Source organism: Ziziphus jujuba, chromosome 12 (genome assembly GCF_031755915.1).
Source record: "Ziziphus jujuba cultivar Dongzao chromosome 12, ASM3175591v1".
Taxonomy (NCBI): domain Eukaryota; kingdom Viridiplantae; phylum Streptophyta; class Magnoliopsida; order Rosales; family Rhamnaceae; genus Ziziphus; species Ziziphus jujuba.
The window spans coordinates 3306855-3377021 of record NC_083390.1 but is presented as its reverse complement, the minus strand read 5'-3'; the positions used below and the strand labels follow the sequence as shown (position 1 = coordinate 3377021).

The 70167-nt window shown below is 32.7% G+C and overlaps 8 protein-coding genes across 16 annotated transcripts; 3 read left to right on the top strand and 5 right to left on the bottom strand.

Moving 5' to 3' along the window:
* Positions 1-11752: 11752 nt before the first annotated feature.
* On the bottom strand, positions 11753-14298 carry LOC107428292 (NADH dehydrogenase [ubiquinone] 1 beta subcomplex subunit 7). Of its 4 annotated transcripts, none has more exons than XM_016038806.4 (2): positions 13827-14298; positions 11753-11976 (listed from the first exon to the last, which is right to left on the bottom strand). In XM_016038806.4, exon 1 carries the CDS (start codon positions 14141-14143, stop codon positions 13841-13843), a length of 303 nt encoding a protein of 100 aa, XP_015894292.3. In that variant the 5' UTR covers positions 14144-14298; the 3' UTR covers positions 11753-11976; positions 13827-13840. The 4 variants fall into 4 exon arrangements, with proteins under 4 accessions (XP_015894292.3, XP_015894291.3, XP_015894293.3 ...); XM_016038805.4 differs by having other exon boundaries at positions 11753-11959; positions 13827-14295; XM_016038807.4 differs by lacking the exon at positions 11753-11976 and adding an exon at positions 12790-13314.
* A 10391-nt stretch (positions 14299-24689) lies between these two features.
* Positions 24690-27611, bottom strand: LOC107428054 (eukaryotic translation initiation factor 3 subunit I). The gene is made up of 8 exons (XM_016038509.4): positions 27278-27611; positions 26956-27171; positions 26686-26813; positions 26457-26576; positions 26270-26359; positions 25454-25540; positions 25281-25360; positions 24690-24946 (listed from the first exon to the last, which is right to left on the bottom strand). Exons 1-8 carry the CDS (start codon positions 27459-27461, stop codon positions 24871-24873), a joined length of 981 nt encoding a protein of 326 aa, XP_015893995.1. The 5' UTR covers positions 27462-27611; the 3' UTR covers positions 24690-24870.
* Positions 27612-30888: 3277 nt separating this feature from the next.
* LOC125418210 (protein NRT1/ PTR FAMILY 8.3) lies at positions 30889-33669 on the bottom strand. Of its 2 annotated transcripts, none has more exons than XM_048463338.2 (5): positions 33494-33669; positions 33311-33416; positions 32968-33104; positions 32160-32716; positions 30889-32049 (listed from the first exon to the last, which is right to left on the bottom strand). In XM_048463338.2, the coding sequence occupies exons 1-5, from the start codon at positions 33548-33550 to the stop codon at positions 31227-31229; spliced, it is 1680 nt and encodes a 559-aa protein (XP_048319295.2). In that variant the 5' UTR covers positions 33551-33669; the 3' UTR covers positions 30889-31226. The 2 variants fall into 2 exon arrangements, with proteins under 2 accessions (XP_048319295.2, XP_048319294.2); XM_048463337.2 differs by having other exon boundaries at positions 32968-33185; positions 33494-33666.
* A 6431-nt stretch (positions 33670-40100) lies between these two features.
* LOC107428057 (protein NRT1/ PTR FAMILY 8.3-like) lies at positions 40101-44680 on the bottom strand. 2 transcript variants are annotated; one of them, XM_048461921.2, is made up of 5 exons: positions 44465-44680; positions 44277-44382; positions 43962-44179; positions 43171-43727; positions 40101-41070 (listed from the first exon to the last, which is right to left on the bottom strand). In XM_048461921.2, exons 1-5 carry the CDS (start codon positions 44672-44674, stop codon positions 40248-40250), a joined length of 1914 nt encoding a protein of 637 aa, XP_048317878.2. In that variant the 5' UTR covers positions 44675-44680; the 3' UTR covers positions 40101-40247. The 2 variants fall into 2 exon arrangements, with proteins under 2 accessions (XP_048317878.2, XP_015893998.3); XM_016038512.4 differs by lacking the exon at positions 40101-41070 and adding an exon at positions 41897-43065 and having other exon boundaries at positions 44465-44618.
* Positions 44681-45488: 808 nt separating this feature from the next.
* LOC107428063 (protein NRT1/ PTR FAMILY 8.3-like) lies at positions 45489-49510 on the bottom strand. The gene is made up of 5 exons (XM_048462639.2): positions 49219-49510; positions 48247-48352; positions 47946-48163; positions 46775-47331; positions 45489-46583 (listed from the first exon to the last, which is right to left on the bottom strand). The coding sequence occupies exons 1-5, from the start codon at positions 49267-49269 to the stop codon at positions 45761-45763; spliced, it is 1755 nt and encodes a 584-aa protein (XP_048318596.1). The 5' UTR covers positions 49270-49510; the 3' UTR covers positions 45489-45760.
* Positions 49511-56172: 6662 nt separating this feature from the next.
* On the top strand, positions 56173-59054 carry LOC107428053 (glutamate decarboxylase 4). The gene is made up of 7 exons (XM_016038507.4): positions 56173-56388; positions 56487-56691; positions 57071-57271; positions 57441-57655; positions 57758-58011; positions 58107-58159; positions 58281-59054. The coding sequence occupies exons 1-7, from the start codon at positions 56303-56305 to the stop codon at positions 58806-58808; spliced, it is 1542 nt and encodes a 513-aa protein (XP_015893993.3). The 5' UTR covers positions 56173-56302; the 3' UTR covers positions 58809-59054.
* A 1928-nt stretch (positions 59055-60982) lies between these two features.
* Positions 60983-61963, top strand: LOC107428059 (non-specific lipid-transfer protein 1). The gene is made up of 2 exons (XM_016038517.4): positions 60983-61414; positions 61718-61963. Exons 1-2 carry the CDS (start codon positions 61069-61071, stop codon positions 61732-61734), a joined length of 363 nt encoding a protein of 120 aa, XP_015894003.3. The 5' UTR covers positions 60983-61068; the 3' UTR covers positions 61735-61963.
* A 1897-nt stretch (positions 61964-63860) lies between these two features.
* Positions 63861-65705, top strand: LOC107428058 (protein XRI1). 4 transcript variants are annotated; one of them, XM_048462831.2, is made up of 5 exons: positions 63867-64188; positions 64448-64560; positions 64659-64743; positions 64993-65145; positions 65276-65705. In XM_048462831.2, the coding sequence occupies exons 1-5, from the start codon at positions 64074-64076 to the stop codon at positions 65563-65565; spliced, it is 756 nt and encodes a 251-aa protein (XP_048318788.1). In that variant the 5' UTR covers positions 63867-64073; the 3' UTR covers positions 65566-65705. The 4 variants fall into 4 exon arrangements, with proteins under 4 accessions (XP_060669542.1, XP_048318788.1, XP_015894000.1 ...); XM_016038514.4 differs by having other exon boundaries at positions 63869-64188; positions 64379-64560; positions 64996-65145; XM_016038513.4 differs by having other exon boundaries at positions 63880-64188; positions 64379-64560.
* The last annotated feature ends 4462 nt before the right edge of the window (positions 65706-70167 follow it).

Here is a 70167-nt window from a genome sequence, read left to right as displayed (position 1 = left end):
AGTTGGATTGCTTTTAGCTTATAGGGGCTGCTACGCTATACAGCCTGGGACTCAGAGCACGTCAAATCATTTTTGGCTATGTGACTGAGCAAAAGGAGGGGGGCTAGCTAAAAAGTCTATGGAGTTTCCTCAGCCGTCCTCATCAGAATTAAATCTCCAAATCCACCTTATATTGTGTACATGTCAATTGCCAAACAGTTCCTGCGGAAGGAACAACTACAAATACGTGTTTAATAGCTAGCCCTTTTTGCCTTGTGGATGGGGGGCCTAATTATCTTTTTTTGCTTCTCTTTGTTCTAAAATTTCTTCTTTGTATAAATCATGAAACTCTCAGACCCTCCTTTTCGCTGTTTCATCTCAGGTAGGCATGCGAATTGTGAGAGTGAGAGGGAGATAGAGAGAGGGGGATAGGGCCAACTAAGCAAGAATGTCGTATTTGCTTTCAAAAACCATCCCCACAGTGTTTAATGATATCAGACAGTTTTCGTTTGGCCCGTCTGAAAAAAAAAAAAAAAAAAAAAACAAAAAAAAAAAAACAAAGGGTCAATATGGAGTGGTAAAAATTGGATGAGTCATTTTTATGATACTTTTGTACTAATTAATGTTGTCAAACTTTACCTTAAAAAAATTGTCCTACTAAACAAAAAAAAATGTCCTAACTTATATAAAACTTTGATGTATACGACTGGAACTATTAAAGGAACATTGATGATAATTTTTAAAATTAATGGAATATAAATATGATTAAATTGAACTGAAAATGTGTAAATAAACTTTTTTTAAAAAATTATTATTATTATAATATTTTTTTATTGGTAATATCGTCATAAAAATTATGAGTATAGCATTGAATGATAATATGATACAGGAATATAGTTAAAAAAGTAAAGAAATGAAAGGGGAATTGATAGGGGCACACAGGTGGACCTTGTTGACTATAAATGGTGTTTGGGTTTTGTTGGGGGGGGGGGGGGGGGGACTATGGATTGTACTGTTATTCTTCTTGTTGATTTGATCTTTATTTTTCATAACTTTTTTATTTTATTTTATTTTTTGATCTGAAAAGGAACAGTGGCAGTGGCAGTATGTTAATGATGGGATTGTGTCAGAATCGGAGGAATGATGGAAATTCCTGCCAGCTACTGGATTCATACCCCAAATTTCTTCTTTTTCTTTTTTTTTCTTTTTTCTTTTTTTATTTATATTTATATTCTTTCACAAAAAAATAAAAAATTTACAAAAAAATTAAAAAAAAAAAGGAGGCGGCTTCGAGGACGCCGGTATATTTGGCGTGTGCAGGTAAATTGTAAATGAACCTCGGCTACTGTGCTGTGCAATTGTGCATCGTATATATACATACACACATGTGTATTATATAATATTATCTATTTTCTTAATTTTAATTTTATAATAATTAAAAAAAATTCTTTGAGTAGATCGAATTGGTTTAATTCCCTTCTTGTCCTTTTGACTGGTTCAGAGAGGGAGAGAGAGAGAGAGAGAGAATGTGAAATTTTTAATAATGAAATGGAAGTTTGAATATCTGGTGTGGAATAAAATATATTATTATGATGAGTCTCGTCAATCGCCGAGTTTATGACGCAGACAATGACAAAGACTACGTGGTGTACGTGGAAGGGTGTCCCCATCTGTAATTACAAATAATAATAATAGTCAAATAAAAATAAAAAAATAAAAAAAGAGAGATATTTATTTAATGGATTCAATTAATTCACGGACCCTGCCTTTCCACCCTCCAACATCAATATTCATTCATTCATTCCTTCCTTCGCAGTCTCACTACCATCCAACGTTAAGCATCTGATTTCTGATTTTGTGGTCTCTTTTCCTTCTTATTTTTATTTATTTTATTTTATTTATTTTTCATTTTTAAATAAGAAAAAGAAGAGATGCAAAAATAAAACAAATCTTTTTGGAATCTGGTTATGCCAATTAGGTAGGAGGAAATGTACTGACATTTTAATTTGAGTCATTCATACAATTATTTAAAGTTATAGTTTGTTTCCAATTCGCAATAACCATTAGAAATAATTTTAGAATTTGGGTTCAAATTTTGTAGTTAAATTTCCCCTTTCCAAATTAAGTAAGGAAAAAAAAAAAACAAAAAAAAAAGAGAGACGAAATCTCACTCCCTAATTAATAAAAAAAAAAAATTTTGGTCGATAAATTGATCATATAATTTTACTAAATACAAAAAAGTGAACTCTAAAAAATAATAAGACTTAGTCGATATTCGCAAAAGGTTGGTAATTTAATTGGTGTCTACTCTATCATTGAAAATCAAATTTAATATTTAGCTTTCCAAAAAAAAACTTAACATTTAGCTCTTTTTCATCCTAACTTATTATTAGCTCACGCTTTCTATATTTTTCTTTAGGTAAAAAAAAAGAAAAAAAGGTAAAAAAAGAAACTTACTTTTCATATTCAAAACTCAACTATAAAAAGTCCGACAATGAAATATAATTCCTTTTCATTTACACTCCCTCCTACTCTTTGGTTGTTCAATATGTATAATTTATTTGTTTATAAATATACTCGCTATTCGCTTTTATTCCATTAATATTACGAGTTACATAATATATCTGTCTATACAAGACACCAAGAGTTTCCCTCGTGACCTTGATTTTGCAGGCAAAATTAAAACCTTTATAAAGCTATATTCAGTTTATATGAGAAGTTTGATTTGCATTTTTGTCAAAAAGAAAATAACTTTTTATGTATAAAGTTTGACATTCTCTCAAATTAAGCCATTGGTTTTCGTTAAAAAGATGGTCATGATTTGGTTATTGGCACGTATAAACCCCAAAAATTTCAAAGACATCCTCTACTCTCAACCATTTATTAATTAACTCGCCACACAAAAGAAAAAAAAAAGAAAAAGAAAAGAAAAATATTAATCAAATAATAATATCACTCGAGAGAAGGACTAAGCAATTAATTAACACGTACCAAATATGTTTGTCCTGCTCATCTACTTTAATAATACTTTAATAATGCAGACTTACCTAAATTATTATCGATACCTAACAAATAAATCGACTAAAACTTCGTTCTTTAATTATTCGAATATATGTTATTGGCAAACAAACTGAAATTCTATGTTCTAAAAAAATTCCCAAAATTAATTATATATACAACAATGGAATGAGGAATGACCGGGATGAGGAATAATTAGAAAAGTTAAAAACTTTTTAATTTTTTTAATCTTTTCTTTTTCCTTTTCGTGAGGGAAAAGTGAAACCCGTTTATCTCTTTTTTCAGGCATCATTTTGAATATCAGTATATATTATTTTACACGTTCCCTCATGGTCTAGGGAATGAAGAATGATTGAAGAGGGGCACCTACCATCTTGACTTTGAGACTTTGGAAATATTATTTTTTATTTTTTTTTTTAAATTTTATTTTGGTAGAGAAAGTGTGAAAACAAAATTACTGTAATTGACCGATTATTGATAGCTTTTAGTTCTCTCTTTCTATAATAATGCTCCCAGTTAAGTAGCTGAGAGAATTAAAGATTTCAATTTTTATGAATTATATATGACATTTTATATGCACGTTTAATTTGTAGTCCATGACTTAGCCTACATAGTATGATAATTTATGTATTATATAATTAATATAAGTATGCATGATTTATTAATAGACATCTGCACGTAATTTTTTTTCTAATTCCGTGTCAAACATAAATTGCAAAATTATTAAAGAGCAAGGGCGTATACGATAAATTAGCAGAATATATATATATATATTATAAGATTCGTATGCTTCTTGTGTTCACATTGATCTAAATTTGAATTTAAACAAGGAATATTGTAGAAGTACTGTGCTTTTTGACAATATTTAGTGGTATGAATGTTGCTAAAGTTCGAGGCATTTGCACTTTTTGACGACATTCTTCCAAGTAAACGCCACCAATCACAAACGTATGCTAGAAATTATTTAACCACGTATCGTATGGATTCGTGCAAAGATAATTGCTTCCAATTCGCCATAATTTATGTACAGCTTTCTTAATCAAGAATTTTCCTATGACGACCTGAATAAAACCAACGATTATCGGTTAAATATGATATAACATTTGAAATTCATTGGTATATAAATTGGTGAAGACAGTTACATATGTTGTCAAAAAATAGATGGTTTAATTTTCCATACGTATATGTAAATTGTCCAATAATTCTCTGTCTCTTGCCAAGACATAAGGTTACTCAACACAACATAGAAAGAAGAACTTGAAAAAGACACGAATCGTGAAGGCATAATTCCGAGCCATATTCATAGCTTCTTCCAAAATAACTTTTTTAGCGTGCTTTTAATCATTTTCTGATACGTACATTGTGTGGTTTACCCAATTCGGTACGTTTCACTTTCAAGGGAAAGCCTGTAGCTAACTAATTGTCTTTTCCTATTTTACTATATGTACTGCTATATTCTTATTCATAAACTTACCATATTTAAAAATAAAAATAAAAAATTAAGGGTTTTAGTTTTTGGTAACTAATAATTGCATGCCAATTAAGTCGATAGATCAACGATACATAAAGTTTAACTTGGAATAAATTTTCATTTCTAACTGATTAATATGAAAAATGATGTTTATTAAAAATGATGACTATCAACATTCTATATGATAGTGAGTTCTATATGTTTATATAAGTAAAAACAGCCTATATAGTAGTAGATCTAATATATATATAAAAACCATATAAATATTTGATTAACTATTATATAGGATTGTTACAATCAGATGATTGGTAACATATAGTAATACTCTCAATTATATTTAATTTTTTTTTTTTCCATTTAGATTTGTGTCCACACGTGCACGAGATGTAGATCTAGGGAGAGGGTGGGGAGAGAGAGAGAGAGAGAGTTGAATATTGCATAAATATAATGTTAATTTAATTTATTCTAACAAACAAAGAATAAAAACTTTTAATGTTTCTTCTCCATGAAAATCATAATTAATTTGTGAAAGTAGAGGAAATAATAGAAAAATAATAGTACATTGTCATAATGGGTCCACGGAATGAACAATATTTTAATCAATGATTAATAAGAAAAGTATTAGGAATATATATGGTTCCCCACCATATATTGACTTTTCAATAGAAAAGAAAAGGGAGGCATATAGAATCGGGTGAAAAAGCTTGACTGATAATGGATGTGTGAGTACGTTTGGAAGCTTTGGTGGGCATGACCACTTTAGGCAATTTATTTTGGATGTCCAAAGAATCTCATTTACTCATCATTACCAAATGATAACCTACTAATTCATCCATTTTTCTTGCTAAGATCGTTTGAGAACGTAAGCAATTCACCATACTATCCATGCATGCATTCTCGACCTCGACATATACATATATATATATATATATATAATTATATCAGGCATATTAAGATAAATTACATTTCTCTCCTTCTACCATAATTAACTTAATAAATTTAATTATGAAGCATATATTTGAAACAATTAATGGCCATGGCCGACTCTCTTTCTTTTTGTAATTGGTAACATACATACACTACATATTGAAGAGAGAGAGAGAGAGAGAGGGTTTTGATTTTTTTTTTTTCTTGTTGAATTTATGCGTATTAATGATCGCATATGCAGTGCAGGAGATTAGTCAAACTTAGCAGCTATCGGTATCAAAATAACGTGAAATTTTTGATTTTCCAAGCAAGGAAGACAGACAGAGAGTGGACAGCTTGGAAAAAAATAGCAAGTACCTACGTTCCTGTGTTTAATTTATCACATTTTCCATGGAATAAATTTGCGACAGGAACATATAACATGTAGAATATTGGACACATAAATATTTTCAATTCACAAAGTGGACCAAGCTAACAAATATATTTTTATATATTAATAGTGAAAGAGAATTTGAATTTAGATTATAATCTAAAAAAAGAATAAGTTTTATTTGATTTTTAGGATTAAAATCCACAAATATAATGTAGATTTATAAATTTAAATTATTTTATATTAAAAAATTATATATAATTTTTTTTTAATAAAATACATGTTTTTAACATGCACACATACATTAACAAATTGCTTTATATCCTGTCTCAAGCAGCATCGTGCCTTGATATATATCATGGTTTTATTTGGTTGGTTTGCCCTTGGAATCTTGTCTCTCTCTCTTGGTCATATCCTATACACGAAGTCAGACGGCCATGCAAAGGAATCAGCTGACCATGGAATTGAAGAATTTCAAATCACCGCATAGTTGGGTGGAAATTGCTGCGGAGATAACACCCGGACCACCTATATACTTACTAACTTCTTTCTTAGGAAAAACTTAAAAATCAAAGTGTTAGGTAACTTTGACATTTGAGATATGTATATATATATTCCAAAAGAAAAACTAATAAAAAAAAGTTTTATTTTTTGTCTTATATATTTAACTTTATGGTATGCGAAATGAAAGAAAAGTTTCAGGTATATTTATTCAATATAGAAAAGATCTTGGAAATTCGGTTTAGGTTAATTATACGTCTCTCCGGCATTTGAGGGATACATCGACTTTTTGATTTGTTTGGCCATGTGAGGGGTCTTTTCGTTTTTGACTTGTAATATTTTTCTACCAACTTTTTACATTTATTGTTTTAATTTAGTTTAGTTTTCTTCTTTTGGGTGTTAGGTTTAACTTTATAGCTTTATCATATTTTCAATCACTTATGGCAACGAAACGATATTATCTAGGATCTGACAAATTTAACAATCATATAATTTGGTATGCAATGTACATGACCTGCTGATCATTATAGAACCACTACACACGATCGACGAAATGTTTTGTTTGACATTTTTATTTTTATTTTTTTCACTTTCCAAATCCATCCAATTTTGTCAAAAAGATGGTCACCCTCTTCTTTAATTCCACAAGCTTTCCCTCTTCTTCTTCTTTAAAAGGGTAAACAACTGAAAGAGACTTTTGAAATCTCTCAAGGCATGTTTATGTGTTTTTCCTAGTTTCTTCTAGCCCATAGCTCTCCAGCTAGTTTCTAATTCATACACTATATCATTCTTTAGTAATATATTCTTTGTCAATTAATTGTTTATGGTTAAATTTCACTTTTCCCAAATGGCATTAATAAATGTTTTTGACCAAACGTTGTCATTTTGTTTTGACAAAATATTTGCTTCTCTCTCTTTCACACTAGTATCCAAGAAATACGTTCCCATACATTATTCTAGCAAAATGACAGAGAAAAAATAAATTTCCAATTACAAAGATCGATCTAGAGAAAGTTTGTCTATACACTTAATTAGGATAATACTTTCAAATGTTGATTGATTAAAATAATAGAGGGTACTGAATCTATACAAAAAATAATTTTGTCATTTTCTAGCTATTTCAATTTATTTTTTTATGCACGAAACCATAAAGAATTAAGAGAATATGGAATAAAATGATCAGAGGCAGAGGTTGACAAAAATTAATAAGTAAATCAGAGATTATATTATTCTGATGATCTTGGGAATGAACAATGATTGAAGAAAGGGTTCCCACCATCTTGACTTTTCAACATGTAGGCAATGAATTAGGTAACAAGTTTGAATACTTTTACATATATGTTGCCTATTCTTTGATTGATTCGATACTTTATATCACTGGCAATTTCTGTTTCTTTAGGTCTCCAGCTCTTGAAACATGCTAACCTCACTAAATTTACCAAATTAATTGCCTTAAAATTTATTCATCTAGCTAGATGTTATAATCAATCCTCTCCAATATTCTATATTTCGTCAAATTCTGTAGACAGTGATATAAAAATGCCCTAGCTAATGCAAGATTCATCTTCTCCCGAGAAACAAAAAAAAAGAAAAAAAAAGGGACTTTTCCTGTTGAGCTGTGGAGCCAGTTCGTGGCAAATAATTATTTCTTTTTTCCATACAGAAAAGAAAATGACCACCAGATATGAATGAATGCTTCAAAAATGGAAATTTAACTTATAATAACGACAAAAGATGAATAAAAGATAAGCATTTTGCTTAATTCTTTGTTGCAAATAAGCACACACACATGTAAAAGGTGCCCAAAAACCTAAATTTCAAAACATGTTGCTAATATAACATTAATTTTCAAAATCTTATGATCTACACAAGTTGGTATAGCTGGACTGTTTATTGTTCATGCTTCTCTCGCAAACTTGATATCTATTTATACGTTGTTACAATTCCGTATGTAAACGATGACTTAGTATTGCATTAAAAGAATACTTAAGACAAATTGCATGCCCATATATATTCAAAGCCCCAAAAAGTGAGCACCTAGAAAAACTGCTTTACGGACCACCATTGGCTTCCATTTCCTACGGATATATAGGTTATGCAGGGATAAGGAAATTAAGGAATACTTTACACAAGTTGCATACCCATATATATTCAAAGCCTAAAAAAGTAAGCACATAGAAAAACTGCTTTCTGGACCACCATTGGCTTCCAATTCCTAAAGATATATAGGTTATGCAGGGATGAGGAAATTAATCTGTAAGTTTGGCTAGTTGGCACCGACCATTATAGTAGACAGAAGAGACTTGTGTTTTAGGTTTGCCCCTGCGGATGGGTCAGTCAAACATAACAGCTATTGCTATAGCATTTTTATTTCATTACATACCAAAATCTGCATGTTCATAATATTATATAATTATATATAACAAAAAAATTACCAATCAACCTGGCAAGATGATAATTTCGGACCAGACCCCTTATACCATATAAGTTTTATTTTTATAAAAGGAAAAAAAAATGTATGTATACATTAATGATCTATCGGAAACATGCTTCCGAAAAATTCAAAGGAGTTTTTGTGATTTATAGCCTTAATATGTGATAATGTCGTTGGAAAAAGCCCTAGAGAGTGATAGACTGTGATTTGCATATCCTAGATGCTGGCTGGTCATAAAATGTGATTTAGGTTCTAATGGTGATTTATATAGCCTTAACATAATTGCCGCAGCAACATTCAATATCTTAGGTGAGATATGTTATTACTGGTTCAGATGACCTTGTAAAAAATCTTGTTAAAAAAAACCATATTACTTTATGCTTGGAACTTAGAAGGGTTATATCACTGACATGGTGTGAGTTCCCAATAACACCACTGGTGGCATCCTAGTGAAATGACTGTATCATATTAGTTGTGAGCTTATGACTTGTGAGAATCATCGTTCTCTATTTTATTTAATAAGGATAATTCTTATTGAACATCAACTTTTACCTAGGAGATAGTATATGCTTGGCATTAATTCAGGGAATGGGAGCATGGTGGGGATGAGAATGAGGACAATTGAGTTACAATATGTTGGTGTTGAGGCATGCACCATGACCATTTTTCTTTCTACCTTCAGTCAACGTATTTATGATGCCGCGTAATTGACATTATGGTGATGGAGCGTTATGCCTTGCACTCTTTTGTGTTTCCTCTCTTTAATCAACCATTATTTTCTTACTTCAGTTAGCATTGCGATGATTAAGGAAATATTCGTTTCATTTGTGTTTGATTTGGTCGATTTTTTATTTTTTTGGTTTTAGCTTCCATTGCAAAATAAAGTCCATAGTTTAAACTAATTATGTCTTGGATTGCATATATATTGTCCTGTTTCAGGTTTCACTGAACTTGTTATTTTTATCATTAACAAGTAGTTGAAGATCATTGGATTAAATTGTTTTCCTTGAAATAGGTTTTTATTCCTTGTCATCATTTATATTGGTTAGGTATCCTCATATTGAAAAGAAGATCACCTGGTAAAGCTTTTGGCGCAGTTGGTTCCAAGTAACACCCACCTACATGTGGTGTGTGTGGTGGAAATCTTGCCTTGTGATATACCTGCATGTGGTATGGCTGGTGGAAACTTGCCTTGTGAAATATTTTATTTTTGAAGGCGGCAATATGTAAATCATATTGAAACTGGACTACTAGCCCTTTTGTTTTTTTTGTTTTTTGTTTTTTTTTTTTTTGTTGGGTATCTTGTTATCCTTGCTTTTCATTCTTTACCTGCTCAAAATATATCGCCCCTCAAATTGTAGGGCTCTCAGCCCGCCTATAAATATTGCAACACGGCGTAGCAATAAAGCTTTTGGGCTTGTCAGTAGACGAGTAAGATGGTGCTAATGTTAGGCCCAAACATATTATGCAACTGCAGGCCCAAAAAAATTAAGAGGAAGAATCAGTTCAAATCAAATACAACTGGGCCCATATGTTTAGCACAGGAAATTCTTAAAAAATCAGATGCCTAAGGCTTAGCTTAGATTCTAAGGGCGCTACTGAAAGCCTTTTTTTAGGTCGTGTAATAGGGAGGTTGGCCCAATAACCCTCAGTTATGAGGCGTAATGATCTACTCAAATACTTTTTATTTTGCCTATCTATTTTCAGGTATTCCTGAATTACCCTTATTTAATATAAAATAAGTAAAATTCATTTTTTGCTTTCGATAAAGTTATCTTCTTCTCTCCTTTTTTCATTCATACTCCCTAACAAATTTTTAAAGCTGGTTCTTGACAAGACATAATTGATTAAAAAAAAAAAAATGAAAGAAAAAAGCACCATCAAAATACAAATCCTAGTAGCGTTGCTTTTCGCCTTCTTCATGCAGCCGGACACTCCTGCACTGTGTTCTATCTCAAAAGTTGGTTCCAAGCATGTTCCTTTTCCGTTTTTTGGGATTTATTGGGTTTTGCTTCGTTTTGATATTTTTGGGCTAGGCAGAATTGGGAGTAATAATGTGGAGCAGACCGAGTTTTTGAATATTATGGCCAAAAAAGTTGAACACTTTGAAAACTTTTCAATGGTTTTAAACATGGGCTGATGATGCTAAGAATTGTATATTCATTTGTTCTAGTGATTTTGACTATTTGCTACTATTGTTGGGCTTTTACATAAGAGAAATCTGGCTGTAATATTGTTGGGTTTTTGCAGAAGAGATCTCGCAATGAAGGAATGAAAAAAGGAAATGAAGTAATTTTTTACTTTATTGGGGGTAAAATAGGAAATAAGGGATAAATAAGAAAAACTTTAAAAATGAAGGGGCAGATTTCGTTAGAGCCCTTCAAAAAAGGATATTGGGCCAAATTCCCCAAAAATTAATTCATATTTGCCATGTATCATGCCTACAACTTTTGACTACCTAATTTGCTTAAAACTAGGTTACGAAGAGTATTTCCAATGCTAAATGCCATTTTGGCATTGCTATTTTTAAGTTTTAGCATTGGCATGCCATATTTTAGCATTTGTACTTCAACATGCATAAATCTCTTTAATAGCTATAGTTTGACATTATTTAAAATTGAAATGAAAAATAACTATAAAGTTAAGAAAATAAGGATTTAGTAATCCAAAGTAATATATGTCCAAAGAAAACACTTAGGAATAAATTCGGAGGTTCAAAAACAAAAAAAAGAAAAAGAAAAAGAAGAAAAAATGCAGTTTGGAACAAACGCAAAAGGAAATGAGGTAGCCACCAAACAGAGAAAAAAAATAAAAATAAAAAAATTCAAAGAGTGACTTTTTACAAGAGAAAAAATTTATTAGTAAAATTATAAATCCCATAATAGCTGGTTGGTAGTCTTCAGTATCCTCAGTTTTTGAGTTTTGATTACGGAAATTCTACCCAATCATATGAATTAGTCCTTCAAGTCTGAAATTTAAACTCAATTCTTAGGGGATGAGCACAAGCCCAACAAATTTGGGCTACAAATGGGCCTCCTTTCTCAACATGGTGTAAGAGAGCAGGCTCAAACATAAATTCATTTCTTCTGGAAATAGAATTTTATTCCATATGTTCAAACAGGATTGCATAACTGAGGAAAGTACAGGATAGAAATTCGAGAGTTTGTAACATTTGACTCTTGAAAAAAAACAATTTTCCCATTAATGGCATTGAAACAATCAAAACATCAACTTCGTCACCTCCACAATTCAATGGATCCTGTATAAAATTTAATCCTGAATAAGTCATCAAAAGTTAAAAACCATCCAAACAACAGCAAAAGAAAGACTGAAATAAGTGTGTTCAGCACCTAAATATGAAAACATACAGAAATACTAAAAACTGAGGATGAAAGCATCATAACATCAATGTGCATGTGTATGGAAACTATTTCAAACCTCCAACCTTCAAAACTTCAGATACCATCAATTTTTAGTGTTATATTTGTCAATATGTTTATACATTCAGACAACTCCATTGATATTGGATCCATATAACACTCGGCATGCAATCTTTTTTCCATCCGGCTATAATGCTATGAGCAACATCAACATTTTCCTATAATAGATCTGTTATACTTGAATTGAATCTATGACGAATCCTATTTTCATGACCACTTCACATACAATGATGTATTGAACCAAAGAACTCATGTTTCATTCTTGATTAAAGATAATAATAATAATAATAATAATAATAATAATAAACACCTAAAACCCAAACTCCTTATACTTCTCTTCTTACTGGTTTGATTGCAACAATATAAAAGAAAATTAGAAATGTCATAACAAAATAAATCCCTTTACACCTTCCACCAATCCATTGTATGCTCCAAAGATAAAAGTCTTTCATTGCGCTCTCTAAGTACAAAACTCGCAAGTTCCATAGAAACATTGTAGACAACAATACTGAATCTCAACGTACTATATACAAAATCTAATACTGAATCTCAGCAAGGCACATTATTGTAATTTAGTAACCTAGTTAACCGAAATTTCCCAATAATTTATGAAAAATGGCAATAAACATTTAGATGACAATGCCAAACCTGAAAATTATTACATAACTATTCATTCTGTAAGCCTCAATAATTGGTATTATGAAAACAAACCTCAAGACTAACGAGTCACTAAAACAGACAGTAGCTTCTTCTACCTATGTCATTCCATAAATCTAAATTTATCCTTATCCTTCCTCTGCATGCTACATAAATACATAATTTAGGTGCGCTACATTAGTCTATATCTACAGCATAAATCAGAAACCATTTAATTGATTCATTAGGAATTCAATCAAAATAATTACTCCAAAAGATTACTCCTGAATTCCCAAATCCTCAAAAAAAAAAGTATGGCTGAGAAAGAAAGAGAAGGACATTTCCCATAGATCACCATCTGCCAACAGCTGCTGAAGAGCACTGTTTGTAAAAGCAACTGACAAGTTACAAGTCTGACCCAGATTCTAGGTTGTCCCTCGGTTTTTGACACCAATTGCCACTCATGGAGTACAACCATATGACCAACAAGCCTTTCATAAAGTACCATAGCCTTGCCACATGAACAGCTACTAAGTGACTAAACACACAAACGCAAAAAAGAAAAGGCAAAAAAATCTTTACAGCAAGTATAATTCATTGGGAACAAATTCAAACATATCAGATACATCAACCAGAATCACTTGTCAATGTAAACATGCTCAAGTCCAACCGTAAATATACCACCAATCAAAAACCCACAGGCCAACAACCTCTAATAAAGAGAATAAAATCCCAAATTCGTTGTTCCCTCGAAAGAACACTAAGATTTTCATACAGAACCCTAATCAGAGAGAGTAAACCCCATAAAGCAATTCAATTTTTAGCTAAATAACCTTCTATTAACTATAAAATCACAAAATAAAAAAATAAAAAAGACAAAAATTGTAAAACCTTACAAAGAAAATCCTAAATTATCAAGAACCCCAATATACCGCTAATCCAACGTATCCTAAAATTTTAACAATCCAAGAATATAGATCAGTGAAAACCCACAAAGCAATTAACAACAGACATTCAATCACAGAGAGGATTCGGATGAGACTGACTGACCCATTTATCGTAGGCTAAGCATTAGCAGTGTTGGGGATGACGGGAATGCCATGCTTCTTAGCCTGCTTCAACTTGGCCTCTTCTTCGCGAATCTTCTGCATCTTGAGCATCCTCTCCATGACGAGCTCGTACTGGCACTTCTCGTAGACGTGGCGCTCGTTCTCGCACTTCCACGGCAGGTAAAACTCCGATTGGCGGCACTTGTTCAAAGGGATCAGCAAGTGAGCGCATTGGTCTCTGTATGCCAGCGGCACTCTCGATTCCACCATCTCTTCCTGCGTCGCTATCATCTTCTTCGACGATCCCTCCACTTCCATGGCCGACCCTCTCCCTCTCTCTCTCTCTCTCTCTCTCAGATTGTTGTTTTGCTTTCGATCCTCTGCTTCGCTCTCTCTCTCTCTCTCTCTCTCTCTCTCTGAGTCTCTGGCTTTGGTTTCAATGTCGTTTTACAATTCTTATACGACGCGCAGCATATAGTTCTTTTCTTTTTCCTTTCAGGTTTTTAATGCAATTCCCCTGAATTTTTCATCATTTTATAGTTTCGTACCCCTTTTATTCATTTATTTATTTAATATTCCAAACTTGTCACTAATTAACCAAACCATGTATTTTTTTTATTTATTTATTTTGAAAAAAGAGTGGCTCAAATTATTTATAGTATAGCTTTTAACATTTTACCAATATTTTTAACACACTTCCAACTTTTGAAATGATCTAATTGATGGAAGTTGAAATCAATTGCGTATATAGAATTTTTTTTTTCTTAAAACTTTATATATATATATTTTTTTTTTGAAAATTTTTTTATATTTTATAACCTGTGGTTTATATTATTTCAAGGGTCAAAATGGTTTTTCTAAAATATTAGTATAGTTGAAAATTCTCCCAATTCAGTACTGAAACTGCACTGTTCATAAAATTTAAAAGTATTGATAAAGTTTTATTGATAAAGTCTACGAGAAATTAAAGACATTGATGTAAAAAAAAAAAAAGAAAAAAAAAAAGAAAAAACAAAACTTTTTATTATTACTATTATTATTTAAAAAAAAAACTATATATTATTATTTTCTTAAAGGTTAGTACCAAAAAAATAAAAGCCAATATGGGCCTTAGTTCAGATCAAACCCGAAATTTCCGGTCTTAAATTGAGAAAGTGCCAAACCCAAATTAAATTGGGCCAAGCCCATATTGAAAAGAGTTATCCCATTTTGCCGTGCTATATGTCCAAATGGAAACATTTTTATTTTTTTCAGTTTGTTCTCTTTTATTTTGTTAAAAAAAGAAAACATATTTATGTATGTATTATGAGTCAAAAGTTTTATGGACAAAAGTTCAAATCTATGAGAAATTCAAAACATTGGTGCAAAAGAACTTTTTCTTTAAATCAAATACAGAATGAGTGTTTCCCATAATATAACTGGCTCTTCTACAAATAGATGTAACTATATTATATATTTTAAAATAATAAGTGGAGATCTAATAGTTTATAAGCACACCAAATGGTAACTGACCCAACCGGATAGATATCATTGAGTTAACCTCATTTTACTAAATCTTACATTTTAGAAGTTGAAGTTGAACCATATAAGTTCGCGTGAAAAAAAAAAAAAAAAGAAAAAGAAAAAGAAAAAAGAAAACTAGATGTCCTAATTATGGTTTACTCATTTTATATAGAAATAGGATGGTAGTAGTCATTTCACACGAAATTAAGAAAATGATTACATCAGGATATAGCTATTGTGTGTGTACATGCCAAGTGGACATATATGTCCAATTACAATCAATTTTAAATAATATGTCGCATGGGTTATATGAGTTACATGTAATTGAATGCCCGTAATAGCAAAACTCAGTTGTCACTTCTAGTAATGGATCACCGATGTAACTTGTAGGAGGGTTTAGGAGGATTAGAATGGAATTGGATATATATATGTATACAGTATATATATAGGGGAGTTGCTATAAAACAGAGGGCGACAAGTGAATTCTATCACGACTGATATTAAGTTCATTTTTGGCCGGTCCTATTTTATGGGCGAATGGTAACATGCTGGTTTGCAATGTTTTTTTTCTTTACCTTTTTTTATTTATTTTTAAATATGCATAAAATTCCTTTTTCTAATAGAGTTTTATTTTTTATTTTTTTATCTTTTTAAATAAAGAGAGTTTTAAGTCCATAGAAATAAAATTGGTATAGCTACCAAGTTATCTACCAAATATATATACATATTCTTATTTAATTAGTTAACATGTTAATTTAAACTAAATATGAATAAATTAATCTTTGAAAAATATATATAATTAAATATAAATCAATTATATTTAAAAAGAAATAAAATAATGATGATTTGTACACGAGTGAATTATAATAAAACAATATATTAAATAATTTTCCCATTACAAACACCAATAACATATCCTGATTAGTCCAATTTACCAAATATACATATACATATATATATATATATATATATCAACATTAGTCAAACTGATCAGGTAAAAGCTCTTCTTTTCTTGGAAAAAGGTCTGTCATTAAAAGTTGTTGGCCATTACAATCTCTTCCTCCTTCACTTCGACTCCAAGGCGGGAAAAAGATTTTGGTATAGCAATCCAAATCTTCCAAGGGCAAGAAACACCCAGCAATCAAGTCGAACACAGCAACTTGGTCATGAAAATATTGAAGGCAAATGCAAATGCCTTTACATCCTGGAAAATCTCCAGCAAATACTGAGAAACTGGTATAATCAAAAACCCACAAACAATATCATCCCTTCCAAGCTTTCCATCTCAACCCATTTCTTTTCTTTTGCATTCAGCTTAAATACCTTAACGTGTTTCAACTTCTTGAGCCACTTGTTGGTTTTAACATTATTATTATTAGCATATGAAAGAACATTCAGTAGAAGAAGCTTTCCATCTAAACAAACATCCACTAGAAGAAGCTCTCCATCTAAACCCACCACTAAATGCTTCCCATGATCACTATGATCATGATCATCTTGAATTAATAATGGAGATGCAATATTTATCTTCTCCTTCAAGGAATAATCAATGGTTAGAGCTCGCCCATCCTCTTGGACTAGACAGTATTTATCTCCATATGAAACAATATCTACACAATCAACACCGTTTGTGCAAAACCATGAGTCTGAATCATCATTTTTCATATAAAACTCGGCTCGAAAATCATGGACCTCTACCATTGAATTAGGGGAATCAAGGCTTGAAGGAAAAACCACCCTACATTTTTGCATATCTATGATACAAGTATAAAATTTAGACAATTCGGAGACCCGAAAGTCCAAAGCATTAAGCACTTTTGGGAAAGTACTATAAGTATTACAATATAAGTCAAAATTAGGATTTACAGGAAGGAATCTGCCATGTTGGCCGGTTTCTTGGAGCTTAAGCAACCAACCCCATGATGATGAAGAATTACGTTTATTATTATCATCATCTGTGTGCTTTGGTGCAATGTGGTAGAGTATGGTTTCGGTGACGGTCATATTGTAACGAATAGCAAATAGGTCCTTAAAGAGTTTTTGTGTTGAGAAATTTTCCTATTATGTGCAAAAGTTCCTCCGGAAGACCATCCGACCATGACTTCGTTATGTTATCCATGAAATTCTGATACGAACGTCTCAAAAATTAATTAAGCAATAATAAGGACCATAAAATGTGTGTGTGTCTCTAGAGGCTTTGGCACTTATGATATTGTTTTATAGGCAAGTTTAATTTACTCCTAATGGAATTCTTATTCATCAAAAAAGAAAAGTTTTACTCCAGTGGAATTGGATAAATTATTCAATTCCGTGCTGGGGTTTTAGTATAACTAGGACTCTCCAATGAAATCCAAACAAGAAAAGGAAAAAGAAAAAAAGAAAAAAAAAAAGAAAAAAGAAAAGGAAAGATGAAAGTGAGTGTAAGCCGAAAGTTTTTTTAGAGTTTTTATTTATTTGTGAGTGGCTTATACAAAATTTGTAGAGCAACTTTAACATTTGAAGTGTATTCTTTATATACTACTAGTATTTTTGAAAAGTCATTTAAACTATTAAAAGATATGATCCTGAAAATTAAAATAAATAACTAATATGAGATTATTAACATGTTTATCTTCTTTCCACGGTTGCTAACCATTTGAAAACCTGAAGATCGAAACTTCACTGCTTTATAAATTAATTATGAATCTTGATTTATTGAAAAAGTTTTATAGACTAAAGTGCTAATCTATGAGAAATTCAAAACAGTGGTGCAAAAAGAACTTTTTTTGATCAATCTACGATAAGTTTATCCCACAATATAACTAGCATTTTTACAAGTATATGAAGCTACTCTTTTTCATTTTTCTTTTCCCTTTTTAAATAAAAAAGTGGAGATCTAGTAGTTTATAGACAAACTAAACAGTAATTGGATTACAGTAGGTGTGGATGTCCAATTACATTTAATCCCACATCCACACCCACAATAACAGAACTGTGTTTATATATATATATATATATATATATAGTTGTCATAATAATGGAGCATTGATTAGATTTGGCAATATATTCGGCTACTATTAATTTTATTAAAAAGAAAAAAAAAATTATCTGAAAGTTAGAAGAGTCATCCAATGTGAGTTTCATATAAGATTTCAAAGTGCAATTTTCTTTTAGACAAGAAATTAAAATCTTTCTTTCTATAATTTTATATGTTAAATTAACTGGAAAAAGTTGTAGAATATTTACTATTATTACCCTCTTTCTTTCTTTTTCTTTTTTTAAAAAAATAAAATAAAATTGTATTTTAATACCCATGTTCATGACGACAGTTAAATTTTTGTTCGCTAAAAGATAGTTATGATCCAATTTGCAATGATTCAATATGATGAATTTTAAAACAGAAGAGTGAAATTGCGACATTTCCAAACTAATCAAAAGGTACCAAATGCAATTAGCCAAATCAAATTGAACTTTTCTGCCAAACTGTTTACATAAAGTTAGAATAGTTTGAAATGGAGAGGAATGGACTGACGTTTCACTATTATTGATGTGCCAAAATTGTATAGAAGACCATTAACCATAATAAATTTTTCATTACAAATTTTTTCCTGAATGTGAAGGATCGATGCTAGTTGTAGTACATGAAATTAAGATGGAAAAGTGATAGGTCAGAAATTGTATGTTATATAAATTAAAGCATAAATATATAATCGCAACAACAATATTGAAAAATCACCACCAATCTAGAAACAGCTTGTGACAGATAGCTGATGCTCATTGTTGAACTTTCAATTTTGAACATATTTACGCCGCAGTATTTTTTTCTTCAGCATATATTACAGCAAGATTGGTTTCAAATTAAAGTTGTAGATAGTTAGCATTTGATGTGAAGATGAAAGAGACAAATGTCATTAATATCTTTAAAGAAAAATGATGATTTTTTGAGAATGACTGATGAAAAACCATATATTAAACAATTTTTCCATAACAAACACTAATTAATAACATATTTTAATTAATCCAATAATATTAGATCAATTACACTGATTAAATTTATATAATAAAAGCTCGTTGATCAGGTAGACAATAAAAGGTCTTCTTTTCTTTGAAAAAAGTCTGTTATTAAAAGTTGTTGGCCATCAAAATCTCTTCTTGGTTTGCTTCGATTGCTTCGACTCCAAGGCGGAAGAAAGATATTGGTAAAGCAATCCGAATCTTCCGAGGGCAAGAAACATCCAGTAATCAGATCGAATACAGCAGCTTTGTCATGAATATTATAGTGAACGCAAACGCAATCACCTTTACAACCTGGAAAATCTCTAGCAAATACTGAGAAACTGCTAAACCTGAAACCTACAAACAGTATCCTCCCTTCCAAGCTTTTCACCTCAATCCATTTGTTGTTTTTTGGTTTCAGCTTAAATACCTTTACGAAGTTAAGCTTGAGCTTCTTGTGTTTTTTACTTAGTTTAATATTATCTCTACAAACACAAATATCCACTAATAGAAGCTCTCCATCTAAATCTACCACTAAATGCTTTTCATGATCACTATGATCATGATGATCATCACCATGAACATCACAAAGTTGAATTGATGATATTGAAGATGCAATCTGTTTCCTCTCCTTCAAGCAATAATCAAAGGTTAGAGCTCGGCCGTCGTTTTCGACCAGACAGAATTTACCTCCATACGAAACAATATCCACACATTCAAAAGTTTTTGTGAAATCCCAGTGCCTATTATCTACATGTTTCATGTAAAACTCAACTTGAAAATCATAAACTAATACCACCGAATTAGGGCAATCAAGGCTTGAAGTTGAAGGAAAAAACACTCTAAATTTGTAGTTGTCTATTTTATAAGATTTGACCAATTCAGACGTCCGAAAGTCCAAAGGATTAAGCACTTTTGGGAAAGTACTACACGTATTATAATATGAGTCGGAATTAGGGTCTACAGGGACAATGATTCCACCATGTTGGCCAGTTTCTTGGAGATTAAGCAACCAGCCCCATGATGATGAATTATTATCATCATTATCATCATTAGTATCAGTCTTATTTGGTGCAACGTGGTAGAGTATGGTTTCAGTGACGGGGAGATTGAGATTAACACCAAGTTTAGATCTGAAAGAGAGAGAGAGGGGTACCGGATTCTCGATGGGAGGGATGGAGGATCTCCATGACTTACATACAGCTCGGAATTTGGAAACATCTGTTTTTGTGTTGAGAAATTTTCCGATTATCTCCAATAGTTCCGCTGGAAGATCATTATCCGACCGTGACTTCATTATCTGACCCATTGATTTGATCTGAAATACACGAAGTAATTAATAAGTAGCAGAAGACTTAATTTTGACTTTAATATACAATATACAATGTATGTGAACATATATATATACATATATATGTTACGGAATTGGGAGAAAAACAAAATAGCAACGGAAACAAAGAAAACGAAGAATAAACACACAATTTACGTGGAAACCCTTGACGGGAAAAACCACGGGCAGGGAGAAGCAAATCCAATATCAAAAAGATTGGTACAAAGGTGAGCCAAATTTCGCGATACCCCTAAAAACCCCAAATGTGGCTGAACAACAATATATATATATAGTACGGATGAAACCCTAAAATTGAACAGGTCCATACCGCGGGGGCGCTGCCCCCGCCCGAGACCGTAGCCCACCACTGAGCCCCAAATTTTTCTCCAAAATTAGTTTCACCAAATGGGTCGCACTGCGAGCTTTTCGGATCGGGTCAACAAGAATTCGGGTCACTAACTCTAACAATATATATATATTTATATTTATATAGGTTTCAATTAGGATTTACGATATTAACAAAAGCAAGTTTTATATAGGCTTCAATTAGGATTTACGATATTATCAAAAGCAAGTTTTAGTTTATATATATATATATATATATATTTATATTTATATAGGCTTTAATTGGGATTTACGATATTATCAAAAGAAAGTTTTAACACCCCTAATGCGATTCTTATTTATTAGATTCTCTGGCCCTTTTTTTTTTTTTTTAAAAAAAACCTGAAATTTCGTCATTTTATACTTTTGCCTTTTTTTTTTTTTTAAGGCATTCCCCCCCCCAAAAAAAAAAAAAAAAAAAAACTACTACTAAATTACTCTCATGAATTCATATGATAATTAAGATCAAACTGAAAAAGGGTAATTTATTAGCATTTTGATATACAATATTGAAATAGTTCCTAAAATTAAAAGATTTAAAGCACCCCAATAATCCGCTCTCTTAAATCTCTTCCCCGTTGCCTTTTATTGGCTTGGTTTGGTTCGACTCCAAGGTGGAAGAAAAATATTGTTATAGTAGTCCTTATCTTTTGGGGGCAACAAATAACCATTATTCAAGTCGAACATAGTATGGTGAAAATATTGAACACAAACATAATTACCTTTACATCCTGGAAAATCTCTAGCAAATACTGAGAAACTATTATAATTGAAACCCACATACAGTATCCTTCCTTCCAAGCTTTCCACTTCAATCCATTTCTTCTCCTTAGCTTTCAGCTTGAATACCCTAACGTATTTCCTATCCTTGAGCTTCTTGTATTATTATTATTATTTTTTTTTTTTACTTACTAAAATAACATCATTTGCACATAAACAAACATCCACTAAAAGCAGCTCTCCTTCTAAATCCACCACTAAATGCTTTCCATGACTAAGATGATCATGACCATGACCGTTGATCAATTTATGATCATTTTCACTACGTTGAATTGATAATGGAGATGCAATCTCTATTTTCTCCTTCAAACAAGAATCAAAGGTTAGAGCTCTACCATCCTTGTGGACCATACAGAATTTACCTGCATATGAAATAAAATCTGCACATTCGTAACCGCTTTTGAAAACCCAGTACGAATCATGTTTCATGTGAAACAGAGCATGAAAATCACGGACTTGTACATCGAAGAGCAATCAACGCTTGAGGAAGAAAACACTCTACGTTTGTTGTTTCTTAAAGTATAAGATTTAGACAATTCAGAGACCCGAAAGTCCGAAGAATTAAGCACCTTTGGGAAAGTGCGATACGCATCATTGAAAATCGAATGGTTATGTTTCAACCCATATGAGGGGAAAGGTCTATAGGGACAAGGAATCCACCATGTTTGGTTTCTTGGAGCTTAAGCAACCAACCCCATGATGATGATGATGAATTACTTGGTGCAACGTGGTAGAGGATGGTTTCGGTGACGATCACATCGCTATCGGGTTCGTTTAAATAGACCGATTTAAATTTGAGGGTGCGAGGTATAGGCATGGGATTCTTGAAGGGAGGGACGGAGGATTGCCATGACTTACATAGAGCTCGGAACCGCGAGACATCGATCTTGGTGATGAGAAATTTTCCTATTATCTCCAGCAGTTCCTCTGGAAGATTCGACCATGACCATGACTCCATTTTGTTACTCATCTTAAATATGCAACTCTCTTCAATAGGAAAGACACAGGCTTCTGGAATTGGACAACTTTGACTCTATATATATATATATATATATATATGCCTTAGGAGTTACGACATCGTATAGGCAATTTTACTCCCAATGGAATTCTTATTCATAAAAAGAAAAGTTACTGCTTCTAATGGAACCGGATTTTGCTATAGATATATGCATAAGTTATACTTATTCATAATGGAATTCTTATTTATCTATTGAAAAAAAAAAGGTTTTACTCCTAATTGAATTGGAAAAGTTATACTTCGGCGCTGGATTTTAGAATAACTCGGAAATCCAAATGCGAGAAAAAAAAGAAAATGACCATAACGTAATATATATATATATATATTATGACCATAATATATTATGAAAAAATCATCCATCTTATTAGAGATCATCCATATTAATCATCATATTGGTCTATATATATATATATATATATATCCTGCGACCTCCATGCATGGCAAGCCTTTCTCTTTGAGATTGCTTTTTTTATTTAGCATTTTTAGGAAATTATCTAAACAAACTCAGATCAATATATAATTCCTTTCTTTCTTAGGTTGTTTCTCTTGCAATGCCCTTGGATTTTCTCCATTTACACTTCTGTCCTTTTTTGTCATTAAAATTGGAAACTTGATGAATAGCATATAGCGTAATGCTGTCAGTAACCATGTCTTGTAACGATTTATAGGCATATATCCTTTCATAAAAAAACAAAAACAAAAGACCCAAAAAAAAAAAAAAAAAAGGAAATTGTTTATGGGCATTTAATTTATTTGCGACTTTGCTCAAACTTATTTGTTTTGTTTGTTTTTCTTTCTTGATTTTACATATTATGTATTATGAATTTTTTATTTTATAAATATTATGCTTTATGAATGTTAGTCAATCTAGATTGGGGTTTTTTTCATCCCACCTACGACTAGAAGTAGTAGATTTAGCACTTAAAAAGAGAAAAAAATAAAATAAAATAAAATAAAAAAGCTATAAATCACTTTAAATTCATATACAATTAACATCCATTTCAAACAAGGATATTTTTAGTATTTACTATTTTTGTAAATGTCATAAAAGATATTCATATATGTTGTTCCCAAAATCCAAAATAAAAAATCCCCCAATCAATCTGCAACTCCCTTAAAGTACATGCTGAGTAATACATGTATTTGGAAAAGAGAGAGAACGTAAATGAATGTTTCATGGCTTCAAAGTTGATGGTTGGAAAATCTCTTCCCTTGTTTGCTTCGACTTCAAGGCGGAACAAAGATATTGGTATGGGAGTGCACATCTTCGGAGGGCAAGAAACAACCAGCAATTAAGTCGAATACGTGAGCAGCTTGGTCATGATTATTATATTGAATGCAAATTCAATTACCTTCACATCGTGGAAAATCTCTAGCAAATACTGAGAACCCACTACAATATTCATCCAAACTTCCCATCTCAACCCATTTCTTCTCTTTTGCTTGCAGCAACTTGAACAACCTAGGATATTTCTCAAACTTATTGAGCCTTTTCTTCTTCTCTTGATCATTAATTGAACTTAAAACAAACATCCACTAAAAGAAGCTCTGCATCTGACTCTACAAAGTGCTTTCAACGATTATTATAATGGTCATGACTAGTGCTCTCCCGTCCTCGTGGACTAGACAAAATGCTTTCCAACATTAACAATGGAGATGCAATCTCTGCACCAGACAGAGATTAGTGCTCTCCCCTCCTCGTGGACTAGACAGAATTTACCTCCATATGAAATAAAATCTTTACATTGATTTTTTCTTATGTAAAGCCAGTAAGAATCATGTTTTAGGTAATACCAAGCTCGAGAATACTGGACCTTAATTCGTAAAATAAAAAAAACCGAATGCTACTTATCAGAGCTCTAAATGTTATATAGTTGTCAACAAATAATAAAATTGTTTTATAAGGAAAATAAAAAGAAACTTCTACAAAACTGTTTTCCCTCTTCAAAACAAAACACCAGAAGACATGGTTTGATCTCACAACAATGACAATACACATAAGTTGGTACTGGAAACACTTGTTGCGGTGGAGAAGAATGCTTACTTCCCTAAAGCCTAAATTTTGATGTTGAAGTAATCCGGATCAAAATGATGTAAACGTACGTAACCATCTTCACCTCCACTTGAGAAACTGATAATAAAAAACATATATAAATGAATTAGAAAAGTTACAATAAACAACAGAATACTCAAGATAAGTCTATAAACAACATGACCATCCTGCTAATTTGTTGTATACTTCCGCATGATAACTACCTAACCATGTTAGAAAATGCTTCAAAGTTAAATGAACTGAACAAATGATAACAAAGACACCAAATACACCTCGACAAGTGTGACAAAAGATTAGAACCGGATTGTCAACCCATTCCTAAAGAAGTAACTGTTTCCAAGACAAACTCCAAGCAGCAAACTTATAGACATTCCTTAACTTTATTTTAAAACAATAATGATGTAAAAAATACCTTTTACCATCTGGGTTGAAAGCCAAAGCATTTATTGGTCCAAAATGGCCTTTCACACCTCCAATCTCTTCTTGAAGAATCTAAGCATATGAAATTGGCAGAGCATCAAGGTTATGAAACATTGAACAAAACAGACACTCTAAGTCTACAAAAAAATGTTGATGGAAAAATACCTTGTCAAAGAATTTAGCTTCAAATTTCCCAGCACGGTGATCAGTTGTTGTGACAGATGAAGCATCTTGACCACCTCCAAGAACCACCTAGAAAGGAAAAAAAGAATTAACAAATCACATTCATCAAGAGATACAAAATCACACAACAATAATAGCTGGTGACTATCTAGCAGCCATAGTCAACTTATCAACTTCATCATTCATACATTACAATATACAACAAATTTTATCAAGCCTTTAGCTGCCCAGTAGATTCATCAAATTTCAAAGTAAACTCCTCAAAGCATATCAAACAACTAGTTAAACATGTGGATACGAGTCATGTACAAATAACTTTCAACTTGAAAATAGGATTGTAAAAACGGCTATCCACCTCCATGTCTCCTATCCAAAGATTAGATAACATACTAAGATTATATCTATTAACATCCCAATTGATATTTACTGAAAAAGTAAAGATATTCATAGGACATGCCCAAAAATCGAGTGGCAAAAGGTTCAGGCAAATATTTACATTTTTAGTTGTGTATCATATAACTTCATAAGCCCATCACCTGCAAATACTCTCATTGTATATTCTTACAACTTATCAAGGTTTAATAACAAGAGGGAAAAAACAGCACATTGACTCATAATTTCTTAGCATATGCATGTTATAACTAATAACCTAAAGGCACATTCACATTCACAAGCATATGTAATTACTTCTCAAATAAGGCTTGTACATAAAACATGAATAGCAATGCAAGTACAATGGAAATGGAAAACAAAGCAATCTTAATCTTTTCTGTTTTGATGAACATCGAAAAGACCTACATGATCAAGAAGTGGAGACATTGCAACTGCATTGACGGGGCGCTCAGTCACATAAGTCTTGATAAGAGTCAAGGTTCTGATATCCCAAAGCTGCAATAAAACGAAACTAAATAAATAAACTAACTACAAATCACAATTTAAATTTCTTTTTTTAAAAAAAAATGAAAGTATTTGAGACAAGCAGCACCTTTGCAGATTTATCAAGGGAGCCAGTGAGGAAATGGGAACCATCAGCAGATTTTGTAAGTGATGTAATGGTTTTTTTGTGGCCAACATCCTCCCCTGACTCTTTAAGCAATTTTCCTGTCTGCAAAATTTCACAGACCCACAATAAGAACCATTTCACAAATCCAAAAAAACAGAGACTAATTTCACAGACCCACAAAAGTAAATTAGAGTAATAAAGAGGCAGCGACCTCAGAATCCCAGATACGAATAACAGCATCTTCTCCAGCACTTATAATGGTCTTGTTAAGGGGTCCCCAAACAGCTCTGTTTATTCTTCCTTGAGGACCTTTCAATACCAGAACCGATTCACCGGTCTCTGACAAATTATTTATAAAAAAAAAAAAAATACACCCAATTACAAAAACCCTAAGATTTCATCCAAAGCCCCAAGATTTCATCCAAAGCTTTGAATTTTATAAAAATTCAATGGTATATATATATATATATATATAGCTTACGGTCTTCAGGGTCTCTGGCAATGCGCTTCACATGAATTGCAGAAGGGAGTTCCATAAATGGGTCGGTGGTGATGACAACCAGCTTATCACCGACAGCCAAATCAACGGCTCTCGCCGGAGAATCGAAATTGAAAGAGAAAAGTTGCTGCCCAGTTTGCACATTCCATAGCTTCGCCGTCTGATCCGCACTCCCAGTTATCAACCGCATCGAATCCTCTGAAAATATAAAATTAAAGAAAAAAAAATCATAAATACCATAAAAAAGAAAAAAAGTGGGAATTTTAATATAAGAATCGGAAAAGGGGAAGGGGGTTAATTTTACTTGAGACGTCGCAGCACCAAACGGCGCCGTTATGGCCGCGATAGGTACCGAGACGCTCGCCGTTGTCAGCGAACCAGACGGTGGGATTGTGGTCCTTAGCGCAGGAGAAGAGGAGGTCGCCGTCCCTGTTGTACTTGAGAAATGTCAAGGGCCTCTCGTGCCCTTTCATCAAAATCGGCCTCATGGTTTTTCGAGCTTCGAAGAACAACTCTGCCTCTCCTTGAGCAGGCAGAGAGGAACAGACCGCACCGGAGGGTTTTAGATGTAGGGGTAGAGAAAGAAGCTGAAGAAGAAGAGACAGTAGGTTTTGCGGTTTTTTACCAGCTGCCTCCCAACCCATCTAATGCCCTTTTATTTTGGGTATTTTTCAATTATACCCCTTAATTATTAATATTTTTCATTGTGGCCTCTATTTTTTTAATATTTACATTTTGCCTTTAAATTTCAAAGTTTTTTTTGCACTATGATCCTTTAACCATTTTTATTTTTTATCCAATTTTTAGCAATTTTGTAGAGTGCAACATACCTGATGCCAGATACAAGTGTTTTCCGATTTTGTAATTTTATTATTGTATTAAGTGTATTACATATTTCAAAAATGCTATATATATATATATACACATATATATAACTAGAGGATTAAATTGTACAAAAATTTAAAGTTTAAAGATTAAATTGCTCCCCCAAAAAAAAAAAAAAAAAAAAGAGAGGCCAAATTGCTAAAAGAAAAGAAGGATCAAAATACAATAATTTAATAAACGAAGGTGCACAGATGTGATGTTTAAAAACTTAACCCCCCCCCAAAAAAAAAAAAAAAAAAAAAAAGTAAAAATGATTCCAACCCATTTTTAGTTCAACTTTGCACTTTCTTTTTTCGGCTTTTAATACTTGTTTTTAACTTGGTAAAGTAAAGAATTGGTTTCACTCTTCAAATATAAAGAATTAATTTTTTTTTTTACCATCAATGTTATACTTTTAATATGGATACAATTTATTATGCACCACCATTATGATATTTTTAGTATTTTTGTAAATAATATATATAAAAAATTATTAAAAAATAAATGTTTATAGAAAAGTCATAAAATATCTATTAGAAAATAATAAGATTATTCGTGGAAAAAAAAATTGAAAAAGAAGATAAGAATATTGTTAAATGCTGAAGGAGCATAAAAAACAATATATATATATATATATATATATATGAATGTGTTTTTTGAAATTTTAATTTTAAAAATGTTCACGATTATTAACGGGGTGAAACTAGGGTTCGGAGAGCGGCTTACTCAGTTGGATTCGGCCCATGAGTTACAACTTCTCGGCCTACAGAACTTTTGGCCTGCCTTGATGTACAAAAAGAAAATAAAAGAAACTAAAAAGGAGCAAAGCCTGGTATATAACATTCTTTTCACAGTAGTACACACACAAACACACAATTTTCACATATGTTTTCTTCGTGATGAAAATGACAAGATTGATGCTTCTCCAAAAATAAACAGCAATTTGTATATATATAATATTTTTTATGAAAAAAATGCAAATTTTTAGCCAAAAACAAGAGGCTGAAAAATTAAATGGAAGGTAAATCGGAGGTATAATGGTAGTTTAAGTAACACTTGCCTTGAATTATCAAAATTCAATAGTCTCAAATCTGGCCACTTTTCAAGTAAAAGTTTTGTTGTTGTCATTATTATTATTTGTGACACAATGTTTTGTATTCAAATCCATCACTTCTACAGCTCTCAATTTATAACATCATCATCCCTAAGTCATTCACCCCAAAAAAATAAATAAATAAATAAAATAAAATCCGTAAATCTCACACTAGCAGGAACTTTATACGAGTATAAATATCTAATGAAATCCAGCAAATAATTTTTTTTTCTGACTTATTAAATACAATCATAGAAACTACAAATAGGTTACTAAATTCGAAAAGCCATGAATGCCCAAAACCCTGCCATATTCCAAGCTTCCACTGGTTCATGTTTCGACCTCCATAAGTATACTTAATTAACACAACAAAGAACAAGATGGTCAATAACACACAATTTAGCAAAGACCAAAATTAAAAAAAATAAATAAAAAATAAAAAATAAATCATAGAATTACATAAGGATCAAGAAGAATGCAAAAATTACCTTAATGCAAAAATTACCTTAAGTAACAAAAATTTAGTCACTAGAGAAATGATCGACTTCGCATGCCTCCAAAAGCTCTGGTTAAGTAAAATAAAAAATAAAAATAAAAAATATATAAGTTGTTAACAAATGAATTCCAAATTAGTTAAAATGAAGATTGTTTAATTATTACCTTATTCAATTTGTTCAAAAAACTCCGAATCTTTCATCAAATTTTCAGGCTGTATTGGAGAATGGGAAGTTTGTAACCAATTTTTTGCACATATCAAACATTCCAATACATTAGGACCATACCATCTCCATTGCAAATTAAGGATATGAGCCTCAGTGCTAAAGGGAGATGCCGATGATACTGTAGATACTGAAACAGCTAACACATCCCGCGCAATCTGTGACAATATCTTAAAGCTATCGGAGTTAGATTTCCACCATGCTAAAACATTGAAGTCAGGGATTTGACTTCCTTGTGCACTACCTCTCTTTTAGATATTTCTGAAAAGGAGCCATAAGCAAAGAATGTACGTCACCCTCTTCTTCTTGTTCTTCTTCTTCTTCTTCTTCATCTTCCATTTTAGCATCCACCCCATCCAATGGTTGACCATCGATACAAGAAGTTGAGGGATTTGCGCTATAGTACTCATAAAAGCTCATTAATATATGGTTTACCCTCTTCGTTGTCTCTTCAGCAACAGTCATTATATAGTTCACTAAAACACCATCTCACATATTCCATTGTTGGAAGCAAAAACATAGTCAAACATGCTAATCTTCCTAAACTCTATTTAGGAACCAAATAGAATTTAAAATGAACAAATAACAATATGTTACATATTTCCATGAAAAATATATGGTGTATACGCGCGCGCGCACACGCACACACACATTACATTTTTTTTTTTTTTTTTTACTTTCTTTTCATAATTTCATTTCAACAACAAAATAAAATTCTTTTTCCTCTCTCTTCTCATAAATTCTATACTCTTAAGTCCTTAACCTGGGTTTAATCCCTCATAAATACTAGACATTTTTTAGGATTTGCAACTATTAAAGATTTCTACGTTTTTAGAACTATTTAATATTTAACTAATAAAAAATTTAAAATTTACTATGTTAATTGCATTTTGATATTTTTAACTTTTAAAATTTTACAATTAAGATTTTTAATTTTTCAACTCAACAATTAAATTGTAAAATTTTCAATTTATTGCACTTAGACTTTTTTGATTTTCCAATTTTCATCTTTTTTTTTTTAATTTTTTAAAGAAAACATAAACGTTGTGAAAGTTTTGATATTTTTTAGTTAAATATCTTTTAATCTGAAAATTTAACAATTTAATAAGAGTCACAAGAAGTTATAATTAAATCATATAGTCAAAGTTCAACAAGGTCCAAATTGAAAAAGAAAAAAAGAAAAAATGATTCGAGGACCTAAACTGTAAAACCTCAGAAATTGAGGTAACAAAGTGCAAGTAAGCCAAACTTGCATGTGTAAACATTATTATTTCACGTCACTCTTTGAGTTCTAGTTATTCTTCTCCCATTTCTTCTTCTCTCTCTCCCTTCTGTTTTATTTTTGTACAAATGACCTTTCTATTTAAATGGTTAAATTGAGATGGAAAAGAACTACTCCAAGAGCCTTAACGAATAATGCTATTTGTTCTCATTATCCAGACTTTCCAACTAATTGCCACTAATTTTTTTTTTTCAACACCGGAAACACTTCCATATTGAACTGGAAAGCCAAATATTATTATTAGCAGCAGAACCTAGAAAGTATTAATGTAAACCACCTTCCATGAAAACACATTTTAAGAAGTCTTCTTCTCCTTATACCTTCTGGCAAAAACCATGTAGACTATCATATTTAAGAAGCTCAGACCAGCTAAAAGCCAGAAAAAATAATCAAGATGTCCTTCATTCAAGTTATCTGGAATCCATCCAGTTTTCCCACCTTCAGTTGTGATACCATTCACAATTGTCAAGATCAAAGAGCTAAGATAGTTACCCAAAGAGTTTGTCAAAAGTGACAGTGCGCTGCACAAACTCCTCATAGCGTCCGGCGCCTGCTCGTAGAAGAACTCGTGCTGCCCTATGAATGTGAAAACCTCCGCTGATCCCAGCAAGACATACTGGGGAATTTGCCAGAGTATGCTTAATGGTACAGAAACTTCTACATGGATTAATCCGAGAATTTTTGCGAGTTGTAGTCTCTTGATCTCTACCAAAGCAGCAACTGACATGCATATAACCGAAATGAAAAGGCCGATTCCCATTCGTTGCAACTGCGAGAAGCCTCTTTCTTTGCCTGTATATTTTCTTGCAATTGGGACAATCACTCTGTCATAGATGGGAACACAGATTATAACACTGATGTGGTTGAAGAAAGACAGAGAGGCAGCAGGAATGGTAAAAGAACCAATAGCCCTTTTCATCATCTTTCCTTGTTCCACAAAAAGTGTTGACATTTGGGCATAAACAGCAGAGAATACAATCCCAGTTGCCCATATTGGAAACATTCGGATTAAAATCTTCAGTTCTTCAACTTGTGTTACAGTGCAAACCCTCCATGGATCATAGGTATCCCCAGTTCCAATCTCAGCAGCCGACACCAAAGCAGCTTTATCAAGGCACCTATTGCAAGAATCAGGTTTGAAGTAATTTCATGAACAAAGTTAAATGAATCAAAGAAGGGTCAAATTATTAGAAAACAAAATAAGAGACACTAAACAGATGATAATTACCTTACTTCATCGGTATGCTCCAGTTTACGACTGCCTTTGATAGCAGAGCTTATATCTTGTGTTTCAAAGAGGAGATTACCATCCTCTGGCATAGCCACATTTCTCTTACGGAATGATGCAACCAGAACCTGGCATATCCTTGTTAGAGGGCTTCCTCCTGATTTCTGGAATCTATAAAAGGGTGTCCCTAAAAACAAACTTACGATAGCAAAGCCAATGAGCAATGTGGGAATTCCAAAGCCCAAACCCCAGCCAACATTTTCTTGAATCCATACCAGTAAACTAGCGGCTATGATAGCACCAATGTTTTGAGAAAAGTAAAACCAGTTGAAATAGGAACCCTTTTTAACCCTCTCCCTAGGATCAGTATCATCAAATTGATCTGCCCCAAATGGCCAAATACATGGTTTGATCCCACCAGTCCCCAGTGCAATCATATAGAGTCCGAAGAAGAATACTGCATACTGTGCTGGTGCAGCTGAAGGACATTTGGAATTTATACATTTTGCAGGCTTCAATGCAGGAACAGATGCCGAGAGAGTTATTGTGCACAGTCCCTGAATCATATTGAAAACCCAAACATTTAAATAAGTGAAATATATATATATATATATATATATAAATATATTGTAAAAATCACAACAATTAGTGAAGAAAATAAGAGGAAAAAGAAATAGATGTGCAAAAAAAAAAAAAAAAAAAGGAGAGTAGAGGAATTGAGAGTGTGGTCAAGTATTAGGAAGAAAATAACTTTTATATATTTTAAAATATGATAATTCAATGTTTGTCTATATATAGATATACTTACAATCAAATAAAATGTGGTGAAACCAGCAATAGTCCAATATCTACCGCAGTAAGTATCAGCTAAGATAGCTCCAATGAGGGGAGTAAGATAGCAAGTGCCTTGCCAAGTTGTAACATTTCTGGCAGCAGAAACATTTCCTTGGTGTAGTTTTTCAATTAGATAATTAACAAGATTAGTCGAAATCCCATAGAAGGCCAGGCGTTCACAGAAAAAAGTGCCTGTAATACTTAAATGTTGAAATATATAATCGAATAAATTAATAAAACAGAGCAAATTAAAGCTAAATTTTAAAAAGAAAAAGAAAGGGAAAAAAAAAAAAAAAAAAAAGAGAGAGCTTTATCACCTAGAATGAAAGAACAAGCCTTCCAATTTCCACTTTTATTTTTCAAAACAGGTTTCCCGTTGAAGTCTACTGAACCATCTCCTGCATAGAATCCACTGACTCCGTTCTGAAATTATGAAATTTAAAACATCAGAAAGAGAATTAAAAAAAAAGATTGCAAAATAATCAAGAATATATCAGTACCTGTAGTAGAAGAGCATCTTCCAAGGAAGAACTCTCATCCTTCCGACCAGACCCCATAGTAATTGTTTAACATTTTGCTTTGTGGGTTCAACTTCAATCTTCAAAACAAAGACAAGCAAGATCTTTGTGGTGGGTGAATGATCAATAATGGTGCTGACTAAGACGCAAAGGCTTCCACATGACATGGCACGAACGGTAAGTCCAACCATCAGTCTACGTGCGTCTTCCATATACTCAAAATTATAAATAAAATATTAACATCCCATTTCCAAAAGTTCAAAAAAAACAAAAACAAAAAAAAAATATATATATATATATATATGTTTAAGCCTCTGTTTTGTATGATTTATTCTTTTAAATAAAAAATATTTATTAATTGTCATAATTTTTTTTTTTCATTTAGAAAGCAAATATTTGTTATAAATCATTAATTGCTTGTTGATCGGAAAAAAAAAAAAAAGAAAAGAAGAAGAAGAAGAAGAAATAATTTTAAGCTTTTAAAAAAAAGACTTTATTTTAAATTCAAAACAACATTAAATGAATTATCATAAACACTTTTTAAACTAACAACCAAATACTTATTAACTTTATAATAAAAACTTTTACATAAGCTCTAGTCAACTGAAAAACCTCTATATCTAATTTTTTTTTTTTCAAATCAGCTATACCAATCGATTCTCAAACTCTAGTGGGCCGCACAAGGCTAAGACCGTGATGGAAGCCATACATTCTTCAGAAGTTGCCTACCCTTGTCTTTTTTGTTCTTTTTTCGTGTTTCAAAATTCTCTAATATGCTATGATTTTATTTTTATTTTCAAATGGAATAATAAATTTATTATAATTGAGAATGATGTATTCCTTAATTGAGATGAGAAAATATAGGAATAATTATCAAAATACAATGATCAAAAGTAATTTTTTTTTTTTTTTTGGGCTAAGAAAATGGGGAGTTATATTAACCAAAATGGAGGCAAAATACATAAAACCGACCAAGAACAGGTGGAGGGAATTAACCACTCTCCTTGTTCATCTCCTCAACAATAGTTCTAGGAAATAAATAGGGGGGCACAACCCATTGACCAACCATTAGACAGACCCCAACTAGCGATACAATGAGCTAGTTTATTATTGTTTCTTGGGGTCCAAGCAAAACAGATAGAGATCAAATTTGAACATAAAACTAGACTTTCCTTAATAAAACCTGATGCTAACCAGTGAGTAAATAAGAGATTTGGAGTGTTAAGGCTTTGTATGACAGCGTTAGTGTCACTTTCGTAGCATAAGTTGAGATGACCTTCTTCAATCGCCAGTGTCACTGCCCTGAGAACATCTAGAGCTTCTGCTGCTTCGGGAATAATAATGATTTCCTTAAAAACTTTAACCTTCAGAACCCATCCTGGGTGATTTCTTACAACAATTCCAATGTTGGCAGATCCGTTTTTAACAGCAACATCACAATTAATTTTAACAACACCTATTGGAGGAGGACTCCAAAAGCTATCAGCAACCAGTCTACGAATAGGTAACTGATGACTAGAGGTCCCATTTACATTATGCTTCTCAAACCTAGTAAACAAAGCCCTTACTTCATCCTCTAAAGACTACCTTGATTGATCAAAGATATGTCTATTTCTGATCCTCCAAATTGTTGCTAAGATAAGAGCCGCAAAAAGGAAAAAGTCAGTTCGATCAGTAGGATGAACTGGTAGAATCCCGGGTGGATCCATTAATCTTTCTAAATAGTACTCCAAACTTGTAGGATGGATGTTTTCCCACTTAATGCTCCATGGGAAAGCCATTCAGAGAGGTCTTGCTAAATGGCAGTGAAAGAATAGGTGCATTCTCAATACCTTCACAGCCAAAGGGGCAGTTGGCGTCATCCAAATTCCAATTTCTTCTTAAAAGAGTTGATCTCACTGGGAGTCCATAGGACGAGAGCTTCCATATAAAGAACTTAAGCCGGTCATGGATGTGACTATGCCAAAGAAATTTCCACCATGCACGGGTCTCACTTTGAACTAGATCTAAGAATTTATACACTGTTCTCACTTGGAATTTACTTGATTGGCTCCCCAACCAAACAAGATTGTCTTCTAAAATGTTGTTTGCCCAAAAAATGTTCAAAATGTTCCTTACAGAGACAGCATCAAACAAGCTCTCCAACAAAGGCTTGTTCGATTCTCCATTGGCTAAACGAAGAGAGTTAACCATCCTAATGCTGGAAACACTTAAGGTTGGATTTGGGGAAGGTCGAAAGCTTGGATTTTTAGGTATCCATGGGTCTTCCCAATAATTGATGTTATTGCCTTTTCCCACTCTAAAACAAATACCTTTAGCGAGGATTGATCTGAGACTTAGGATTCATTTCCACTGCCAAGAGTGAGAGGTTTTTCTTCTTGCATGCATGAAAGAGGAGTGAGCAAAATACTTAGCCTTGATAGCTTTCACCCAAACTAAATCCAGGTTGTTTTCCAATCGCCATCCTAGCTTGCATAACAAAGTGGTGTTGACATCTTCCAGTCTTCGAACCCCAAAACCACCCTAGAACTTGGAGGTGCACACTCTCTTCCATGAGACCAAAGTGAATTTAGAGGAAGGACAGGCCAGACCCTTCCAAAGGAAATTTCTTGCTAATTTGTCAATGCTCCTGCACTAACTTAGGGGCAGCTTATGCGTAGAGAGAGTGTCTATGGGAATGACAGTGAGCACAAAATTAATTAACACATATATTCCTGCCTAGGATAGGCGACTGCCTTCCAACTTCGAAGTCTTGTGGAAACTCGCTGTTGTAAATCTGCAAAGTCCTCTGTTCTACTTTTACCAACAAAAAGAGGGTTTCCTAGGTATTTAGAATCTTTTGGTAATTCCTTAATACTAAGGATACGTTTGAGTTCGATCTTTAAGTTTCCCAGAACTTTCTTGGAGAAAAAACAACCAGATTTGGCTAAGTTAACCATTTGCCCCATCCATTTACAAAAGTTTTGCATACGATTGGCTACTTTCTGAACTTTAGCTTTGTTAGCCTTACAAAATATCACAACATCATCTGCAAAGAATAGATGAGAAATAGGGGGACCTATTCGGCCAAGTTTGATACCGTGGATCTTACCCTCAATCTCCAAAATGTGCAGTAATCTAGAAAGAAATTCAGCAAAAATGATGTAAAAAAAGGGAGAGATTGGATCACCTTGACGGAGTCCTCTTTCCATTTTGATCGACCCGCATAAACTTCCATTGAGCAAGAGAGATGCAGAATCATTTGAGAAACACTGACTCAGCAGTACAATAGCACGAGCCGAAAAGCCAACTCTAATCAGGATCTCATTGAGCACACCCTAGTTCACTCTATCGTACGCTTTATGCATATCAAACTTAATACCGATCAAACCATTGGAGCACTTCTTCTTCTTTAAAGAGTGGCAGATTTCATTCACAAGGATAGTATTTTCTCCTATCCATCTTCCTGGAATGAAAGCTAATTGGTTAGGTGAAATAAGTTTGGCTAGGAAAGGTCTCAAGTGGTTAACCAAAATTTTGGAATAGACTGTGTAGATGGTGTTGCATAAGTTGATTGTGCGAAGGTGGTTGAACTGGAACGGGAATTTAGACTTGGGAATCAGTACCAAAGTGGTCCTTTTAAAAGCTGAAGGTACTCTGCCGGATATGAAGCTTTCTTGAATGGTTTTGACTACATCTTCGCCAACAATATCCCAAAAGCATTGGAAAAAACACGCTGGCATTCCATCTTGACCTGGGGATTTAAAAAGATTCATCTTCTTTAAAACTTCCATAATCTTGAGTTCGGAAAGGTGGATGCATGAAACAATTTTGAGTTCCTATCCCTGCTTGGAGCCATAGCTCCCTCAATTTTTATGGCCAAATGAGCTCCTGTCTGAATTTCCATTCTTCCAAATCTCTTTGCAATATTTTTTTCACGATCTGAGACTTGTGCTGAAGGGTCCAGGCTTTGAAGAAAAGCTATTTGTTTTTCAAGCTCTTTGATTATGGTCTAGCAGAAACCAAAACTCTCTCTATTCCAACTTTTGAGAGCCTTTGCTGCATATTGAAGGTTTGCAGATAAGGACAGCTTTCTATCTCGAAAGTCTGTGTCCTTCCAAGCCTTGTTCACTACATGTTCACACGTGGGATCACGAATCCATGCTTCTAAAAATCTGAAAGGTCTTGGGGCTTTTTGGTGATCCATCGAAAGCGTTAGCAAAATTGGGGCATGATCTGATCTCGTTGCACTAAAATTAACCACCCCTGTCTTTTCAAAAAGAAAACACCACTCAGGACTTATTAAGATCCTATCCAACCTTTCTCTAATATTTGCTTGTCCCCCTCGCTTATTACACCAGGTAAAGGGATTTCCAATGAATCCCACATCTATAGCTCCTATAGATTGAATGAAGTTTCTCAAAAAGTAGTTGAACTTGTTAGAAACTCTTCTTCCTCCCAACTTCTCTTCTTGTAAAACAACATCATTAAAAACTCCGTTGCAACCCACTTATTTAGACCCCAAAAACCAGAAACACAAAGTAGTCCAAAACTCTCTTCTTAGAACTCGTTCAGCAGGACAGCAGCAACACCAAAGATCCCAGTAAACTCCCTGAATGGTCTTAATCTTAATTCCTAAAATCCACTGTGAGCTAAATACTACTTCCCAGTCACAACCATTTTTCCAAAATAAAGGCAACCCTCCTTGACCACTCGAAGCTCCTACACTGTGCCAATGATCGAAATTAAGAGAATTACCTATTTGAGCCATCTTCTCCGAATTTAGTTTGGTCTCAATGAGAAATAGGCGCTGCAGGGAAGAGTTCCGAATCAAGCCACATAGGCCTCTAACTGCAGACAGTCTTCCCAGCCCCCTGTAGTTCTAAGATAGCAGCTTCATTGAGGATGAGGGGGCATGGTAAGGCCTTCCTCCTCAGCCAAGTTAACGTTAGAAAGATTTTCGTCATTACTAAAGTTAAGACCCTTCTCAAGGAATCTTCTTCTTGCTTTGTGGTTCAGATTTGTCCTTGAAGATACGCCCATTTTCGGAGATGGTGCTGCGATTGACTCGTGCACAAGCTCAGCTTAATTCGTAAGAGAACTTGAAAGGGTCTATATTTTTGTCTTCTTCGAAAGAGGGCTCAAGATCGCTTCGCATCAAGGGATAATTGAGCCTTACTCGCCCCACTTGGGCCGATCAGAGTGCTTTTTCTTTTTGGACCCTTTTTGCGCTTTGCTTTATGAGTGGGCCTTTTAGCATCTTCCAATTTGGGGCACTTATTGGCCCATTCCTCTCACCCAATAATCAGGGTGGGATTCGAAGATTCAAAATTATTTGATTTTTCCAAAGCATCACTTGATTGACAAGGGTCAATCAAGTAGTCACCCACCCAAACGACCCTAGGATTAGGTGGCGCAGATTGAGGCAGCAGAATAGGGTTTGACTCTTTCAATTTTTGTCCTTCCTTCCCAGGCTGTTGCTGAGTTGACTCACCATCGAGTCCCTATTTCGGTTGTTTGTCCTCGCCGGGTGTAGTGGACTCCTCTTCCACACAATCAACGGCCACCTCTGAACTGCTGTCACTAGACAAAGAATCAAAAATCTCTCGTCATGGTAATTCAACACGTCTCATGAAGCTTCCCTCGAAGACTACAGTATAGGCATCTGCCTTTGCCTGTATCCAAGGCCCATAAAGATCCCCATCTGTGATTTGGTTGTGAGAAGTTGGCTGCATGCAAGCATCTTTCCCATGTCCGATGACTCCGTAACAAAATTCCGCCAATCGTTCGTAGCTGAACTGAATCCATACCCCTCCATCGTCAATTTTTTATAAGAAACCAGTGAGAAGAGGTTTTCTCACATCCACTTCTACTTGGATTCTCATATACCTAGTACCAATGATGTTGGTTCTTGACGAAGATTCACATTGCAGCACTGCTTTGAACAAGTTCCCTATTTTGATCACATTATCCCTGGTCACGAATTGGAGAGGCAAACCATGGATCTGGACCCAGAATGACAAAAAATTGAAATCAATCTCATGGACTGCTCATTTGGGGTCCCATTCTCTCAAGATGAGATGCGATCCATTGATAGACCATGGTCATTTTGCCCAGACCCTATTCCTGTTTGCCACCATTTTAAACGAGAACAAAAAAATGTTCAGTCCTGGTTGCTCTACACCAACCGGATTTTTAGTGAACCACACCCTTTTGATGATCATCACAACTTTACCCTTATTCACAATTTTGTCCGCCATAATTTTCTCCACTAAACGACATTGGGAGATTTCTTGAGTGCTCTACTCATCCGCTACCAGGCTTAACTCTAGGAGTCCAGAGGTACCAGTGTAGTGTTGAACTTCCATAAGGAATTAAAGGATAACCGTCACAGGTTGGACATGGAAAGTATACAAAGATACTTAGTAGAGAAACCAAATGCAAAAATAATCACTCAGATTATTCATTGTATCTGTTCCTTCTCATATGCAAAAGTAATATTATTTATTTTTGCTTAATAGCATGATGATATTTTTTCAAGGGAATCTAGAAAAATTGCATATAGTACTACAATTGTGAACATCTTCCAGTCAATATGACATTTTCTTCCTTTAATAATCAAGAACCAAACTTGATTGTGGAAATTGAAGTATTTATTTACAAAAAGCACAAACCAGAGTAATAAAAGTTATGGCTTCCACAACATGATCAGCCACTGGAAAAGTGTAACAAGCTTCCATTCCGTTTCAGCAGAAATTTAAGAAGCCTTCTTCGCTTTGTACCTCCCTGCGAAGACTATGTATACCAACATATTGAGGAAGCTTAATCGGGCTAAAAGCCAGAAAAAGTAATCAAGATGGCCTTCGTTCAAATTATCCCGTATCCATCCAGTTTTCCCACCCTTCGTGGTTATGTAAGTTACAACAGTTAGGATGAACGAGCTTAGATTATTACCTAATGAAGTTGTAAGAAGTGATAATGCGCTGCATAAACTCCGCATGGCATCTGGAGATTGGTCGTTGAAGAACTCGAGCTGTCCAATAAATGTAAATATCTCAGCAGCGCCCAACAGAAAGTATTGTGGTATTTGCCAGAAGATACTAAGTGGTACAGCTACTTCTTGGTCAACCAAACTAAGTTCCCTGGCAATTCGCAACCGGATGATCTCCACCAGAGCAGCTGCTGACATGCATAGAATTGAAAGGAAGAGCCCAATTCCCATCCGTTGCAGCTCCGAGAAGCCTCGTTCCTTGCCTGTGAATTTCCTTGCAATCGGGACAATTACCCTGTCATAGACAGGGACCAAGAAAATAACGCTGATTACATCAAAAGTTGAGAGAGACGCTGGAGGAATAGAGAAAGAGCCAATGGCTGTGTCCATCATTGTCCCTTGTTCGACAAATAATGTGGACATTTGAGCATAAACAGCAGAAAAGACAATTCCAGTAGCCCAGATTGGAAACTTGAGGATCAGAATCTTCAATTCCTCAACCTGAGTTACAGTGCAAAGCCTCCATGGATTAGAGAAGTTCCCAGTACTGACCTCGGGTTCAGAAAGTACAGCGGCTTTATCAAGGCACCTGCAGAAAAATAAAGTTCATTCAAATTCTTTGAGTTAGGACTTTTAGATATTGATTAAAAGTCAGGCACTAAATGAATCTACTTCAATTATTTATTATTTTCAAGCTTATGTATGGAAAACTACTAATTCTTTAATATAGCTCATAATAATCATTATATTTTGAAATAACCAAGATTAGAAGAAAAGTACGTGAGTTCGTTACTGTGCTCCAATTTACGACTTCCTTCAAACAGACTAATATTCCTAAACTTTATTTATAAGGAACCAAATAGAATTTAAAATGTACAAACAAAAAAATATGTTACATATTTCCATGAAAAATATATGTCAAGTCCTTAACCCGGGTGAAATCCCTTATAAATACTAAACATTCTTTTAGGATTTCCAATTATTAAAGATTTCTACATTTTAGAACTATTTAATATCTAACTAAAAAAAAATTAAAAATTTACTATGTTAATTGCATTTTAATATTTTTAACTTTCAAAATTTTACAATTAAGATCCTCAATTTTTCTATTCAACAATTTAGATTCAAAAATCTTTCAATTTATTACAATTTCGACCTTTTGATTTTTCAATTTACAATCTTTTTTCTTTTTTTTTTTTTTTTGGTTTAAAGAAAAAATAAAGGTTATGAAAATTTTGATATTTTTTACTTTAATATCTTTTAATTTGAAAATTTAACAATTAGTTTTAGTCATGTGAGATTATAGTTAAAATATAGAGTCAAAAGTTAAACAAAGCCCAAATTGAAAAGGAGAAAAACAAATGATTTAAGGATCTGAACTGTAAAACCTTAGAAAATGAGGTAACAAAGTACAATTAAGCCAAACTTGCACGAGTAAACATTATTATTATCTCACATCGCTCTCTGAGTTCTAGTTATTCTTGTCCCATTTTCTTCTTCTCTCTCTCCCTTCTGTTCTATTTTTATGCAAATGATATTTTTATTTAAATGGTTAAATTGAGATGGAAAAGAACCACTCCAAGAGCCTTAAACGACGATGCTATTTGTTCTGATTATTCAGACTTTCCAACTAATTGCCACCATTTTTTTTTTTTTTTCCAACCCCAGAAACATTTCCATATTGAACTGGAAAGCCAAATATTATTATCAGCAGCAGAACTTGAAAGTATTAATGTAAACCACCTTCCATGAAAAAACATTTTAAGAAGTCTTCTTCTCCTTATACCTTCTGGCAAAAACCATGTAGACTATCATATTTAAGAAGCTAAGACCAGCTAAAAGCCAGAAAAAATAATCAAGATGTCCTTCATTCAAGTTATCTGGAATCCATCCAGTTTTCCCGCCTTCAGTTGTGATACCGCTCACAATTGTCAAGATCAAAGAGCTGAGATAGTTCCCCAAAGAGTTTGTCAAAAGTGACAGTGCGCTGCACAAACTCCTCATAGCGTCCGGCGCTTGCTCGTAGAAGAACTCGTGCTGCCCTATGAATGTGAAAACCTCTGCTGATCCCAGCAAGACATACTGGGGAATTTGCCAGAGTATGCTTAGTGGTACAGCAACTTCTTCATGGATTAATCCGAGAGCTTTTGCGAGTTGTAGTCTCTTGATCTCTACCAAAGCAGCAATTGACATGCATATAACCGAAATGAAAAGGCCGATTCCTATTCGTTGCAACTGCGAGAAGCCTCTTTCTTTGCCTGTATATTTTCTTGCAATGGGAACAATCACTCTGTCATAGATGGGAACACAGAGTATAACACTGATGTGGTTGAAGAAAGACAGAGAGGCAGCAGGAATGGTGAAAGAACCAATAGCTCTTTTCATCATCTTTCCTTGTTCCACAAAAAGTGTTGACATTTGGGCATAAACAGCAGAGAACACAATCCCAGTTGCCCAGATTGGAAACATTCGGATTAAAATCTTCAGTTCTTCAACTTGTGTTACAGTGCAAACCCTCCATGGATCATAGGAATCCCCAGTTCCAATCTCAGCATCCGAGACCAAAGCAGCTCTATCAAGGCACCTATTGCAATAACCAAGTTTGAGGTTATTTCATGAACAAAGTTAAATGAATCAAAGAAGCGTCAAAGAAAACAAACTAAGAGACACTAAACTCGATGATCATTACCTTAATTCATCGCTATGCTTCAGTTTACGACTGCCTTTGATAGCAGAGCTTATATCTTGTGTTTCAAAGAGGAGATTACTGTCCCCTGGCATAGCCACATTCCTCTTACGGAATGATACAACCAGAACCTGGCATATCCTTGTTAGAGGGCTTCCTCCTGATTTCTGGAATCTATAAAAGGGTGTGCCTAAAAACAAACTTGCTATAGCAAAGCCAATGAGCAATGTGGGAATTCCAAAGCCTAAACCCCAGCCAACATTGTCTTGAATCCATACCAGTAAACTAGCTGCTATAATAGCACCAATGTTTTGAGAAAAGTAAAACCAGTTGAAATAGGAACCCTTTTTAACCCTCTCCCTAGGATCAGTATCATCAAATTGATCTGCCCCAAATGGCCAAATACATGGTTTGATCCCACCAGTCCCCAGTGCAATCATATAGAGTCCGAAGAAGAATACTGCATACTGTGCTGGTGCAGCCGAAGGACATTTGGAATTTATACATTTTGCAGGCTTCAATGCAGGAACAGATGCCGAGAGAGTTATTGTGCACAGTCCCTGAATCATATTGAAAACCCAAACATTTAAATAATTAAAAGAAAATATATATTGAAAAAATCCAAAAAATTAGTGAAGAAGATAAGAGGAAAAAGAAAAGAAAAAAAAAATGAAGAAGAAGAAGAAGAAGAAGAAGAGTAGAGAAATATAGAGTGTGATCAAGCATTAGGAAGAAAACGACTTCACATATTTTAAAATATGACAATTCAATGTTTGTCTAATAGGTATACATACAGTCAAATAAAATGTGGTGAAACCAGCAATGGTCCAATATCTACCCCAGTAAGTATCAGCTAAGATAGCTCCAATGAGGGGAGTAAGATAGCAAGTGCCTTGCCAAGTTGTAACATTTCTGGCAGCAGAAACATTTCCTTGGTGTAGTTTTTCAATTAAATAATTAACAAGATTAGTCGAAATCCCATAGAAGGCCAGGCGTTCACAGAAAAAAGTGCCTGTAATACACGTTAAAATATATAATAGAATAAATTAATAAAACAGAGCAAATTAATGCTAAATTTATTATTAAAAAAAAAAAAAAGGATTTATCACCTAGAATGAAAGAACAAGCTTTCCAATTTCCACTTTTATTTTTCAAAACAGGTTTCCCTTTGAAGTCTACTGAACCATCTCCTGCATAAAATCCCCCGACTCCACTCTGAAATTATGAAATTTAAAACATCATAAGAAGAATTAAAAAAAAAAAAAAAATTGCAAAATAATCAAGAATATATGAGAACTTGTAGTAGAAGAGCATCTTTCAAGGAAGAAATCTCCTCCTTCCGATCAGACCCCATAGTAATTTTTTTAACATTTTGCTTCGTGGGTTCAACTTCAATCTTCAAAATAAAGACAAGCAAGATCTTTGTGGTGGTTAAATTATCAATAATGGTGCTGACTAAGACGTAAAGGTTTCCACATGACATGGAAAGAACGGTAGCTCCAACCATCGGTCCATGTACTCAAAATTATAAATAAAATATTCAAAACCCATTTCCTAACACTTCAAGATATATATATATATATATACACTGAGGGAAATTATATGATTCAGATGATCCAACTGCAATATTAATGATATTTTTTAATAATAGTTGTTAATATTTATTCTTGTATAATAGTATTGATGATAATTTTTGAAAAAATCATAATCAATATTATAAGTTCACATGTGAACAATCTGTATCATAGATGGACTATTTATATATTTTGTATGACTTACTATTATTATAATTTTTTTTTTCGGTTTGTTGATTGTCATAACCTTTTTTATTTAAAATATAAATATTTGATTACAAATCAATAATTGCTTGTTGAAAAAAAAAAAAAAAACAAAAAACAAAATTTTAGACTTCTTAAAATTCTATAGAATTTTGAATATTCAGAAACTGTCATAAAGATTTTTTTAAACTAACAATCAAACACCTATTAAGTTTTTAATAAAAACCTTTCTTAAACTGAACTCTAATATATATATATATATATATATATAATCTATTAAAGAAACTCTATAGTCAAAAGGCTATGCCAATCAAATCTAAAAGACTAATTGGGTGCACAGAGCTAAGACCGCGATGGAAGCCATATATTCTTCGGTAAGTCGCCTACCCCCGTCATTTTTGTTCTTTCTCTTTTGTTTCTATATTATTTAATTTGCTTTAATTTTATTTTTATTTTCAAATGGAATAATAAATTTACCATAATTGGCAATGATATATAACTTATTTGAGATGAGAGAATATAGGAATAATTATCAAAATACAATGATCAAAAGTAATTTTGTTTATTTTTGCTTAAAAGCATGATGATATTTATCCAAGGGAATCGAGAAAAATTGCATACAGTACTACAATTGTGAACATCTTCCAATCAATATGACATTTTCTTTGATAATCAACAACCAAACTTAATTGTGGAAATTGAAGTATTTATTTACAAAAAGCACAAACCAGAGTAATAAAAGTTATGGCTTCCACAACATGATCAGCCACTGGAAAAGTGTAACAACCAAGCTTCCATTCGGTTTCAACAGAAATTTAAGAAGCCTTCTTTGCTTTGTACCTCCCTGCGAAGACTATGTATACCAACATATTGAGGAAGCTTAATCCAGCTAAAAGCCAGAAAAAGTAATCAAGATGGCCTTCATTCAAATTATCCGGTATCCATCCAGTTTTCCCGCCCTTCGTCGTTATATAAGTTACAATGGTTAGGATGAACGAGCTTAGATAATTACCTAATGAAGTTGTCAGAAGCGATAATGCACTGCATAAACTCCGCATGGCGTCTGGAGATTGGTCGTAGAAGAACTCGAGCTGTCCAATAAATGTAAATATCTCAGCAGCACCCAACAGAAAGTATTGTGGTATTTGCCAGAAGATACTAAGTGGTACAGCAACTTGTTGGTCAACCAAACCAAGTTCCCTGGCAATTCGCAACCGAATGATCTCCACCACAGCAGCTGCCGACATGCATAGAATTGAAAGGAAGAGCCCAATTCCCATCCGTTGCAGCTCCGAGAAGCCTCGTTCCTTGCCTGTGAATTTCCTTGCAATTGGGACAATTACCCTGTCATAGACAGGGACCCAGAAAATAACACTGATTACATCAAAAGTTGAGAGAGACGCTGGGGGAATAGAGAAAGAGCCAACGGTTGTGTCCATCATTGTCCCTTGTTCGACAAATAATGTGGACATTTGAGCATAAACAGCAGAAAAGACAATTCCAGTAGCCCAGATTGGAAACATGCGGATCAGAATCTTCAATTCCTCAACCTGAGTTACAGTGCAAAGCCTCCATGGATTAGAGAAGTTCCCAGTACTGACCTCGGGTTCAGAAAGTACAGCGGCTTTATCAAGGCACCTGCAGAAAAATAAAGTTCATTCAAATTATTTGAGTTAGGATTTTTAGATATTGATTAAGGGTCAGGCACTAAATGAATATACTTCAATTATTTATTATTTTCAAGATTACATATGGAAAACCACTACTTCTTTAATATAACTCATTAAAATCATTATATTTTAAAATAACCAAGATTAGAAGAAAAGTACGTGAGTTCGTTACTGTGCTCCAATTTACGACTTCCTTCAATGGCTGAGCCTTTGTCCTGTGTTTCATACAGGAGACTACTGTCTTTGGGAACCTCCAGATTCCACTTATGAAATGATGCAACCAAAACTTGACACATTCTTGTAACAGGGCTCCCCCCTGGTTTCTGAAATCTATAGAGAGGTGTGCCCAAAAAGAAACTACCTATTGCAATAGCCATAGCCAATGTAGGAATGCCAAATCCTAGACCCCACCCTGCATTGTCTTGAACCCACACCAGTAAACTACTTGATATAAGAGCACCGATGTTGATAGAAAAGTAAAACCAGTTGAAGAAAGATCCCTTCTTTTTCCTTTCCTCTGGATCGGTATCATCAAACTGATCTGCCCCAAAGGATGAAACACATGGTTTAATACCACCAGTACCCAGAGCAATCAGATAGAGGCCAATGAAGAACACTGCATACTGTGCTGGAGTAGCTGGTGGGCATACAGAACCAAAGCATTCAGCTGGCTTCAATGCTGAAACTGATGCTGATAGAGTCAAAGTACACATTCCCTACAAAAATAACAAATAAGAGATCACCATTGATCCAATATTACTGAACAAGTATAAAAATTTCTTCGTCATTATTTTTTACAATACGGCCTACTAACTAGTAATATGTTTGGCCTACTAACTACGAACTACTAACCACTTGCATAGATTTTTGCTTCATCCAAATACACATGCAATCCCTCAATGAAGTAAGACAATGTCCTCCACACCAAAGGGCTATACTGGGAAAATGCCTAATTCATTACTGGACCTTAAAGCATAGAGGTACCTCTACCCCTACAATAAGAAGGATTTGTGTGTCGCTCTCCCCCATCACACATGGAGACAAATAGGAAGAGAAAAGTTACAAGGAAAGGAGATCATAATTCTAGATGAGTGGAACTGATAGTCTTTTCAGACTAAACAATCTATGGATAAGGAAACCCAAAGTCATTCATTTTTTATTTTTTGATAAGAACCCAATGTCATTCATGAAAAAACGCTTTGAGATATCATCTAGTCAAATATATAGTGAAAATGAAATTTTCAATATATAAGAGCCCATGAGGCCATGTGAAAATGGAATTCTCATATGGCTCAAAAGAACAAACATGACAATTTCACTCTGTACTCACAATGAAGTAAATTGTGGAGAAAACAGCAATTGTCCAATATCGCCCCCAGTAAGCATCTGCTAATATGGCTCCAATAAGGGGTGTAAGATAGCAAGTGCCTTGCCAAGTGGTAACATTTCTTGCTGCAGAAACATTTCCTTCATGCAGTTTTCTTGTAAGATATGTAACAAGATTAGTAGCGATTCCATAGTAGGCCAGCCGTTCACAACATTCAGTACCTGTATTACATATTAAAACGGTTGAAAAAAACACTCTTTAACTCATTTCATACATGAGAGAAATATAAGGAACAAAAGAACACCTAGAATGAAGGGGCATGCTTTCCAATTTCCAGTATTTTGCTTCAAAACAGGCCTCCCTTTAATGTCAACTGAGCCATCGCCTGAGTAGATTTCACCGCCATCATTCTGAGGATTATATATAGAACATCATGTGAGTCATATAACACAAGATCAAATCCTCTTGGAAGAAATATTATACAGCAGAGCAAGCAAAATTACAAAAGAAAACCATTCACAGGAAAATAACGCTTTCTCTATTGATCAAGGTTGAGCTCCAAAATAAACTAGTTTGCTATCAAGAGTCTGAAAAACAGCAAGCTTCCTTCTAGTGAGAATTAGATATAACTTTCCCCCTCTAGTAACTATGAAGAACATATAGTCTTTCAGCAACACAAACAAATAAATAATAATAATAACAATAATAACATCTTAACTTGAACTCATACATACTGAGGTTACAGAAGTAAAGGAGACATGGTACACAGTACCAACAAATCTTCTAAGCTAAAAGAAACAATCTTACTTCCGTTGAGTTTACTAAGAGGATAATATAGGCATGAAGTTCAGATTTCGAAAAAATGTAAAAGGGGCAAAGGAATCAAAAAGAACAACAAAAAAACCATGATACACGCCAGATAGAAAAATAAAGAGTACAATTAAAATTATCACAACTAAGTAAATATAAAAAAGTCAAACCCGGATTATGAATCCCCAAAAATTATCATAAGAGCCAAAATTCAATCTGGTTTTCAAGAAAACCATATATGGGGTCATGATTTTGTCAATACAAAACACTCAAAATCCGTAAAAAAGAAACTATATTTCGAAACCAATTTTACAAGAAGTTAGCTAATTAAAAATCCAATACATGCTTCGATAAAAATCCTCCATTCTCATAAGAAGAACCCAATCCTGTAAATTGAGAAAAGAACTCCAACACGACAACAAATTCATCGAAAGACCAAAGTTAACAGAGAAAGAGATGCAAAAACCTGAAGAAGACCATCTTCCAAAAGAGATCTCTCATCCTCTTGAGAACCCATCTTTCTCTTTTTCCTGTCTTGCACTTCCTTCAACTCAAGGAATCCCAATAACGTATAAAAATCAAGGCTTTGGAGATACTGGATGATTAAAAGTTATGATTGGGCAAGATCGAAAATATAAAACCAAAAAAGTAAAGGGTGACGTAGAAAGCGAGACACAAAGATGCAGATTACCCACTCTAGACCGTAACAGAAAATTCAAAGAACCGTATAAATACCAAATTCATCACTAGATTCTCAGTATCTGAAAACCTGCAAGAAAAAGTATATATATATGTAGATTCAAGGCCACATATTGGGTCGTTTTGTTTTGTGCAGTATGTCGTTTTGACCAACCCAACACCGCGAATTAACCCGTATATGTTGTCTTTCCACTACAAAACGACAACAACGGACCCTGTTCTGCCAGTAATAATTTTTTATTTTATTATGATTATTATTATTATTATTATTATTATTATTATTATTATTATTATTATATATTTTTTTTACTTTTTTGCAAAACTATGATTTTGTGGAAATTGTCACGTGCATGTCCCTTTGTTTGCTAAATTCCACGAACAATAATCTTGGCGATTCTCATAAATAGCTATATTTTGACCAGAATGTTTATAAATTCATTTATAGAAATTTTTAATATCAAGTTTATTTTGTTTGTCCTAAATAACGAATGTCGGATATCGACGTTACATTATTATTAAAATGGTAATATATATAGAAATAAAGCAAAAATAAACTCAGAAAATGACTGATTATGTTTTTTGCGTTGTTAATGTGAATTTAAAGTCATCGCTTACCAGCATAATCATTCTTTTTCGTTCGTTAAGTTTATTATTGTTATTATTATTTTAGCTTTTCCCTTTGCAATTCTTCAATGGCTTTATTTTATTATAATCTTGTTTTGTTAGGAGACTTTATTGATTTTGATTGTTCTTACTGTCATTCTACATGCTCAATATATTAAAGCCCCTCACCTAATTCGATTTTTTTATTTTTCACATCCACTTTTTTTTTTATTTTATCTTGGTTTTCATTCACATCTGTTTTCCTTTGCTTATCAGCCTAGGAACGTGTGCTGGACGATTATAGGATAAGATTGAATAATATTTTCTTTTGCAGTTACTGCATAGGAAAGAGACTAGAGAAGAAAGTGACGGGGCTCAAGTGTGTGCGAATATATATAAATATAGAATGGGATATTGATGTAATTGCTTCATAAATTATGTTGATATTTGTATTTTATATTCTAGATTATTTTATACTCTCAATTATGAAAACATTGGCACCGTTGATTCTTCTTACATTTTCTATCAAGATAATTGATAGAGGAATCACATACAGCCCACATAACACTAAATCAAGAACAATTTGTGTCTTTTCACATTTTTTCTATTAATTTGTTTTAAATTATGGATTACAATTCTGGTATTTGCACGGACTCATCCAGAAATTGGGTGGCAAAGTTGAAATATATACATAAATAATATATATGGTTATCATTATTTGACTCCAAGGCAAGACATGGCAGACATGGAATTGGATATTATACAATAGAAATATATAATATACATAATCATTTTCGGGTCAAATTCACAAAGAAATTGGAATCAATTTGAGCCCTCATACAGAGTGAATATTGAAAGCTCTTCTTGTGGATCAAAGTAAAGCCATTGTTGTTGCCGCATCATGGTTGTTTAACTTTCTACTCCACACCCAAATGTGGCCTATACTGTTCGAGTCCTCTATTTCTCTCTCTCTCTCTCTCTCTCTCTCTCTCAGATCATTCTCCCTAATTCTCAGTTCATTGCCCTCCCTCTCTCTCTCCTTCACAGGCACACTTCCTCTTTCCTAAATCTTTAATTAATCCTTAGACAATTAAAAGAGGAAGTGTTAAAAGACATAAATTGCCCTTGTTTTATTGTCATGTGTGCTGGACGTGACTTCTCTGTTAATTATTTTGACAGAAAATGCAAAAAGGATTGACATTGCATGCTTTTTCATAATTTAAATGTAAAATGCTATAAAAAAATAGTTTGAAATGCAAAGTGTATATACTATTATAGTTTAGAGTGCAATAAAGCTAATATCCCTAACCTATATACAACTTTTTTTTTTTCTTTTTTGTTTTTTGGGTTATAATACTATTGTTTCTATCCAATTTTCTCTTAAATTTTATGTTTTTTTTTAACAATTTATAACATAAAATATAGATGTAGTTGATATTCCGCGGACCATAAAAATGTCAGGGCCAAAACTACAGAACTGATTGAAGTAAAGCCCATTAGCCATCCTCCTGGACTGCTTAGTTAAGTTACCTTCGGGCCCAACAAAAAGTCTATAAAGTTATTAAGCCTTTTAACTAAGGACACAAACAGCGAGGATTCCACCATCACAATGTTCTGAAAAAATTTACCTTTCAACCTTTTTGGATGGAAATATGCCCCTTACTCAAATCTATATATAATATTATCAATTTTTATATATCAATATATATTATCAATTTTTAGAATCAATTATTTATTTAAAAGTTTTAAAATTATTTGATCTTCAGTTTGTTTAAGATGATATTTTAACTTTTTATCAAAAAAAATAAAAAATATATATATTTTAACCAATTATTATTCTTTTAGAGATAGTCAAATGGCAAAACTACTAATTCATAAAATAATACTGGTGAATCCAATTGGAACATCCATATAAAATTAAAAGAAAAAAAAAAAATCAAATCATGGGTTATTAGCTTTATTAATTTTTGAACTATGCATGTAGTTGTATTTTGGCTTTTGAACTATTATTTTAGCACTTTAGCATTCCTAAATTTCATTAATTTTTTGAAAAATTTTGTACACCTCCCTCAGGTATAGTTAAACATCATTTACCCCCAAGATTTACGAATTCATCGCTTATCCTCCAGGTGTTAACATCTGTTAAAAATTTTCCTATTTTGATGAAACTGAATTGTAAAAAATCTATTTTGCTCTAATATTAATTAGAGTAAATATTAATTTAATATTTATAATTTTATTATTGTATGCCACAAATCATGAATATATTACCTTACATAAAATCAAATAAAAAAGAAAAGAAAAAAAAAGTCTACCAATTTAGAAAATTCTAATATTCATATTCATATTATTAATTATGAACATGAATGAAGCAACATATATAAAATATTCACAAGAAAATACAAAGCAATTTAAACTTCAAATATGTTGTTTCTAAGAAAATTTAAACTTCAAATATTTATGTATCGAAGAAATTTCTTTGCATTTTTCTTATATAAAATATAAATAAATTTATCAAATTGACCTTTAATGGTCAAATTTAACAAAATAAACGGTTAAGAGAGGACGACGATTTTGGATACCTTGGTGATTTGTTATTTTATCAAACCTGAAGGGGGTCTATAATATTTTCCCTTAATTTTTGGATGTATCGTTAATCCTTAAACTAATTGAAATATACTTAATACAATATGTATAAGATTTGTAAAGTTGTTTGATTTTATAATTTTGTTATTCTTAATTTGTTGTAATAGGTATATTGCATATTTTAAAAATTGCTATAAATTATACTGGAAATGGTTTAAATACCAATAGTGTACTAAAAATTGAAGATTAAGAATTAAAATGAGAAAAAAAAATGTTCAAGCTAGGATCAAAACAAGTAGAGTTATGGCTTAGGAACTAAAAAAGCTAATAAGCGCCCCTTTAATGATTGAAGAAGGTTTCATGTAAATATTAATTATATATATATATATATATATATAGATATATTTCTTTTTTGATAACTGTGTCAAATGTGAATTATATATATTCTGTGTTCAAACAATAAACGTATGAATTGCTAAGCGTCTAGAAGTTAAAGGGTAATTTAGACAACCAACAAAGAATGAAACTACCCCAGCAAAAGGCACGATAAGGGGGAAAAAAAAGAAATATGGATCAATAAAGAATGACTAGAAGAGAAACGAATATGAACATGGGTCTGGGCGTTCCCATTGCATTAATTGCATGTATTTGATTTCTAGATTGAGAATTTATTTTATTTTTTTACGGGAAAGTTGTTGACAAATTTCATGAAACAGCGTCCGAATAAAGCTAATTATTTTAACCTTTTTTTTTTTTTTTTTTTGAAAAGATTAATTTTACTTTACAAAGCAACGACTTAGAAGAAGGGACTGTTAGAATAATGAAACATCATTCATTCAATATCGTGTGCTCGTGACCTTATTAGCAAGGCAACGACTGCAGGGAATAATAATATATCCTGACGAACCAGGAAAGATAATGGGAGCTTCTTTTTTTGTTTTTTTTTTTTTTTTTTAATTTTTTTTTTCAAAATAAACATGGCTTGTTTTCCACAGAAATCAAATCAGTTGGCGGATTCTTTTAGCCAATGGTCTCGGTTTGATCAAGACGTTGAAACCAAATAGGTTTTTCATGATAGCCTTGAATCACTCGCCAAAAACAAAAATCAACACGTAGCGTGAGTGGTATCATTTTACTAACTAGTTATTCGCAAATTCGACGAATTCACTTTTCTGTATAGCCTTTTTAGTAAAATAATTAACCGTAAATATAAGCAATAGACGTTTTGATAAAGATAGTTCTAGACTTTTGTGGATACCGATGCCATATTTAACACCGAAAGAAAAATATTTTTACTTTGTCCCTTGATCTAGATAGATAATCTCAGTATTAAAGTAACAATATAATATGAAATTATGGCTCCATATATTAATTGTTACTCGGATTCCAACCTTTTGACTTCAGCCTCAAAATATTTACAAGAGAAAAAAAAAAAAAAATTCTTTTCTTTTTTTGGTTCGTTTTATTTAGCTTCATCATGCATTGAATAGTATGCCATCCTCCAATGGATTGAACTTTGAATTTGCTATGCCTATTAGCTCCCAAATGTCAATCTTCTAAAAATAATAATAATAATAATAATGGTGCCCTTCATATGCGTAAAAAGATATTTTGCTGTATGCTTTGATTTGACAAACACTTCTTTAGTACTCTAACCAATAACAATCGTCTAAGAGTCACCAAAATAAATAAATAAATGACAACCTTTAAGAAAAAAATAACAAAAAACATTATTATTGTTATTATTATTATTATTAATCATTGAGTTTGTATCAGTTATTTGGTAACTGATTAATTTCAATGGGTTTGAGGGGTATTCTTTGACACATTCTTATTTTTGATTTTTTTTTTTTTTTCCTTCGTTATGAAAGAATCTAATTCTACTTTTGGTTTTGGGTCATCGATAAAAGTCAATACGGTTTTAGGAGGAGATATTTTCAAGTCATTCGTATATGAAATAATGTCCAAGACTAATATATATTAATTTTAAATTGCCTCTTCTATCTTCTATTTTCTCTCTTTCTTTCTTTCCTTTTTTTTTTTCTTTTTTTCTTTTTTCTTTTTTCTTTTCATTTTTGAATTCTCCACTCATTTAGATTTTATATGGGCTATATGCATTTTAAGATATGACAAGATTTGAAATATCTTGTTATATATATTTTTGCTATGTTAATTACTTTATTTATATAAAAATATATTTATATAAAAAAATACTTTTACTTTTATTAACCATTAATTCTTGGGTTAAAAAAGAAAACCATTAAACCTTGCATATTAAGGAGATATTTTTTATTAAAAAGAAAACCATTAAACCTTGCATACTAAGGAGATATTTTTTATTCATACCTTTAAAAAAAAAAAATTTGTACACTCATTTATTATGTGCAAATCTATCTTTTTTCAGTTAAACAGGTCAATTATTTATTACTGAAACCCAAAACCAGATTTACATCATATGGTACACACATTATTGACAGATAATCAATATATTCCAAATCCTCTTTGTTTTGAAAGCTAAAGACGTGAGAATCACAATCATGAATAAAAGGCTATATTTTGAAGTGTTTTTTTTCTGTCACATAATTTGCTTGAAAAGGTACTTTAATTAAATTAAATAGTGCAATAATAGAGTATCCATTTAGTTTAAGAAGAAGTAGAACAAATTCATATACATGAGAAATTAGATATATTCATTTCTTAAAGTAAAATTATTGAAGAATAGAATAATATAATTAATCCTCCTTGCACGTTAGGAATATCAATTATAAAATTCCCGTTGCAGCCAAACAAAACCTTAGAAGAAGATTTTCCTTCTCGTGAAACATGCTTGACCCTTTCCCATCTCCCAATAGTTTGGTCCACACGAAATCTCAACGGCTGGTCTTAATTGAAGAAGTCGGTGGGTTGAGAAAGTTGATTAATTAGCTAGACCATTTAGACCCATTAGAACTAGCCACTTAACCAACCGTAATCAATAAAACAACCCCTAAATGTGGACCATCTCCACTGTATGGTCCGCAAAGCTTACCTCAACTTCGATAGCCCTATTCAACGGTCCATGATCATGCTCCTTATATAATCAACTATTTTGTTATTATTCCATAGGCATATATACGAATATATACGCTGCTACCAGAAGGCCTAACATGTTTTTGTTTTGCAATTTGACTACTTTCCCATAATTATTTCATACCATATATACATAATACGCAGCTACCAGAAAACGATCTTTCCTTTTTTCTTTTTCTTTTTTTCTTTTTTTTTTTCTTTTTTATGTTTGAAATTTCTTGTCCTACAAGTGACCTGCTCAATCTGCGTACTTATTTCCTTTTGGGGTCAACTTTCTTTATTATATTTTGGTTTTATTTTCTTTTAGAAAAAGAAAAACAATTTTAAAAAAAATAAATAAATAAAAACAAAAAAGCGTGAAGAATAACATCGTGTTCGTTTTTCTATTTCTTCAACCTTAATGCAAAAGCAATTAAATATCATTTCCAAAACCCCTATATATACCGCAAAGGTCTTCAACCCTCTCCTCCCCAAGCACAGCCTGAAATCTCTTTCATTGATTTTTACTTTAAGATTTTTTCCCCTCTCTCTCTCTCTCTCTCTCTCTCTCTCTCTCTCTCTTTTCTCTTTTTGCTGCTTCATCATCACCAACTATGGTTCTCTCAAAAGTATTCTCGGAGTCGGACATTTCAGTCCACTCCACCTTTGCCTCTCGTTACATCCGAGACTCTCCTGCTAAGTATGTAAAAACCCATATATATGTTCCCAAAGTTCATTATTATGTATATTTAATTTGAATACATATGTGTATTTAATATATGGATGGTGTTGATGTAGGCACAAGATGCCGGAGAACTCCATACCGAAGGAGGTGGCGTACCAGATCATAAACGACGAGCTGATGCTCGATGGGAAGCCTCGGCTTAACCTGGCTTCGTTTGTGACAACATGGATGGAGCCAGAGTGTGATAAACTCATCATGGATTCCATCAACAAGAACTACGTCGACATGGATGAGTACCCCGTCACCACTGAGCTTCAGGTATATTTATATATATAAATTAATATATGATATTATCTTAGTTTTTTTTTTTTTAACTTTTTATTTCTCTTTTGCACCGACCGACCGTGTTACTGAAAGGTTGATCAGAAATTTTTTCCAACCAAGTGACAGAGTCCACCGGGCAAAATTAATTTTATCAAATAAATTAAAAGAAAAAGGAGGATTTGAAATTGTCAAAAAGCTGTTTTATGTCAATCTCTTTAAGAAATTGTCAAAAAAGTCTCAAATTGGTCAGACAGTTTGACCAAAATCAAATTGGAAGAAGTAATGATAATAATAATAATAATAAAACAAATTTTACTCTGCCTAAATATTTGTTTAAATTAATTATTGATTTGTTTTGTATATGATTAAACAGAACCGGTGCGTGAACATGATAGCACATCTATTCAATGCGCCACTGGGGGACTCTGAGACAGCAGTTGGAGTTGGAACAGTCGGTTCCTCCGAGGCCATAATGCTTGCTGGACTTGCTTTCAAGAGAAAATGGCAGAACAAGCGCAAGGCTGAAGGAAAACCCTTTGATAAGCCCAATATTGTCACTGGTGCCAATGTCCAGGTATCTATAAGTACATATGTACTATTCGAATATATCAAAATTTATAATAAGGTTAATTAATGTTAACAAATAAAAATTTCTTTTTACTATAGTTCTAAACTTACATAAAATGGTAAGTTTTGCAAGTATTAGTTGTATATATTGATGGTAATATTTCCTAAAATTATAGGTATGCTGGGAGAAGTTTGCAAGGTACTTTGAAGTGGAGCTGAAGGAAGTGAAGGTGAGGGAAGGGTACTATGTAATGGACCCAGTGAAGGCTGTGGAGATGGTAGACGAAAACACTATCTGTGTGGCAGCCATTTTGGGTTCCACCTACAACGGCGAATTCGAAGATGTCAAGCTCTTAAACGATCTCTTATTGCAGAAAAACAATGAAACCGGGTATATATTTATAATTGGTTAATTTTTTAAAACAATATTCAATAAAAAATAAAAGTAAGAAATAGTATTTGATTAATTTTTGTATAAATATTATTGGTGTAGGTGGGATACTCCAATTCATGTTGATGCAGCCAGTGGTGGGTTTATTGCACCATTCCTATACCCAGAGCTTGAATGGGACTTCAGGCTTCCATTGGTGAAGAGCATCAATGTCAGTGGTCACAAGTATGGGCTTGTTTATGCTGGAATTGGGTGGGTTATCTGGAGGACCAAAGATGATTTGCCTGAAGATCTTATATTCCATATCAATTACCTTGGAGCTGACCAACCCACCTTCACCCTCAATTTCTCCAAAGGTACAAAATTCAATTAGTCCTCATACTGCATAACTTCATTATTATTATTAATTCTCTATTCATCTAATTAATGTTGACATTATTTAATTTTACAGGTTCTAGCCAAATTATTGCTCAATATTATCAACTAATCCGATTGGGTTTCGAGGTAATTAATTAACAGACCAAAAAATTTAATCTGCAAATTCAAGAATGATTTTATTGATTTCACTTCACAAATTAAAAAAATAATAATAAAAATAATGAAATTGTTGAAATTGATTTTTCAGGGCTACAGGAACATCATGGAAAATTGTCACAACAATGCAATGGTGCTAAAAGAAGGTCTTGAAAAAACAGGGCTTTTCAACATTCTGTCAAAGGACATTGGTGTTCCGGTGGTGGCCTTTTCGCTGAAAGACAAATCCCGATACACCGAATTCCAGGTCTCCGAAACGCTACGTCGTTTCGGGTGGATCGTCCCGGCTTATCCAATGCCAGCCGATGCTCAGCACGTGGCACTGCTACGTGTCGTTATCAGGGAAGACTTTTCTCGCACCTTGGCCGAACGACTTGTCGTCGACATCATCAAGGTACTGGAAGAGCTCGATAAGCACTATATTCCAGCAGCACCCAAAACGACAAAAGGGGATGGGAAAAACGGCACTGTGGTGAATAAAACGGCAGAGGAGATTAAGAGGGAAATCACCGAGCACTGGATGAACATGGTGGCGGCAAACAAAGCCAACATGTTGACTCCTGCAACGGAACGCTGTTCGGTTGTGGAGATTGTTGCCAACGGCACCTGCGAACGTTGAAGTTTTGAGAGTTTTTAATTAATTACTCGGTTAAATAAGGCATAGATTTTGAAGTCATAAGAGTTAGACGAGTCTTTTTATTTTTCTTTATTATTTTTTTTTTTTGGTTTCGAAAAAAAAGGTATTAATTTTATTTAACTGTGGGTGATCATTTAATTGTATTTTCAAACTTAATGTTTTAGGAGTTTTTAATTTAAGAAGGCTAAATTTTGTAATTTTTGTACTAATTGAATTGTCTCTTTAACATTTTCCTTCTAAAATTATCTTTTGAAGTTTATTTCCTTCTCACCATTATTTTGACCATTATATATATATATATATATATATGTGTGTGTGTGTGTGTGTTTTGTTATTAAAATAAAAATAAAAATAACTGTGAATGAGCTTTTTTTTCTTTTTCTTTTTGTTTGAAAGGTTATACTTATATACCAAAAATATTCTACGTAGTTCTCATTTTTTAAAATCTCTTTTTTTACCTCTACGCCTTTTTATGTTCTTTTACAAATTTTTTTTAAAGAAAAAAAAAATTTCTTTCCTCCTTTGAAGATGGCAATTGCGGATTTATGATGACTATTTTTTGTTTTTCAAAGATAAAAAATTAATGATATAGAAAAGTTTATGGAGTGTTCTAAATTTAATTCACATTTTCTGAAAAAATTAGAAAAAATATGCAAAGTAAAAATTCTTAGGGATTTATGAAACGACTTGATGGACTCCTAAAAATAGATTGTATTGCATTGATAATCAAATGTTTCATGGTAATATACAATATTAATTGAGAAAAAATAAAAGAGAAAAAAAAATTATATGTCATCAGAGCCTAGTTATAGGTATGACAAGGTAACTGCAGCTTTTTCTAGGGTGGAGGTAATGGCTACTATTAAATATATAAATCTTAATCCTAATTAAAAAACATTTTGCTAGAGAAAGCAAAATATGTAAATAAATGTTTAATTAATTTATGGTTCTTAATATATTACAGGATATTAGAAGTGTACAGAATAATAATTTTCATAAAAAAATCTAAATCAAATAAATAGAGAAATAAAGAGAAGCATAGATGTATGAGTTTTTGATAAATTATTATGTATAAAAACTATATATAATCTTTTTTTATTGAAAAAACCAGTAACAAACAAAAGGAAGTTTTTTTTTTCTTTTTCAGGAAACGAACATAAAAGTACATTAAATTCTTCAATATATACATACACACACACACACACACACACACACACACACACGCATAAGATGGTGCACTAGTCAAAATCCTTTGTCACGATTACGTTTTTTTGGTCGGGGTCTCATTTTTGGTCTGCAAACGTCATGCTTACTAGTTGATTAGAATGAAATTTAAAATTTGGATGAAAAGCATGTCGAACCTTTTAGTTAATTTTCTCTGTGAAGACAAGTTTATTTAAATCGGAAAAAAAAAAAAACTGAATATTATAGTTTTCCAAAGTCATCAACTACCACATATATATGCATTTAGTATGCAACATATATTTTTCTACTGTTAAATTCCTGAAAATTTGATTTGTAGTTTTTGTGAAAATTTGAGCTAGCTTAGAACCACTACTTTAGAACAAGAAAATTAATAGAATTAGATTCCCTTATATAAAATATAAAATAGCTATTCATTTTTTAAATTTCATCAAAGCATGATCCATTCCATTACAGTGGCATATGCCACGTGCATTTCTACAATATGCTGAGAACATTGGAGAGCCTATATGGTGGAGAACTTAGTAATCATGACCAATTAAAAGCTCTTTTTAAAACTACACAAAACTTCAAATGTTCACACTTCACCTACTCATAGATTACCTCAAAATAAAAACCTTGCTCAGTAACAAAAACATTTAGATTTTTGGATCAAATTAAGAATATTATGGACCAAAATCTAAAGTGTCACCTTGTGGAAAACTATAATCTATTTAGTAACAACCTAATCATCAAATCAAATTAATGCATGCTATTCTGTGTGAACATATATCCTCCTCTTTTCAAGATCACTATAATCATTATTACATTTTGAATTCATTACAGGCACAAAACCTTCTAGTCGATCCACGTTTTCACAACCACCCCACTACTTCAAAAGCATTTTCCTGGCTTTCTGCTTTCAACTTTTTCGACATTGGTGTGTGTGTATATATATATGCTCGATATGTATCATGGAATTCAGTGTGCTACGAGAAGCTAAAAACATTAATTATTCATCCCTTGAGAGAAGCTTAGACCAACCAAAAAAAAAAAACAAATGGCGTCCATATTGAAAGCCTGCCTTGTTTCTATCTTTGTGTTTTTGGTATCTTCAAACACTTTGATCTATGGAGTTGATGGAGCTGGAGAGTGCGGGAAGACCCCGATAGGGTCAGCTGCGGCGAGCCTTAGCCCTTGCTTGGGTGCCGCAAAGAACGCCAGGGCTAAGGCTCCCCCAGCTTGTTGCAGCAAAGTTGGTGCTTTGATCAATAGAGCTCCAAAATGCCTCTGTGCTGTCCTGTTGTCACCTTTGGCTAAGAAAGCTGGTATCAATCCCGGGATTGCTATTTCTATCCCAAAGCGTTGCAACATTAGGAACCGACCTGCTGGGAAGAAGTGTGGAAGTAAGTTACTCACTCCATCTAATAATAAATCCTAAAATTCTTAAACCGAAGTTTTTGACATTAAATGCATCATGCAAAAAAGTATTTGAATATTTGTTAACTAAGATTTCCCTAGCAGCTTATACATTGTCAAAAGGGCAAAAATTTCCCTAATTGAATTGAGCTGGGCTATAAGATCATAGATGAATTGAGGCCCATTTCTCTACTATGGGCTTTGATAGATTCCCCACATGTATAATTGTCTAGTTTTTATTGGAAATGTTGGACATTGAATGGTAACTAATGTTGTGAAAATGGTTGCAGGGTTTGTGGTGCCATGAAAATAAAGCAGGAGAGTGAGACTGGGGCCACATAAAAGGGAGATAGGTAGCAATTCTTGTGTTAGATCACGAGATTGAGAGTAATGTTGAATAAAATGGTATGGGAGATTGGGTCATCCACATCTACTACTTGCATCAACGACCCATCCCACCTATGTACTACTATATGGTTTCTGTGTTTATGTTGACTATGGTGTTTATCTAATAAATTGTTTGTGTTTTCCATTGACTCTTCATTTTTACCCTCTCTCTCTCTCTCTCTCTCTCTCTCTCTCTCTCTATATATATATATATATATATATATAGTACAGCCAAATATAACAAATATTTAAAGCACATTAGTTTTAGTGAGCTAATTATTTGACCAAAACGAAGTCCAAAAAGGTTAATTAAGCAAAGTAGAAACCAAACTAATGGCAGGTTTTCCATTTAAAGAAAAAAAAAATGGAAAGGCTAGAACTTAGAACTTGGAAGTGCCTGTCCTTGTTTTTTTGGGCCTTTTACAACCTGCTTTTACTGTTTAACGATCCATGTGTAGAAGTCAAATCTGTTGACCAACAGTGAAATTAAATATAAAAACTAAAAAAATGAATGGATTTTTTTAAAAAAAAAAAACATCAGTTGCTAAAGAATGAAATGAGTTCATATCAAGTAATGGAAGTGATTTATTTATTTTTTTTATAATTCTTTATTAGATTAAAATAATAATTTTAAATTTTGAAGTTGAAGGGTGCATATAGTCCCTTTCTTTCCCCTTTTTTTTTTTTTTTTTTTTTTTTTTTTTGGGGAAGAATTTGTCGAACAACCCATTTTTCTCATGTCTGAATAGATGTCCATTGGTCAGAAAACCTAATACTGATAAAGCCTGTCCAAAAGTTCGATTATAGATCCTTCTGTACTCAAAAATATTTGGGTTGCATTGAGAATATATAAATATTTATATGTAAAAATGTGCTGAATTCAAAGAAATCAACAATGGTAAAATAGTGTGCATGATGAAGTTTATAATCTTCCAATATTTTTATAATTAGCAAAGCATCTTCTGCTACAAGTACTTGCAAACCTCGTTTCTCTGTCCCCAAGAGAAAAAAGGAAAACAATATTATATATTATTTAGTTTAGACAAAAATATTCAAAAATATAATTTTATTTAATATAATATAATACCTTATATCAGTATTAGATTAATTGAACCTTGTGAAGTCCTTGTCCACTGAATTTACCGTTGGAGATCATGATATAGTTTTTAATATTACTTCAAATCCTGTGAGAATTTAGGGGTCCCATCAAATTGAATTCAAACCCGAAAGAGATATTAGTGGTAATTAATTATCTACCAAACCTTTGTAAATTTTGATTATCAGCAGCAAATTTGATATTATGAATCCAGCTGTCTATGGGCCTGACTTCGGATTGGACTTCAAAAATCCACCTTTTGAAGACTTTTTTGCGAGGCCCGGCCCATTCCATCCCCTCCGTCCAATTAAAGATCAACAAGAATGTAGGGCACAAAGCACCATACAATTTAATGGGACATATCAGACAAACATGCTCTGCCGTCCGATTATAACATCAACCCAAATCCCACACGAAATACAATGTGAGTTATTCACATTTGGACAAACTTTTGGACCATTCAAAACTCCAAATGATCAAAAAGTGGGTCCCACAACACCTACCGTGAATTCTTCTTCTTCTACCATCTAAATAATGGACCCCACCAGCATGCCAAAATAATAGGACCACTAGATAAATGACACCCAACCTACAAAATATTATTATTTTAGAGGTAGAAAATAAAAAATAAAAAATAAAAATCTGATATAAGTCTATTTGACCCCACTATTTTTTTTGTTGTAAGAATGGTGCAAGAAAAAGTTCTAAAAGGAGAAACGGTTGGTAACCATATCAGAAGGAAAAACAAAAAGGAAAAGCTGAAATTTGAATTGTGTCTATTTGGGCATGTTCTTTGCCTTACATTCATTGCTTTTTACATGCACAACAGCAGCATAATATGATAGCCTTTGCAATTATTTAGTCCCCCACATACATATAAACCAAGTAACAAAAATTTTAAAGAAAAAATATAAATAAAAATAAAGGTACACACCATTTTTAGAATCCCAAGAAAAACCCACTTTTTATTTTTTTTTAATTTTCTACACCTAGCAGTTGACTGACTGCTTCTTCTGAAAAACACATCCAATCCAATTTCTCTCACTTTTTCTTTTTCCACCTTCACTTTGTCACACATAAATAGAGGAAATTTTTCTCATCATAAATTATAGGTCATTAACCAAACAAACACACACACAAGAACAAAAATAAATCCCAGAAACATGGGTGAGCTTCACTCACTGGCTTACACTAGCGGCAGCAGCCTCCATAACTCTTCCCAAGGTTGGGATTTTCATCACAACCTTGGAATTCTCAACACAGACACAATGTCTTTAGGTACACACGAAGACCCTCTCTTTTCTTTTGCTCTCTCTTTTTTTTTTTTTTTGCTTCTCTCTTTCACTGTTGTTGTCCCTTCTTGGTTTTTACACCAGTCTAAAGTCTCAGTACTACTACTGCTACTTAAAATCATCATATACATGCTTATATTTTTCATTTCGAAAAAATATATATATACTATTTGCAGTTATGGATGGAAGCAATGCTTCGTTTCTCTCATCTCTGGACTCTGATTTCTCTACTGGTTATCTGGAAGATGCTTTGGTTGAATTCAGTGAGCAGTCAAAAAGAAGGCGTTTGATGCTGTACACAGAGGATGATCATCAGATCAGAGACTCCTCTACTACTACTACTTTTCTTGATGTGAAGGTAATTTACAACTTTTTTCATTTATTCATGAACTGGGCATTCATAATTTATTGTTTATAAAGCAGATATTGATCATTCAGCTGGTGTACGTGTTACAGGATTACTGGAACTCATCAAATTGGGAACTTTCTGAGAATTTCAATTGCATGATGACCCAGATGACTGGTTTTGATACACTTTCAGGTAATTTTGGCATATACGATTTTGCTTTTATTCAAGAATTCTGGACAAATTTTTGTCTAGATTTATCCTATGACCGCAAATAGGGCAGAAAAAGGCGTCCTATTACTTACTAATAATAGGATGAATTCAAGGATAAGAAAACCAAAATATATTCTCGAAATCAATAGTTGTAAATTTAACTTGAATTCTCTTGCTTTTTCTTAATTTGTATAAAACCAGTATTTTTCTTTTTTCTGTTTTGCTATCCAGAAGAGCCAATGATCACAGAACTAAAAACACCAGAAGAAGCAAAGTCAGTCTCAGAAGGTCTTGATTCTTCTTCCTCTTCTTCCTACAAAGACTCAGCCAATACTACCAAGTCTTTCTCTGACAAACAAACCCTATTTTCCACAGACCCTCCTGGTAATATATATATATATATATATATATATGACTCCCTATCTCTCTTAATTTCTTTCTAATTGTCCACTTTCCATTACCATTTTTAAAGAAAAATGAAGATACAAAAAACTGTTCGGTAATTCAATTTCAGGTTGGGAATTAGAGCATGAGAGGAAGAAGAAGAGGGTGATTAAAAGAGTGGTATATCCGTTTGCAGTGGTGAAGCCAGGAGGGAAAGAAGGAGATGTGACGTTGAATGACATCAACGAGCGGATAATGATGCCGCCGACGAGGCCTGTGAGGCATCCGGTGGGGGACTTCGCATGCCGGCCATGCGTGTCCCCCGATGGACCAGGACTTTCTGGGAAAGCCGTGGTGGCCTTGACCAAAATTCATACACAAGGGAGAGGCACTATCACCATTATTAGAACAAAAGGTTGATTTATATTATTTAATTAATTATATAAAAGGGGGTTGTTAATTTTCTATGTTAATGCTTTGAATTGTATAGAGATGGAAAAGATATGTGCATGTTTCTGCTGGTTTTACTTTTTTACACATAATATATATAAAGTTTTTTAGTGTCTTGCTAAAATTTTGCGTTCAAAAGATTCAAGTAATAATTTTATTAATTCTTCATATTATAAATTTATAAAGATTTTTTTTTATTTTATATTTCAAATATAGAACTTTTTTAAGTACAAATTTGAATGAATTATTACCTATTTTAATCTCACTTGATAAAGATTTAAATAATAATTTCCATGAATTGAAGACAAAAAACTAACCAAAACCCAACCGTGAAATCAAAATCCTAACCAATAGTACATAATTTGGCAATTTATTAATTAGAAGAAATGAATATTGTACGAAATGAGAGTGTAAAAATTGATGATAAAGTTTGTTCGTCAGTTGTCTCATAAAGACACATTCCAAGACCAATAATGTTAATGTTTTTCTCTACCCTTCGTTTGGAAAAAGGTGTAAAACATTCGCAGGATGTTTGCTTGAGCTAAACTGGAATGCCAAACTACGTTGACCCTTCCCACCAAAAGAGCTAGCCCTTCGAAGGGGCTTAAGAGTTTCATGAAAGTACAAAATTGCCCTAATATTTAAAAAGTAATTATCAAAGACCTAAAATCCACTTGCTGTGTTACATTTAAAATGCAATAAAGAATGGTAATGGCTAATGGGTGGCTTGAAGTTGACAGATTAAATTAATAAGTTAATTAGTCAACATACATTGTGCATAAAAATTTAGGTGGACTTTATCAATCAGTATATATATTAAAAATAAAGACCACAAATTCACTAACTTGGAGATATTCAACTGTACTTTATTCCAAATTAGATTCTAATTGTAATTGGGAAATGGGAAGCAATATTTCATATGAGTAGGTTAGTTCCAGTGGAATTAATCACGCTCAGATTGGATTGAGTTTTGGTTGCTTTTTTTCAATAAAAAATACTTTTTTATTAATAGTATCTATAGAATTTATATGCTAAATGTTAAATGATAATTTAATTGATTATTATTAAATAATTCACTTTTTAATTTAATATTAAAATGTTAAAAAGAATTTAGGACTCCCAATTAATAATAAATTCTTCATTTATTTAAACTATCTTTGAATCTTGATTCCAAGGCATATATATATATATATATATATATATATATATATATATATATATATATATATATATGTGGAAATAGAAAAATGGATGCATTTAAACGTAGCTAATTAATTGGTCAAAAAAATAGTTGTGGGCATTTGGAAAACATAGTTCTCTATTGACAATTTTTATAGGATGAACAGTTATGGCAGTTTGGTGTTGGTAGGGCTCACTGCAGCATAGACAAATTTAATTTTAAGCGCATAATATTCAATAGTCGATCTCATGATGTCCTAATTAATTATCTCAACAATCGTATTAAATTTTGTTCAAATTACATAGATTTTCTCATTTCTGAAACTTATATAACATTAATTGCAATGCTTCTTTTTTTTTAATGATTAATCAGACTTCCATTTCATTAGTAAATGTTTAGTTGACTTTTAATATATAGTTTCCTTTTTCTTTTTTCTTTTTTTTTTTTTTTAAATATCAACATAGTCCTTTCAAATTTTGTCGGTGGATTAACATGTAAGGTGCATGAAGGCAATTACCCAAAAAAAAAATGCTCTTATATATCATAATTGAAGCAAAATAATTTATTTATGCATGATTCGTATTGCATAAACGTATAAGCTTTTTGTAATTAATTACTAGATTTTATGTAATTTTAACAAAATGTATATATATCTTTTCTACCAAATACATATACCAAATGATTGTTCATACATATACATTATTGTCATCGATGTACGTTTTACACGTACTAGAGTACATATGAATGATTAACTTGTATAAACTATTCTTTCAATGAAATACATTTCCAGACCAGTAGAAATATTTCTCAAGAAATTACTTTCAGCATGAATTTCAGAGGTTCGAATGTGTTCATCACGGTTACCAAACAGCCGTTAAGACCCTTAATATAGGAATAGGTTAGGAGTTCATCTTGACTCCTCCAAAATAATGAGCATAATAACTTCCTTTTTTTTTTTTCTTTTTTTTTTTCCTTTTCTTTTTTGGTTTTTTGATAAAATTGCCACCCTCCTATTCCCACTACTATAGCTCCAGTACTACTCCTACTTGGAAGAAAAATCAATTTTCCATTTCCATGTGTGCTCCACCTTTTCCATAATTTGATTAGGTACTACCTCCTACTCTAACATAGCTGCCCTTAATCATTTTCCTTTAAACATTACCAAAAACAAAGAATTTGGGACACTTTTTTATAAAATATTAAACTTCCATGGATATCAATTCAATCATTAGTCTAATATTTCTGTTCTTGGTTCTTAGCTCAATGGATGCTTAAGTTGGTCATGTGCTGTTGCTGTTTTCTTCCTCACAGGTCAACACCCACCCATTTCAAAAAACCCCTCACAAATTTCAAGACAGTATCTAACACATGGGACCCATTCATGGAACACCAAATAAAGTTCATATCCATCATCATCTGAACCCAAGATCATGACCCCTTGAATCTCCACCCTTGCTATTAATCATGACCTTTTTATGCTAATCCAATGGTGGTGATTTGATGAGGGAGACCAGTACCAAACTCACTTGAAGGGAACAACACAGTACACCACTTAGCTGTAATGCAAAAGTCGTATATATAGCATGTGAACCTATATATATATGTATACGTGGTTTTGTATATATATATATATATATATATATATGTATATATATTATATATCTATATATTTGGTGGAGGGTGATGAGGACTGATGGAGATTTAGGGTTTTGTCTGTTTACAACAATGATTATTCTTGATTAGGTGAAGAAGCTTTTGACCTTTATGGGCATGTGTGTTTTCATTATAAGATCTGATCAGGCAAGCCCTGTTGGGATATATTTTGATCCTTTTCTCTTCAATGTTTGAAATTTGAGTCCAAAACAAACGTACCCATTTGTTTCAGGGACAAACAAAAAGAACACTCAAGGAGTGAAGCTTAAGACTCCCAAATATTAAATACATAAACCTGCATTCATTATAAGTAATCTTTATAAAAGCTTTTTCCAAACCAGAAAAGAAAATGAATCTTTATCTCATTCTCAAATTTCAAAACCTTAATAAGCTTGATTTTTGTGATTTCTTTTTGGCTTAATTGCTACATGATAGAACCAATTAGGTGTTTTTTCACTTTATTAGTTACTACTCTAATCAAATAGAGTCACTTTAAATAGATCCTATGAGATAGTTTTCATCAATTTTTTTTTTTTCCAACTTTATTTTCCTTTATATTTTTGCAAAAGAAAAGAGAAGAATAGAACAAAGAAAGCCATGCATGGGTAAGCGTGAGTATCTTCTGCTTTTACTTTTCCAAATCCCCAATGGGAAGAACGGGATTCACTTTTTGAATTTAATATTGTTATTGGGATTTCGTCCTGGAAACTAATTTTTTGGTTAAATTAATTAGTGCGTTCACATTTCCATTCCTTTTCCGTGTTTTAAAATACGTCATAAAATGATTTATGGCGTCATATGCCTTTGTTTTTTTTTATTACAACGGGCCAAGTCCAAATCTCCACGAGAGCTAGAAAGATTAACAGGCCGAGCCCAATTCATCTTCATTTAGTTCCTTCATAAAGTTTTAAATGACATCATAAATATGGTTTATGACGTCAGATCCTATTTTTAATTTATTTGTAAAATCCTCCTAAAATATCAGTATCATAACAGCTCAGGCCGACATCCCCACGGCAGGCAGCCGTAAAGATCAACGGGCTAAGCCCAAATTCTCATATTGTTTTTGGGTCAGAATTTTCACATCGTGGGCTTAAGGCTCTCCCCAGTGTGCTTTAGGTTGGCGTGGATACGATTTGATATGTATGTATAATTGATTTATTTTGTCCGGATTAAAAAATTATCACAATTTAATTAGTAATAAAGCCAATATGAAAACTAATGACCTAGTTTTGATGCATTTCTATTATATACATATATATATATATATTGAAAAAAGGAAAAAGAAGATAAGTACAACAAATTATCTATAAATTTTGATTATAACCTCAAATCGGTACACAGGTTAGATATTGACGTGATTAACATCTTTAAAAACTTCAAATTTGAGAAAACAAGTAAAAACAAAAATGTGAACTTCTTAATTAGTTTATTCTTAACAACAATTATTATACATTTGGTATTTTGCAAAACAACAACAGATTTTGCAATACTATGAAAATTTGAGAACATAAATGCATTCACAGAAAAATACTAAGTGGAAAAGTAGTTTGAATTGATTGATAACTGGGTTTTAGAACTATCAAAGGTCTAGAAGTTTGGGCATGATTGGCAATAAAAGTGTTTCAATTCTTTTATGCCGAAATGTCTTTTAAAAAGTTGAATTTATGAGCATAAAAAGGAAGATATTGATTTTATATCATACTTGAATAAGGAAATTAAAGGTTGAAAAAATTAAT

Coding starts and splice junctions, on each gene's coding strand:
- LOC107428292 (XM_016038806.4), bottom strand. CDS start 14,143: ATGGAAGTGGAGGGATCGTCGAAGAAGATGATAGCGACGCAGGAAGAG.
- LOC107428054 (XM_016038509.4), bottom strand. CDS start 27,461: ATGAGGCCGATTTTGATGAAAGGGCACGAGAGGCCCTTGACATTTCTC. Junction 26,360..26,456: donor CCCTTGATAAATCTGCAAAG/GTGCTGCTTGTC, acceptor GTTTTATTGCAG/CTTTGGGATATCAGAACCTT. Junction 25,361..25,453: donor AAGCTAAATTCTTTGACAAG/GTATTTTTCCAT, acceptor TCATATGCTTAG/ATTCTTCAAGAAGAGATTGG.
- LOC107428053 (XM_016038507.4), top strand. CDS start 56,303: ATGGTTCTCTCAAAAGTATTCTCGGAGTCGGACATTTCAGTCCACTCC. Junction 57,656..57,757: donor CAGAAAAACAATGAAACCGG/GTATATATTTAT, acceptor TTATTGGTGTAG/GTGGGATACTCCAATTCATG. Junction 58,012..58,106: donor CACCCTCAATTTCTCCAAAG/GTACAAAATTCA, acceptor TTAATTTTACAG/GTTCTAGCCAAATTATTGCT.
- LOC107428059 (XM_016038517.4), top strand. CDS start 61,069: ATGGCGTCCATATTGAAAGCCTGCCTTGTTTCTATCTTTGTGTTTTTG.
- LOC125418210 (XM_048463337.2), bottom strand. CDS start 33,550: ATGGGGTCTGGTCGGAAGGATGAGAGTTCTTCCTTGGAAGATGCTCTT. Junction 33,417..33,493: donor AAGATGCTCTTCTACTACAG/GTACTGATATAT, acceptor TCATAATTTCAG/AACGGAGTCAGTGGATTCTA. Junction 32,717..32,967: donor TCACCACATTTTATTTGATT/GTAAGTATATCT, acceptor AATATGATTCAG/GGACTGTGCACAATAACTCT.
- LOC107428063 (XM_048462639.2), bottom strand. CDS start 49,269: ATGGGTTCTCAAGAGGATGAGAGATCTCTTTTGGAAGATGGTCTTCTT. Junction 48,353..49,218: donor TGGAAGATGGTCTTCTTCAG/GTTTTTGCATCT, acceptor TATAATCCTCAG/AATGATGGCGGTGAAATCTA. Junction 46,584..46,774: donor GAGCACAGTAACGAACTCAC/GTACTTTTCTTC, acceptor ATTTTTCTGCAG/GTGCCTTGATAAAGCCGCTG.
- LOC107428057 (XM_048461921.2), bottom strand. CDS start 44,674: ATGGTTGGAGCTACCGTTCTTTCCATGTCATGTGGAAACCTTTACGTC. Junction 44,383..44,464: donor AAGATGCTCTTCTACTACAA/GTTCTCATATAT, acceptor TCATAATTTCAG/AGTGGAGTCGGGGGATTTTA. Junction 44,180..44,276: donor AGCTTGTTCTTTCATTCTAG/GTGATAAATCCT, acceptor CGTGTATTACAG/GCACTTTTTTCTGTGAACGC.
- LOC107428058 (XM_016038513.4), top strand. CDS start 64,074: ATGGGTGAGCTTCACTCACTGGCTTACACTAGCGGCAGCAGCCTCCAT. Junction 64,561..64,658: donor CTACTTTTCTTGATGTGAAG/GTAATTTACAAC, acceptor TACGTGTTACAG/GATTACTGGAACTCATCAAA. Junction 64,744..64,992: donor TGGTTTTGATACACTTTCAG/GTAATTTTGGCA, acceptor TTTGCTATCCAG/AAGAGCCAATGATCACAGAA.